At 43.9% G+C, this 62,745-nt stretch overlaps 3 protein-coding genes across 3 annotated transcripts in view; 2 read left to right on the forward strand and 1 right to left on the reverse strand.

Annotated features, from left to right (window-relative positions):
- The window catches only part of fxn (frataxin), an 8,777-nt gene extending 2,034 nt beyond the window's left edge, over positions 1-6,743 (reverse strand). The window contains exons 1-4 of the mRNA XM_083644876.1: positions 6,613-6,743; positions 6,367-6,438; positions 6,020-6,111; positions 1,730-1,850 (exon numbers count right to left, since the gene is read on the reverse strand). Of these exons, the coding sequence (XP_083501002.1) occupies positions 1,730-1,850; positions 6,020-6,111; positions 6,367-6,438; positions 6,613-6,723 (396 nt within the window). The 5' untranslated portion in view covers positions 6,724-6,743. The remainder of the gene's footprint in view (positions 1-1,729; positions 1,851-6,019; positions 6,112-6,366; positions 6,439-6,612) is intronic.
- A 13,248-nt stretch (positions 6,744-19,991) lies between these two features.
- LOC310784516 (uncharacterized protein) lies at positions 19,992-46,071 on the forward strand (the record flags this gene model as incomplete). The annotated part of the gene is made up of 20 exons (XM_083645498.1): positions 19,992-20,311; positions 21,076-21,095; positions 21,186-21,341; positions 21,506-21,751; positions 21,873-22,047; positions 23,868-24,441; positions 26,322-26,475; positions 26,816-26,940; positions 27,055-27,168; positions 27,314-27,486; positions 30,325-30,684; positions 32,601-32,711; positions 33,032-33,201; positions 35,845-36,000; positions 36,711-36,956; positions 37,488-37,659; positions 39,363-39,525; positions 40,099-40,518; positions 43,250-43,403; positions 45,926-46,071. The coding sequence occupies 20 exons, from the start codon at positions 19,992-19,994 to the stop codon at positions 46,069-46,071; spliced, it is 4,155 nt and encodes a 1,384-aa protein (XP_083501624.1).
- Positions 46,072-49,502: 3,431 nt separating this feature from the next.
- On the forward strand, positions 49,503-59,722 carry LOC310783537 (contactin-1-like). The gene is made up of 13 exons (XM_083644420.1): positions 49,503-49,570; positions 50,370-50,708; positions 51,956-52,084; positions 52,445-52,609; positions 52,727-52,797; positions 53,776-54,022; positions 54,652-54,750; positions 55,069-55,197; positions 56,311-56,475; positions 58,177-58,343; positions 58,444-58,546; positions 59,385-59,415; positions 59,504-59,722. Exons 1-13 carry the CDS (start codon positions 49,504-49,506, stop codon positions 59,562-59,564), a joined length of 1,773 nt encoding a protein of 590 aa, XP_083500546.1. The 5' UTR covers position 49,503; the 3' UTR covers positions 59,565-59,722.
- Positions 59,723-62,745: the final 3,023 nt, after the last annotated feature.

Here is a 62,745-nt window from a genome sequence, read left to right on the forward strand (position 1 = left end):
GAGACAAGAGAGAGAGACAGAGGTAGAGAGATAGAGAGACAGAGAGAGAGAGATAGAGAGACAGAGAGAGATAGAGACAGAGACAAGAGAGAGAGAGAGACAGACAGATAAGGGGATATGGTGAGATAGTTCCATAGGTCTTTGTGCAGTGTAGGTCCCACAGGAAATCACATGGTGCCAGCAAAGACAAACAGGCCAATGCAGGCGGTGTGATGATAATAGTGGGAAGCAGGAAAAACTACACACACACACACACACACACACACACACACACACACACACACACACACACACACACACACACACACACACACACACACACACACGTGTCACCAAAGTAGATTTGAAGGAGGCGTCACAGATATGATAAAGAGTGTAATATATAATCTGGTACAGCTGCAAAGTCAAACATCTCTGATTCCAGCAGTTCTTAAATGCAAGTATTTTCTGGTTTCTTTACTCTGACAGTAAACTGAATCTCTTTGGGTTGTGTGGACAAAACAAGACATTTGAGGACGTCATCTTGGACTTTGGGAAACACATTTTTCACCATTTCACCAACACTTCAGACATAGACCAAACAACTAATCGATTTAACGGTGAAAATAATAGAAAGATGAATCGACAATGAAAATAGCCGTTAGTATCTGCAGGACAGAGCATTAGATGACCTCAACTGTGTCTATGTGATTAGCCAATTAACTACAAGCCATTATATATATATATATATATATATATATATATATATATATATATATATATATATAGTACATGAAGGTAGGAACAGGTCCAACTGGACATCACATGAAGATGACATCATGACACTGTTACATTAGGCTTGGTTTGGGCCGATGTTACATCGAGCAATATTTCAGATATGTGGAAACAGCAGGGATGAGAGGTCAGAGGTCAGAGGTCAGAGGTCAGAGGTCAGGGATATTCCATATATCAGCCAAATGTCCAAAATGTAAATATTAAATTCAAATCCCTATGGCATCATCTGTCAGTGAGATATGATCTATCAGACTGGACAGAGGGGCAGCAGCTGTTCTCAGGCCTTGAGATGGAGTGTGACAGGATAGAGCCATCAATAAACACAAGGTGACAAGCAGCCACCCAGGCATCAGTCTCCCTGCCAGCGAGAACACCCAGTCCGTACGCACCAGGCATCAGTCTCTCTGCCAGCGAGAACACCCAGTCCGTACGCACCAGGCATCAGTCTCCCTGCCAGCAGGAACACCCAGTCCGTACGCACCAGGCATCAGTCTCCCTGCCCCCACCCAGTCCGTACGCACCAGGCATCAGTCTCCCTGCCAGCGAGAACACCCAGTCCGTACGCACCAGGCATCAGTCTCCCTGCCAGTGAGAACACCCAGTCCGTACGCTCCAGGCATCAGTCTCTCTGCCAGCGAGAACACCCAGTCCGTACGCACCAGGCATCAGTCTCCCTGCTGCTGATACCTCCATCTCAACAGCAGCTCAATATGACATCAAGTCATGATACGGTGTGTTCCATTTCTTTAAAGAGTTCATCAACCCAAACCCTAATCTGTGCTGAAGCCTGAAACCATTGTAGGAAACACAAATATATATATTTTGGGGGCAACTTTTGCCCCCACTGTCTAAAAGCTGGGGGTATTTACACAGGACTTAAAAAAGAAATGAGTGCATGACGTTGCTAAAGCCTAGTGGGAACAACAGTGAACAGGAAGTGGACTGACAGACTTACAGCGAAGAGGACATCAAAGTCCGCTCCGGTGATGGGCTGGTCCATCAGGTCTTCAAAGTAATCGGACAGGCCGTCCAGCGTCTCCTCAGCCAGCTTGTCATACTGCGACTCCAACAGTGAGCTGTTGATTAAAGGAACAGTTCACCACAAACATGAGCTCAGGATCTCCTGCTCTGCTGCCATCTCAGCTGCTCTCTCCTAAACAACTGGAGTGATGGTGATTGGCTCAGTGTTGCCAACTCTTTTCCAAGGACCGTAGCGATTGGCTGCTCAGAAAGTCGCTAATTTGCATATCAAATGATGCATGCCGTTGTGAGATATTAAGTGCTGACTCTGCCCGCCCGGGTCAGATTCGGCATACGCCGTTATAAATGACAAGCAGACCCTATGTGCTGTGTGTGTATCTGTGTGTATCTATCTGTGTGTGTATCTGTGTGTGTCTGTGTGTGTATGTATCTGTGTGTGTGTCTGTGTGTGTATCTGTGTCTGTGTGTGTCTGTGTGTATCTGTGTGTGTATCTGTGTGAAGCACTGACAGGGAGGGAGAGAGAGAGAGAAACCCCAGCATGAGCCACATGCACTGGATTCAACACATTAACGTTACTTCACATGGTCAGAAAAAGTGGCCAGATTTGTCGCTAGTGGCTTTTGAGAAATAAAGTCATCAGGGGGTCTGAAAAAGAGCTAAATGTAGCGACAAAGTTGCCAAGTTGGCAACACTGGGTGGGCTGGTTGTTTATCTAGAAACATGACAAAAATAGCATAGCTTAAAAAACCTAACCCTAATCCAATAATAATAATAATAGTAATTAAGTTCCTGCCTCCCTGAATTCTACAATAAAAGTCAAACAAGCAGCCAAACATTAAAGCCCCAATCAGTAACTTTTTCACCTTAATATAACAGCTTTTTAGTCATTGAAGATACTTGTAACAGGGAGAATGTCACCTCTATTGGTCACACACCGCCCTTCAAAAGGCCTCTGATGGGACTAAGCAGTTTGGTGCCTGCGTCCCGGTGGCAGCATGCGCTGTACAGCGGGAGCGTTGTGTTCATGAAAACAAGGAAGTAACTCGGTGTGGATTTGCTACGAAAATGACGTTTCACGTTTCTATGGATTATTATTTCATCACGTGGCGAGTACCCGATGTCACAACATGTACATAGAGCTTTCTGGTGCTGTGTTTTGTTGACTTTGAACGGTGATATCGATATCGATACTATTGCACCCAGAGGGCGCAGTTTCTCCAATAGCAAAACTTGGAAAAGTTGCTGAATGGTTTATCGGCCAATGACGCAAGGGTTGGCGGTTCGATCCCCGCTCCCTCCCAGCTGTTAATCGTTGTGTCCCTGGGCAAGACACTTAACCCTCCTTGCCTCGTATGATTGGTATGATTGGTATGAATGTAGACATGAATGGTATGATTGGTATGATTGGTATGAATGTAGACATGAATGATGGTGGTTCGGAGGGGCCGTTGAGCGCCAATGTGTGGCTGCCACGCTTCTGAACCACCGGTACGAATGGTGTGAACGAATAATCATCCTGTGTCAGCGCTTTGAGCCTTGGAAAGGCGCTATATAAATCCAATGATTATTATTATTATTATTATTATTAGTGATGCGCGGGCCGCAGTTATAACCGCGCTGACTGCGGATATCCCGCCCCGCGGGCGGGCCAGATCATGAAAATAAACATTCTGATTAATAGCAGATGGGTTGCGGGCGGTTGAAACGATGTATCATTAATGAGGAAAAATAATATGAATTACGTTCTCTAGTCTATGAACGTATTTTAAGCTACATTTTTCGTCAGGCACATTCTTAGTCGCCTATTGTAGATCCCCCAAAGGACCCATGGCCGTAAACACAACAATAGCCATGTGCTAGGTCGCAAGGCTACACTTTTCGTCCATATATGGTCAATGATGTCACCCTCAAAAAGGAGTCTCCGCTGAAGACGTGTTTGAAGAGAAGACGCGTTCGTGTTTTCCCATACAATGAGGCAATCAAGTAAACTAAACTTAAAGCTATAGCGTTAGCCGAGTAAGCTACATGAGGGCAAGTGGTGGACTGGACATAATACAGCATGGAAGTTTATTTGGAGTCTTGGACTGCAGCGATCGCACCAACGGCAGCAGAAACCGTAAGTTCGCTCCTTTTATAGCGTTTATAGCGTCGGGTGCATGGCGGGCACGGATCTATAAATAGTATGAAATTATTTGCGCGGATTTATGGCGGGCAGACGGTTCATGCATACGCGCGGATTAGGATGGCATAAAAGCTCATCCGCGCATCTCTAGTGTGTATCCCTTTAAGACCGCGAACCGCGTCTTAAAGGAGAATTTCGGTTTTTTACACCACGGTCCTCATTTCCAGCTTAAAATATTATGTTTTACTCACCGAAATAGTTTGGCTTCATTCGGATGCCCACGGAAGATTTTAGCTCCGAGTAGTCTCCTCAAACAGGCTATAACGAGAGCCTGCGGCAAGTGCGGGGCATGCTGCACACACTCTCTAAATGACACTTTTTCTGTCAGATCACGCTTCATTATGGTTGTAAATATAATTATTTAGCTAATAGCTAGAAGCTAAGCTAACATCAACACAACAGTCAACGTTGATCTGCCCCGGATGGGGTTACAGTGCCCATCTTCCCCCTGTGAAACCACACTTCTTCAGAGGAACCACAGAAGGGGGAAGATACGCACTGTAACCCCATCCGGGGCAGATCAACGCCGACTGCTGTGTTGATGTTACCTTAGCTTCTAGCTATTAGCTAAATAATTATATTTACAACCATAATGAACCGTGATCTGACAGAAAAAGTGTCATTTAGAGAGCGTGTGCAGCATGCCCCGCACTCGCCGCAGGCTCTCGTTATAGCCTGTTTGAGGAGACTACTCGAGCTAAAATCTTCCGTGGGCATCCGAATGAAGCCAAACTATTTCGGTGAGTAAAACATAATATTTTAAGCTGGAAATGAGGACCGTGGTGTAAAAAACCGAAATTCTCCTTTAAAGGGATACGCACACAAATGAGGGATATACACGCAAATGCTGCATCAGGTATCAATGGGTTAAAGTCCCCATCCAGTCAGTTTTCAGTTTCTATGTTGTGTAGAGTGTAGGTAGGGGATGTAGGCACCTTGTCTGTACAGGAGTCTGTTCTACAGTATGTTGTGTAGAGTGTAGGGGATGTAGGCACCTTGTCTGTACAGGAGTCTGTTCTACAGTATGTTTTGTAGAGTGTAGGGGATGTAGGCACCTTGTCTGTACATGAGTCAGTTCTATGTTGTGTAGAGTGTAGGTAGGGGATGTAGGCACCTTGTCTGTACATGAGTCTGTTCTACAGTATGTTGTGTAGAGTGTAGGGGATGTAGGCACCTTGTCTGTACATGAGTCAGTTCTATGTTGTGTAGAGTGTAGGTAGGGGATGTAGGCACCTTGTCTGTACATGAGTCTGTTCTACAGTATGTTGTGTAGAGTGTAGGGGATGTAGGCACCTTGTCTGTACAGGAGTCAGTTCTATGTTGTGTAGAGTGTAGGTAGGGGATGTAGGCACCTTGTCTGTACATGAGTCTGTTCTACAGTATGTTGTGTAGAGTGTAGGGGATGTAGGCACCTTGTCTGTACATGAGTCAGTTCTATGTTGTGTAGAGTGTAGGTAGGGGATGTAGGCACCTTGTCTGTACATGAGTCTGTTCTACAGTATGTTGTGTAGAGTGTAGGGGATGTAGGCACCTTGTCTGTACATGAGTCAGTTCTATGTTGTGTAGAGTGTAGGAGATGTAGGCACCTTGTCTGTACATGAGTCAGTTCTATGTTGTGTAGAGTGTAGGAGATGTAGGCACCTTGTCTGTACATGAGTCAGTTCTATGTTGTGTAGAGTGTAGGAGATGTAGGCACCTTGTCTGTACATGAGTCAGTTCTATGTTGTGTAGAGTGTAGGGGATGTAGGCACCTTGTCTGTACAGGAGTCAGTTCTATGTTGTGTAGAGTGTAGGAGATGTAGGCACCTTGTCTGTACATGAGTCAGTTCTATGTTGTGTAGAGTGTAGGAGATGTAGGCACCTTGTCTGTACATGAGTCAGTTCTATGTTGTGTAGAGTGTAGGAGATGTAGGCACCTTGTCTGTACAGGAGTCAGTTCTATGTTGTGTAGAGTGTAGGAGATGTAGGCACCTTGTCTGTACAGGAGTCAGTTCTATGTTGTGTAGAGTGTAGGAGATGTAGGCACCTTGTCTGTACATGAGTCAGTTCTATGTTGTGTAGAGTGTAGGAGATGTAGGCACCTTGTCTGTACATGAATCTGTTCTAGCAGTGTGGATGATGTCAGGTGGATCCTCCTCTTCCATCCATCAGCAGTAACTCTGCTCTCAAAGCCCTGACAGAGAGACACAAGATACGCATGTATATATACAATAGAGCTTATATGAATACTGATTTGATAAAACAGTGTAATCCATTTGACTTTTTGGGATAACGTTTTTTTCTGATATTTTCACCCATTTTCTCCCCAATTATACTTGGCAAATTCCCTGCTAGGGTGTCCCAGTCGTGGCTCCACCTCCTCTGCCGATCTGGGGGAAGTTATATATAGACATTAGCGCATGCTTCCTCTGATACATGTGCAACTTACTTGACACAGAGGTCGAGAGCTGGGATGCGCTGTGTGTGTAGCTGACAGAGGAACCCTCACACAGCGAGACAGCTGAAACCGATCAACGTGTACACAGGAGTTAATACAGTGTCACGTCACAGGTAGCCTAATATATTCAGTTATACATGTATACACTGACAGCAGCGACATACAGTTAGCTAGCGTTAGCTAGTTAGCTAACATTAGCCAGTGGGATAACTTCTGAGTCGTTGTGGATCGTGTTACCTGGTTACAGAGAGATCTGCTCCTCTGTGCGCTCATCCCGCTGGTGAGCTGTGTGTTTGTAACGTGACGGATCTGTAGACAGACGCATGTTTTACTGGACAGCCGCAGCATGGTCACCTCAGGAGGTTGTGTTGTTGTGATCCTTGTATAATAGCTTCGCCGTGTCAAGTTACGGGGAAAAAACAACAGTTCCGGTTACAAACTTGCGAAATAAAAGCCGTGTTGTCGAACCTGTGGCGGTGAAGAATGTGGAATCTGGAGTAGCCTAAATGATTATAAAACTGAGGGACCATCGTGTAGAAAGAAGTCATGTAATCTGATTTCTGTGTTCTTGAAGGGAATGCGTCATGCCCGATCGCGCCACTTGGGCTTCATAGGGTTCCATTGCCGTTGCCACCCAGTGACGAGGTTTGTTTACCAAAATGCTGCTCGGCTGATCCCTCGTATAGAAAAACTACGCTTTTATTTTGAAGAATGGCCTTGTATCCGGTTTGCTATTGGTTCTAGCGGAGATCTTTCTTGACGCAGCACTCAGATGGTCCGCCATCTGGTGGACCGGAGGGGAAAGAAAGAATGTCATGGTAATGCTGCCTTCCAGACACCTGGGACGTGGGTGTTTCCCAGTGGAAAAGTCCCACCCCCCACCTTCAAAGCATTCCAGAGCACAAAGGCAAAACGCAACCAAGAAACATGGCGGACCGCGACAAACTTTTTTTTGTTTAGCAAATAGCAAGACAGCTTAACAACGAGTAGAGCACCATCCTTACATATTTAAATGAAAATGAGGAGCAGCAATGACACATAATGTAACAGACTCTATTATACATTTTATTAAGGCACTTAATACTTTGGACTACATACTCCATGTTGCGGCCATTGTTGTGTGACGTCAGACAACTGGTTCCCAGCCTAGTGGGGGTAGATTTTTTTCTCCCAGTTTTCAAGTGGGAGCTCCCACTTTGAGTGCCGTTCCAGCGCACTTTTCCTAATAGGAGGCCAGAAAATCTGAAGGTCCCAGTTGTCTGGAAGGCAGCATTATAGAGCAGGGGTGGTCAACTATTTTTCATGGGGGGCCACATGAGAAACCCAGATTGTTGCCGGGGGCCGAACAAATATTGTTATGCCAACCCATGGATGCGCAACTTTGATGATAGAGAGGGCCACACAAAAAATGCCTCGTTACCAGATTTTGCTGAGGGCCGAACGGTGCCGGCGTAAAAAAATTGGGGCATTTGACGCCAGGTTTAGAGAAATAACTCATTTTAAATTAACAGTTGTGATGTCATTATTCAGTCTTAACCACCAATATTTGGTGCGCGGGCCGTATTTTGCCCATGTGTGGTTTAGACGTTGCTCTCTAGCAAGCATAGTCAATTAACCTCGTGTCACCAAGCTCTTGTGGCATATTGATGCAAATACGTCATGTGACTATGCATTGCATGATGGGACGTGAGCGAGAGTGCATGCGTCGGGAGTCAACATGGCTGGATCATCGGCTGGATATGCAGATGTAAACCGTTATTACAATACATCCATGATGTAAACAGCTGTTCATGAATAAAGTTATAGAGGCAAAGTGACCGCCTACTTCCTGCTTCAGCACTGTACCAGAGATTTTTATCCACCATTTATTTTCCCATAGACATTTCGTAAAATGCTTATAAAAATAATGTTACTTGTTCAAACCAAACAGTTGAGATATATTTAGAGACCACATAATATTTCACTCAGACCAAAACATTAAAAGATCGTGGATTTCAAGAAAATATTTTTTCTGTGTTTTTTTTTTTAAGTTTTGGTCGGAGTGAAATGTTCTATGGTCTCTCCCGATTCTAAATATAGCTGAACCGTTTGGTTTGACCAAGTAAAACTATTTTTTGTAGCCTAAGCATTTTACGAAATGTCTATGGGAAAATAAATGGCGGATGAAAATCTCCTGTACAGTGCTGAAGCAGGAAGTAGGCGGTCACTTTGCCTCTCTATATGTTGATTACAGTATGATTCAAGTCGTGTCTTGCTACAACAAGAACTAACACAATAGTCAACAGGTTGAGGCGATGTCTCGTCATAGACGAGCTACCCCAGCCTGCAGCAAAGTTAGAATTTAGCTGCTAGCCCAGCTCAGGAAGACACGATCAGGGATTTAAGTCTAGTTTTATAGTGTAAAACTAGACTTAACTAGACTTGTAAACTCAAAGGACTCACTGATCCTGCTTTACTTGAGTTGGGTTTGTTTATAATGAGGGGTTCACATCCTATTGCAATGGAATGGATTTTTGCCAGTTCCATATTAAAACCACTAGATGTCTCTAGTCACTCACATGTATGTATCATTCCAGTCTGGCTGCTTGCTGGTCAATGTAAAGACACACTGCAGCCTGGTGAACTGTGCAAAGGTCTGGGGGCTGGGGCACCTGCAATATTTTGGATATGTTTTATCTTAAATGTTTGTTTTCGGTATACGGAGTAGGCTATTTAGAAACTTTTCATTATTTTTGAAAGCATCTTCGCTTTATGCAATTTTTCCACACATGCATACGACTTTTGCAGAGTTCTCTATATTAAACGCATGACAAGATTTCAACACTCACTTTCTTTGGTGGAGTAGTATGTGACAACAAAACTAGTCCTGATAGCACTTCCAGGCTTTGTCCTACCACATGGTGCCCACCTCCTACAAACCTGAACTTGAACTCTTATCAAACTAGAAAAGTGTAGGGCAGATCTCCGCCAGAACCACGTTTTCCCCCAAGCTGACCCATAGACCATGTGTGTGACGAGACATCGCCTGAATGCAATGTGTTAGAGAGTGTTGTCATGCTGAGATGCCATTGTAAATCATATATTGTTATTGCTTTTATTTGAGTGTTTTCTTTATGTATTCATAATGTGTTTATTGTATGTGTTCGTGTTGTAACCCACGTATTTATGTGTTAAGTTTTTTATTGTGCGTTTGTGTTAGAATAATTGTTTAGTTTTTTTTATTAGGGGATGTTACACATAGAAGGGTAGGATTGGGGTTTCTCAAGGGCAGTCTGACTGAGTGTATGCCTGTGTATATGTTTCAACCAGTCTGTACGTATTATGCAGTGCCCGTTCCCCCCAAAGCACAACCCCGTGGGCACTCCACCCCCCACCCCCGCACACACACTGCACTCCGTTAGGTCCTAAGCACACTCCCCAAGTTTGAAGTCGATCCAACAAACGGTTCTCGAGATATGCGAAGGACTGGCCTACGCCCCCTACCGTCGAGAAGGACATCTTCTCCACCTCCCGTTGAGACGCAGCTACGGGGCAGCTTGCCCTTTTGCCCCGACGTGCAGCGGAAGGTTCAGCGATCCTGGACCAAGCCCTACTCCTCTAAGGCCCCCATCTGACGCTTTAAGTGCTGGTCTAGCATCGTGGAAGGGGCCTAATCGGGCTATGAACATCCTCCCCCACTGGAGAAGGCTGTGGCGGACCATCTGCTTCCAGGCCAGAAGAAGGAAGGGAAGCCCTTGCTCCCCTCCCCAGCCTGCAGGCAGACTGCTTCGCTCCTGGAGAAGTCCAGGAGGCCAGGCGGCCTCCATGGCCAACACCATGGCCATCCTGCTGAAGTATCAGGGCTTCCTGATTGACCAGGTCCAAGCAGCCCCCGAGCCTGAGATGTTCACCGAGCCACGCCGGGTCTCCGGCTACATCTTCAAGATGCTGGAGTGTGTGTCGGAGGACTCAGGGAGGGTCATGGGATCTTCGGTGGCCACCTTGCGTCACCTCTGGCTGCAGCTCACCAGCCTGGGCTGGCAGGGAGGTAGATCGTAACCCTGACAGGTCAGCCACCGTGACCTGGCCCGAGGCCCGGCGCGTACCTAGCGGGGATGAAGGGGAGAGAGGCGGACTCCACGCTGCCTGGACCCGGCAGACTTCCTGTTCCTATGTTACGGGAGCCACCGTTTCCGGTTCCCCGCGGACTTCCTGTTCCTGTGCTGCAGGGGCCACCGGTTCCGGCACCCCGCAAGCTTCCTGTTCCTGTGGTGCGGGAACTTCCTGTTCCTATGCTGTGTGAGCCACTGGTCCTGGTGACCCGCAGGTACTCCGGTCCTGGTCTTCGGTCCGGTCCTGGTCCTCCACCCTCTGGCTCCGGCCCTGGTCTTCCGCCTCCTGGCTCTGGCCCTGGTCCTGCATGTCTGTGTTTGTCTAGCTAACAGCTAACGTTCGCTAGCTAGCCAACCAACCAGCGGCTAACATTAGGCTAGCTAGCAACCGGAAGTGTAGGGGGCATTAGTGAGTAAACAGTGAGTCGTATTTCCGGGTTCCTTCAGATGAATGATTTCCGGTTTTTAAAAGACAGAAAAGTGGATTTTATGCAACAATTTGGAAGCGGCAACTATATGTATTTAAAAGAAGACGGTGTTGGCCATCGGTTAGCGTCTTCACTTCAAGTTTCTGGCTCAGGTAAGAGTTCATTTTTATATCTAGACGTGAGAGTGGCACAATTGTTTGATTGGAAATGCGTAGATGGTCGGCGGGCGCTAATGCTCAGTATGCGTGAGAAGCGCCCGGCTAGCGGGGTAAAATGAAACCAATAACGCTACTTATGTGATGTCACTAGCTAACGCTAATCTGATATAAAACTTGTCGGTCTGTAAATCTCTGATTAACGTTACTAAGTTGTAGCCTATGTTTGCTAACGTTATCTAGCTAATGCTATAACATTAAAGTATGAGACCTAATCCCATGCATCCCTCTAATGCAGAGCTTGCCCCTTTCGGAACTGCTAACCGCTAACGCGGTTAGCAGTTCCGAAAGGGGCAAATGCAGAGCTAACGTTAGCAAACATAGGCTACAAGTAACGTTCATCAGAAATTTGCAGAGTGACAAGTTGTCTATCAGATTAGTTTGGGTGCAGCTAGCTCAGTTTGTAAAATAACAGTGTCTGAAGGCAGTGTGCTGTGAATGTCTCAGTCTGGCATGGCTTCATCATCAACACTGTGCAGCAGATGGAAGATAAGAGCATCACAAGGTTGCCAGTAGGGAGATGGGCATCACTTTTATTGCATCAACATAAAACCAGGAAGACACTTTAGTTTAGTCTTATATTGAGTCACCTGAACTCTGCTGTTCAGCTGACTTTCCTTGCCTTGCTTACTACCTTTATTTTTCTGTAATTGTCTTGTTTACAATTGTTTTACATGACTCTAAAATTCAGCAGTTTTCCAGTGGGGCTTTTGGTACCACTGCAACCATGAATTAATAAAATAAAATAAAAATCTACATTCTAAATCTAAAATAGGTCTTCTAGTTTCATATGGTGAAAGTATCATCAAGCTATAGCTTTAAAAATGAGCCCACCACACTCTCTGCAAGTCAGTAATTAATATTGGCCATGTTTTTTTCCCCCTTTCAAAACCATGGAGGGACAAAACAAACTGAGCGTGGTCCAAGTTTCCCCCCCGGCCCCAAATTGGTCAGCCATGATCTAGAATGCTTTAAATAGAACTAATAACACCTCTGTCTGTTTGTCTGTCTGTCTGTCTGTCTGTCTGTCTGTCTGTCTGCCTGTCTGTCTGTCTGTCTGTCTGTCTGTCTGTCTGTCTGTCTGTCTGTCTGTCTGTCTGTCTGTCTGTCTGTCTCTCTGTCTGTCTGTCTGTCTGCCTGCATGTCTGTCTGTCTGTCTGTCTGTCTGTCTGCATGTCTGTCTGTCTGTCTGTCTGTCTGTCTGTTTGTCTGTCTGTCTGTCTGTCTGTCTGTCTGTCTGTCTGTCTGTTTTTCTGTCTGTCTGTCTGTCTGTCTGTCTGTCTGTCTGTCTGTCTGTTTGTTTTTCTGTCTGTCTGTCTGTCTGTCTGTCTGTCTGTCTGTCTGTTTTTCTGTCTGTCTGTCTGTCTGTCTGTCTGTCTGTCTGTCTGTCTGTTTTTCTGTCTGTCTGTCTGTCTGTCTGTCTGTCTGTCTGTCTGTCTGTCTGTCTGTCTGTCTGTTTTTCTGTCTGTCTGTCTGTCTGTCTGTCTGTCTGTCTGTTTTTCTGTCTGTCTGTCTGTCTGTCTGTCTGTCTGTCTGTCTGTCTGTCTGTCTGTCTGTCTGTGTTCCTTTTTCATAGGAGAGCTGCTTGGTGTTGACTACCTGCTGAGTCAGCCTGGAGCCCCTGAACATGAACCCTGACTCAGAGGGATGTGGATGACAGTGAGGAAGAAGACGACGAGGGCTTGGGGGAAGATACTGTGTCCAGCCGAGCTTCTCTGTCTCCTCCCAGGCTGGGCATGGGGAGGTTCAGGTAAAGAGAAAGGAGTTCACTCCAGGGGTGGAGAGTGTGAAGAGGCACTCACAACTACTGCCTCGCTTCCCCAGTGGCCAGGTTGCTGCTGTGTGATTGAGACCATCTTCATCCGGCTCTGTGACCTCCACCGCAATCCCAAGATGAGAGGGACAGGCAACTTGAAAGTTGTGTGTATGCGGCTTCCTCTCTCTCCTCTTCTGACTCCAGTGCAGCATTATATCAGTATCCATTTTAAATAGGGAAACATTTACTTCATATAGCACAAATTAAATGTAATTTGAATGAATGGTGTTCTCTCTCCTCTTCTCTCACTCCAGTGCCGTGTTATTGCTGCCGTCCTGTGTGCTAGCATACGTTGCCAGCACATGGTACAGTATATATGTATACATATAGTATGTGTAGGCACGCTATTGTTCTGTCTGTTCTGTCTGTTGTCTGTGATGGCCTGCCTGTTGTCTGTGCTGAATTGCTTCTTGTCCTAGCTTTGTGTCGCTTTTATGCTTTTGTTTTTCCCCAACCCCCTTCCCCTCAGGAGTTTTTTTTTGCCTCCCACCAGGCCGTTATTGAAAATAAGAATTTGTTCTTAATTAACTTGCCTGATTAAATAGAGGTTGATGTGTTCTACCTGGGAGTGATGGGTGAAGCCCCTGCTTCTTGGTCATCAGTGCTGGCCTCGCTCTTCCCTGCAGGCAGCAGTTCCCACCTGGACGGTATGAAATGCTGCCACTATTTTTTTGATTTGTTTTATTTAACCTTTATTTAACCAGATAAAACAGTTGAGATACAAAATCTCTTTTACAACTCAAGTCAAGTCAACTTTATTTATAGAGCACATTTACAACGACAAAAGCCGACCAAAGTGCTTCACAGATAAAACACTAAACTATAGAAGAAAACGACAAGTACAGAATACACTGCTACAGAGCAAGGTGCAATAATCTGGAACCCTGGTCCAGCTTTGATTTGCAAGATTTCTTCTATGTTAATCAATAATACTGTCAATACTTCATTAAACTAATCATTAATACTGTCAATGCTCTCAACATGTCTGTAAATCCAAATCTTGCTCATGCTGAAGTTTTTAAGTTGTGTCTGTCCGTCTGCCTGCCCTCCCCTGCTGTCTGTCTGTCTGCCCTCCCCTGCTGTATTGTCTGTCTTTCTGCAGCCTGTGTCTATATTTATAAAGTGATATCATCATTTAATCACCTCTCAGCGGCTGTGATTGACTCAAACATACAAACAGACGAGCTGCTCAGAGCCACAGGAGGCTGTCTGCACAGAACCTGTTTAAAGAGGATTGACATCACCGCTGGCTGCTGATTGGACCATTCCACAGGTAGGACCCGATCAGTGGGATCCGTGTGACCTTTCACCTGTTTGAAGTCATGTCTGTCACTAGTCAGGCAGGGAAGAGCGCTTCATGGTTAAAGACACAACGCACACTTCACCTTATCGGAAGTCTGCTTTATGTTCTGGGTTTTAGAATTCAACTCAAGGCAGAAATAGAACTTTTAAACGCATTAGAACAAAAACAAAACCTACTTATGTTTTTCTGTAATGTAAAGAAAAAAGCCTCCACATCCAAACGAGGAATGATGTTGGATCAAGATCTCCGATGCCTTTGACAGTTTCAACAGTGCCTTTAACAACACATGATGTCATAAGTGCCTTTAACAACGCATGATGTCATAACACCACGTGATGTCATATGAGTTGCACTTTTCCATAATGCACATAGTCTATTATTACATTTTGATCATAAAAAAGTGCAGCTCACATGTTGTAATAGCCAGCGCAAACTGTAATGCTAATGTAATCATTTCTTACAAAATGCAGGGGAAAGTTATTACATATTGCGTTCAAGCTGTGTTTTGCAAAATGCGGCAGATTGTTACAAGATGTGGGTGTTATAATGAAGTGAACATATTACATGTTGTCATGTTATTACATAATGCAGTGTGACAGGGCTTTATAATGAAGTGAACATATTACATGTTGTCATGTTATTACATAATGCAGTGTGACAGGGCTTTATAATGAAGTGAACATATTACATGTTGTCATGTTATTACATAATGCAGTGTGACAGGGCTTTATAATGAAGTGAACATATTACATGTTGTCATGTTATTACATAATGCAGTGTGACAGGGCTTTATAATGAAGTGAACATATTACATGTTGTCATGTTATTACATAATGCAGTGTGACAGGGCTTTATAATGAAGTGAACATATTACATGTTGTCATGTTATTACATAATGCAGTGTGACAGGGCTTTATAATGAAGTGAACATATTACATGTTGTCATGTTATTACATAATGCAGTGTGACAGGGCTTTACATGTTGTCATGTTATTACATAATGCAGTGTGACAGGGCTTTACATGTTGTCATGTTATTACATCATGCAGTGTGACAGGGCTTTACATGTTGTCATGTTATTACATAATGCAGTGTGACAGGGCTTTACATGTTGTCATGTTATTACATAATGCAGTGTGACAGGGCTTTACATGTTGTCATGTTATTACATAATGCAGTGTGACAGGGTACATGTTGTCATGTTATTACATAATGCAGTGTGACAGGGCTTTACATGTTGTCATGTTATTACATAATGCAGTGTGACAGGGTACATGTTGTCATGTTATTACATAATGCAGTGTGACAGGGCTTTACATGTTGTCATGTTATTACATAATGCAGTGTGACAGGGCTTTACATGTTGTCATGTTATTACATAATGCAGTGTGACAGGGCTTTACATGTTGTCATGTTATTACATAATGCAGTGTGACAGGGCTTTACATGTTGTCATGTTATTACATAATGCAGTGTGACAGGGCTTTACATGTTGTCATGTTATTACATAATGCAGTGTGACAGGGCTTTACATGTTGTCATGTTATTACATAATGCAGTGTGACAGGGCTTTACATGTTGTCATGTTATTACATAATGCAGTGTGACAGGGCTTTTGACCCTTTTATTTCAATGTTTCAGTTTGACAACACTGCAAAGTTTAGCTGCATCTAAGAAACAAAGACCACACAAGCTTCCACTACTTCTAGCGAGGAGACGAAAGAAAGAGTGGAAACAGAAAGCAACTTGTTTGCTACATTATGTTGTGTGATGAGACAGAAACTGTAGAAGCTGACCTACCATGACCTCCATCATGTGATTCAGCCAGATACCAGTGGAGTGTGTTCAGCCAAAACGTTCAGATGACTTGCCACAAATAGTGTTTGGCAGTTTTATTCTGGTAACTGATATTTTAATGGGAGATTCTGGTGTTTCTCTGCTCCCTCAGACCTGATCGGTCAGTTTGTCTGTCGCTCAGTTATCTACCCACAGAGAAATAACTCCACGTGCCTCGGGAGGTTAAGGTTAATAAACTGTTGAATTGTAGTTCAAGCCAGGTTTTCATTACTTTTCCTGGATACTTTGCTTTCAAGGTGTCTGAGATGTCAGTGGAAGTCTATCATCTATTTTTAACTTGTTTTTATTTTTGACCTTCTGTTGGAGATGGTATTTTCAGTTCATGTTTGTGAAGTTGGAACAAACTGATTTTCTGTCTTCAGTATTTACTTCATTATTACATTCTCAACACACTGCCGTTCCGGAAGATAAATCCCATCCATATTCTGAATCGAGGAATTAGATTATTAGTTTAATGTAGAAGCCACAAGTCTGTAGATATCAACCTTGTTTTAGAAAAACATGTTTTATTCACAATATCATTCAAGATTCAAGATTCAAGATTTTTATTGTCACTCCATGGTACAAGTATCACGTGTGAAATTCTTGTGCTGTAGACTCCGTTTACAACATAGTACAAATATAACAGGGCATATGAGTGCAAAAACAACAAGAGACACAACAAGCAATAAGGCAGTAGAGTGATAAGACAAGTCAGAGACAGTGGCATATTCACTGCACATAGGTGCACATGTCATGTGCATACTTTAGACGTGCTTAAACATTTTAAATTCGACGTATATGACGTACAGGTGCTAATAGCATATACCTAATTAAACATACAATTAAACATTAGACATACATAATGGTAGCAGCTACAGTGCGGTACAGTACAGCTACTACACTATTTGTGTATGTTAAGGAGTCTCATGGCCTGCGGGAGAAAACTGTTCCTCAAGCGATTTGTGCGTGCTTTTGGGACCCTGTATCTTCTCCCTGAGGGTAACAGGGAGAACAGGCTGTTGTGGGGATGGTTTGTGTCTTTGATGATCTTCAGGGACCTCCTGAGGCACCGCTGGTTATACAGTTCCTGCAGTTCTGGCAGCTCACATCCTGTTACGTGCTGGGCCGCGCCTCACCCTCCGTAGCGCCCTGCGGTCCATGGTGGTACAGTTCCCGTACCAGGTGGTGAAGCAGCCAGTCAGCAGGCTTTCAATGGTGCCTCTGTAGAAGTCCCTAAGGATTTCTGGCCTTAGCCCACATTTCTTCAGGCACCTGAGTCCGTGTAGTCGCTGTTGGGCCTTTTTGACAACATTCATGGACAACTTCATGGAGAAGTATACGCTACCCACAGTCCTGTGTAACAGCTACATCTCTTCTCTGATTGGTGGAGCTGGCTGTTATGTTAGAAGTGTTAGTTAGTTAGGGTTAGTTCAAACTGAACCCTACAATCGTTTACGTTACATTGACCACAGAGGAACATTGAACCCTACAATCGTTTACGTTACATTGACCACAGAGCAACATGGATTTCTGACATGCCGTGTATTAGAGATGAGACAATCCGTTTAGTCAAAGTGTCTCCTCCTCGGTCCGATCTCGCTAGCTAGCTGCTTGGTTATTCAATCAAATGCATGGGGCCTCTGTGTCGCGTGTCCAGGCCATTTTGACTGGGGTGGCCCAGGTGAGCATGTCCCAGGTGGGCGTGTCCAGGCCATTTTGACTGGTGTGGCCCAGGTGGGCGTGTCCAGGCCATTTTGACTGGCGTGGCCCAGGTGGGCATGTCCCAGGTGGGCGTGTCCAGGCCATTTTGACTGGCGTGGCCCAGGTGGGCATGTCCCAGGTGGGCGTGTCCAGGCCATTTTGACTGGCGTGGCCCAGGTGGGCGTGTCCAGGCCATTTTGACTGGCGTGGCCCAGGTGGGCGTGTCCAGGCCATTTTGACTGGCGTGGCCCAGGTGGGCATGTCCCAGGTGGGGGTGTCCAGGCCATTTTGACTGGGGTGGCCCAGGTGGGCGTGTCCAGGCCATTTTGACTGGGGTGGCCCAGGTGGGCGTGTCCAGGCCATCTTGACTGGCATGGCCCAGGTGGGCATGTCCACGCCATTTTGACTGGGGTGGCCCAGGTGGGCGTGTCCAGGCCATTTTGACTGGGGTGGCCCAGGTGGGCCAGCGCCACCCCTAGCCACTATCTAGAAACGCCCCTGCCAACAAAATCAAGCGTAGTTGACAGCATATCTAGAGCTGCAGGGAGTATGAGCTCCTCTGCTATCGTGTGTGTGTGGTTTCTTGCTTCTATACGACCTGATGCAAATTTTTGTTCCTGCTGATTAGAGATGTATGGAAATTTCACATCACGATAATCGTGACCAAAATTCTCACGTTATCGTATTATCACGGTATTCATAAGAAATTGCTGAAAATGTTCAAAAAGTGCTGAGAGACTCACTGAAATCATTTGACAACATTTTATATTGAAAACTCAGACCCAAAAAGGATTGATACACACTGAAATAATTTCTCCAAGGCTGCACTTTTGCATCTGGGAGACTGTTGCCAACTTTGGTTGATGATGGACAGTATTTACCATGTTTTTCAAAGCACTGTAATCATAGTAACACGGTTTTAATGATAATGAAAAATTGAAACGGTACGGTTATCGTAAGGAATTCTATCATGGTTATCATTAAAACCGGTCATCGTTACATTCCTACTGCTTTTTCTGAAATAACTCAACTGGCTTATTGACATGACCGGGCGACCGGGTGTCTTCAGACATAAAATGCCAACTGCTCTCTCCTCATCTCCTTCCACATTCGCTCTGAACCCAAGAGCAAGAGAGGCTTCGTCACATTTTCTTCACTTGGTTTTTGGTTGTTTACCGTGGCACTTTGTCTTGTTTGTCTCGGTAGCATCGCCTGCTTTTTCTTTTCATCCCTCTCAAATATCTCCATTCTGTAGTGTACACCATTGCTAACCTGACAGTACCAAGGTTTATTGCTCCGTGAATCCGCTGTGCAAAAGATTTCAACGTCAGAACATTAGTTCCACACTAACGCCCCCCCCCCCCCGCCCTGCCCCGCCGCCATCATGGAGCCCCCCCACTTTTAGAAACACTGGATTATGGGAAGCGTAGTTCCTTCACTCTAAAAACTCATTAGGTACACAATCTTGTACCTTTCCCTTCTTGCTGTTGTCATTTTTTGTTTATTGATTGATTGATTGATTTTGCTCAGAATAAATTGTTTTATATTCACGATTCATCTCGTAGCTGGTTGGCTTCATTGCAGCCTTAAGAGTCTTTATATAAGGATTTTCTGAAACATCAATGGATAAATGAATGGGAAATTAACTGGAACTGGAGCGGTTCAGAAACTGTTGTGCTCTATGAGGTCACTGTTGTGCTCTGTGAGGTCACTGTTGTGCTCTGTGAGGTCACTGTTGTGCTCTGTGAGGTCACTGTTGTGCTCTGTGAGGTCACTGTTGTGCTCTGAGAGGTCACTGTTGTGCTCTATGAGGTCACTGTTGTGCTCTGTGAGGTCACTGTTGTGCTCTGTGAGGTCACTGTTGTGCTCTGTGAGGTCACTGTTGTGCTCTGTGAGGTCACTGTTGTGCTCTGTGAGGTCACTGTTGTGCTCTATGAGGTCACTGTTGTGCTCTGTGAGGTCACTGGTGTGCTCTATGAGGTCACTGTTGTGCTCTATGAGGTCACTGTTGTGCTCTGTGAGGTCACTGTTGTGCTCTGTGAGGTCACTGTTGTGCTCTATGAGGTCACTGTTGTGCTCTGTGAGGTCACTGTTGTGCTCTGTGAGGTCACTGTTGTGCTCTATGAGGTCACTGTTGTGCTCTGTGAGGTCACTGTTGTGCTCTATGATGTCACTGTTGTGCTCTATGAGGTCACTTGTGTTCTCTGCTGTCTGTCATCCAGCATGGACCGGGAGGACTACAGTCTGTACAGCCACCTGAGTGATGAGGAGCTGCTGCAACTTGCCATCGAGCGAAGCCTCACCGACGAGGAGCCGCCTCCCACAGACAGCCCGCTGGCTCCGCCCCCACCTGCTGTGCAGACACAAGCAAACCCAAATCCCAGACCGAGGCAAAGGGCTCCATCCACACATGTGTATGACTTCCCTTCGGCCAATCCGCCGCCTCCAAACCCCGCCCCTAACCCCACAACTAACTCCGCCCCTGCACCCTACATTGCACATGGTTTCACCCAACCTCGACATGTATACAAATCCAAGAAAAAGTAAGTAAGTCCAAATCGGCTTTTCTTTTAAAGATGCTGCCCACCTGATCATGTTGTCTACCTCATATTGTACATTTTCCCTCGCAATATAAATCATACAATGGCCAAAACACACACACACACACACGCACGCACACACACACACACACACACACACACACACACACACACACACACACACGCATACCCCACGTCAACCATGATCCGTTACTATCCGACACTTCTCTGATGACATCATATGTGTGTGTGTGTTTGTGTGTGTGTGTGTGTGCGTTTGTGCGCGTGTGTGTGTGTGTGTGTGTGTGTGTGTGTGTGCGTGCGTGTGTGTGCGTGCTTGTCTCAGTGGTTCATACACTGTAGCCTGTGGTCCTTCTGTTAGCTTCAGTCCGCTGCAGACTCTGATCATGGACGGAGATGCAGAAGCTGTAATGGATTTAGTCAGAAGGAAGTGCAGCAGTCTGACTGACCCAAACGATGAAGGTTGGATCTCTCTTCATGAAGCTGCTCATTACGGCCAACTGCCGTGTCTTAGGATCCTGATCACAGGTGAGACTGATCTCTGAGGACCATCTTTATCACTTACAGGCTGTGTGTGTGTGTGTGTGTGTGTGTGTGTGTGTGTGTGTGTGTGTGTGTGTGTGTGTGTGTGTGTGTGTGTGTGTGTGTGTGTGTGTGTGTGTGTGTGGGAGGGGTTACCATCTATCTGAACCTGCACTCAAGTTGAAGTCGTGTTCAACCATGTTTGCTCTTTTCTTCACTGGCAGAAAGAATCTGGTGGAGGAAAGTGAGTTTTGATGGTGTGGAAAATAGCTGTGTGTGGTTCCTCCTCAGCTCTTCCTGACATGCTGAACAGATGTGTGTGGTTCCTCCTCAGCTCTTCCTGACATGCTGAACAGATGCACTGCGATCGGTCAGACTCCGGTTCTCTTGGCTGCATCCGGAGGACATCCGTCTTGTGTGGAGTGTCTTCTGGAGCAAGGAGCCAACCCCAACACCCCCAACAAGGACAGAGACACGCCTCTCTTCAAAGGTATAGCTAACACAGCTAGAGGGGTTTCTGAACACACACACATGTTTGTTTAAAACTAAAATGTCAGGAGGATCAGGTCAACAAGCTTCAGACTTATTAACCATCCTTGAGTAAGTCAACTATCCAGACATGAGAGTTGAAGTTGGACTGTTCCTGTGTTCCAGCATGTGAGAAGACCAATGAGCCGAGTGTGGAGCTACTGCTGAAGTTCAGAGCTTCAGTGAATCAGACCTGCAGCCAGGGGGCGACGGCGCTTCACGAAGCCGCCCGACACACACAGCTGAACATCTGCAAGATGCTAGTAGCTGCTGGAGCTCAAATCGGTGCCAAAACCATTCACGGGATTCAGCCTCTCTTCAGAGCAGCACAGAGTGGAAATGTTGACGTTATGACCTTCCTCATCAGCTTAGGTTAGTTCTGTTCATTCATTTGCCTTTTCCTCACAGGCAGATGAAATGAAGGATCACCTGTAAATAAATTAGGTGCTTTTCCAACGTTTTTCTTTGTTTCACTTTACATTTTGTTTCTCAGGTGCTGATATCAACGGTCCAGCAGCAGATGGAGCCACTCCGCTGTATGAAGCCTGTAAGAACGGTCATGTTTCCACTGTGGAGATTCTCTTGTCTCACAAAGCCGATGCAAACCGATCATCAACAAAGACGGGCCTGTTACCTCTTCATATTGCTGTCCAGAAGGATCGCCCATGGTGTGAATTTCAGGAATGTTTTTGATTGATTTTAACTGCATTGTCTGTGTCTGTATGTCAACACATTCTCACTCCCAACTCATCAAATACTGACGTTTGGTCAGGACACCATGCACCTCGTAGCCAAGACGTAGACAACAACTTGTGTTACGGTCAAGGTTAGGCAACTAAAACAACTTGGTTAACGTTAGAGAAATGGTTTGGGGTTAGGGTTAAATAAGAAAAATGTTAAATGTGGCTTAGGTTTGAGATGTACTTTGAAAACGCTGGGAATCGAACCCTGGTCTCCACTGTCAAAGACAAACGTATACGTCAACACCACCACCACCACAAGACCACAACACCCGTACTGGGTGGCCACCGGTTTGTTTCATTGTCACAGTCCCGTGGCATTGATTTCATATAGAGAGGTCCAGGGATGACGTATTTTTGTAGGCTGAATGCGGAAGTCCCGAACTTCCTGGTTCTTCACTGTTTCTGTCTATGGGATTTTTGAATGGGTTTTTGGCGTGATGCTTCAAATAATGTCTGTGGGCAACGCAAGTTTAATCAAACGCGAACCAAGGTTCAGCGGGATAATCTTCACACATGAGGACCACTTTCATGAGTTTTGTAGCGTAAATGCGAGCCCTAGAAGTAAAATGCTCGAGCTAAGCTAATCCAGAACTACACACTGTCGCATAGGCTTCACGTCACGTCAGCAGTCAACCTGGACTGTTGTTGATGTGTGCACTGATTACCTCGGGCTGAACAGGGCTGAACCAGGTGAGGGAAAGAGAATTTCCGTGTTCGTCGTTTGAAGTGGTGACGTTATTGACGTATATATCCCCATCGACTCAAAAGTGTAGTCTCATTTAGCCGTTTGCTAGCTAGCCGCCCGTTTAGCGGCATGTAAAAGCTTCAAAACTCATAAAAGTGGTATTCATGTGTGAAGATGATGTTACTAAACACTGGTTCGCGTTTGATTAAGCCAGCGTTGCCCAGAGAGATTATTAGAAGCATCGCGCCAAAAACCCTTTCAAAACTCCCATAGGCGAAAACTGTGAAGAACCAGGGCTGTTAGCATCGATGATTTCCGGACTCGTTACTGGACCTCTCTATTGGACGACCCTGCACATTGAAAAAGGAAGTTGGAGTTGGGAGTGTATTGGGTTGTATATGTAGACCAGAGGTGGCCAAACTGCGGCCCGCTGCCCGTTTTTAAGTGGCCCGCCATGAATTTAGCAAAAACAAAAACAAAATATATATATTTTTTTTTGCTAAAAACGTTTTTCCGTTTTTCTGTTTTAAAGTTTAAAACAGAAAACGAAAACGAAAACGGGAAAAAAACGGGAAAACAAAAAAAGAAAGAAAAAGAAACGGAAAAACAAAAAAACTGATTCCCCCCCCATTTTGTTTTTTCAATTTAAAACCATTGAAAATGGGTTATACTTGGGTACCCTGACCTGGTCTATTTACTTTGAAACATTTTTAATACTGAATGAATGTTTAATACTAATGTTATGTTAAATTATCTCTGTCTTAAAATAAAATAAAATTTGAAAACATACAGAAATACCCATTGTAACAGGTGAGCACATCAATAAACTATGTGTCATATATTTAATTAGGTAGAAATTAAATATTTGATGACACAAGGGTTTTCTGGTCAAATGTTTTTGCAGCGAAAACTGCCGTGATTAATATCGTTTGGCCCACGACTCCTTATATTTTTCTGTATGCGGCCCACAACCAAAAACGTTTGGCCACCCCTGATGTAGACCTTCCTCACTCGCCTTTCCATAGGAACCACTTCCTGACCGCTTGCTGTTGTTTTTCAGCATTGTGCCCATGCTGCTTCCTGTCACCAGTAAGTCCAGAGTGAGGCAGAGCGGCATCAGTCCGCTGCACGTCGCTGCCGAGAGGAACCGTGATGAGATGCTGGAGCTGCTGATCTCTGTGGGGTATGAAGTCAACGCCGAGCTGACAGAGGAACGCGCCATGCTGTATGAAGACCGCCGCAGCACGCCGCTCTACTCCTCCGTCTACAACACCAACCACGAGGCTGCTGAGATGCTGCTGGAGGCCGGAGCTAACCCCAACCTGGACTTCTTCAATGTCCTGCTCACCGCAGTGCGACTGGGCAGCATGGACATGGTGAAGTTAGTCCTGAGCTACGGAGCCAACGTCAACGCCCAGATCTCCACCCACCCCTCCTCGTTCCCCTCAGCTGTGCTCCTCTGCATGGAGAACCTGCCCATGCTCAAGCTGCTGCTGGATCACGGCTGTGACGCCCTCTCTTGTTTTTACTGTGTCTATGGTAACAAGCCACACCCACCCATCAGGCCGCCGCTCACCCGCAGAGACGAACTCCGTTACAACGTCACCGCAGCACCGCAGCAGCAGTGCCTTCAGGTACATTCACCACAGCAGCGGTGCCTTCAGGTACATTCACCACAGCAGCGGTGCCTTCAGGTGCATTCACCACAGCAGCAGTGCCTTCAGGTACATTCACCACAGTAGCAGTGCCTTCAGGTACATCACAAACATGAGAGCAGCACAGTGCCTTCAGGTACATTCACCACAGCAGCGGTGCCTTCAGGTACATTCACCACAGCAGCAGTGCCTTCAGGTACATTCACCACAGTAGCAGTGCCTTCAGGTACATTCACCACAGCAGCAGTGCCTTCAGGTACATTCACCACAGTAGCAGTGCCTTCAGGTACATTCACCACAGCAGCAGTGCCTTCAGGTACATTCACCACAGTAGCAGTGCCTTCAGGTACATTCACCACAGCAGCAGTGCCTTCAGGTACATTCACCACAGTAGCAGTGCCTTCAGGTACATTCACCACAGCAGCAGTGCCTTCAGGTACATTCACCACAGTAGCAGTGCCTTCAGGTACATTCACCACAGCAGCAGTGCCTTCAGGTACATTCACCACAGTAGCAGTGCCTTCAGGTACATTCACCACAGCAGCAGTGCCTTCAGGTACATTCACCACAGCAGCAGTGCCTTCAGGTACATTCACCGCAGCAGCAGTGCTTTCAGGTACATTCACCACAGTAGCAGTGCCTTCAGGTACATTCACCACAGTAGCAGTGCCTTCAGGTACATTCACCACAGCAGCAGTGCCTTCAGGTACATTCACCACAGTAGCAGTGCCTTCAGGTACATTCACCACAGCAGCAGTGCCTTCAGGTACATTCACCACAGCAGCAGTGCCTTCAGGTACATTCACCGCAGCAGCAGTGCTTTCAGGTACATTCACCACAGCAGCAGTGCCTTCAGGTACATTCACCACAGCAGCAGTGCTTTCAGGTACATTCACCACAGCAGCAGTGCTTTCAGGTACATTCACCACAGCAGCAGTGCTTTCAGGTACATTCACCACAGCAGCAGTGCTTTCAGGTACATTCACCACAGCAGCAGTGCTTTCAGGTACATTCACCACAGCAGCAGTGCTTTCAGGTACATTCACCACAGCAGCAGTGCTTTCAGGTACATTCACCACAGCAGCAGTGCTTTCAGGTACATTCATCACAGCAGCGGTGCTTTCAGGTACATCACAAACACAAGAGCAGCACAGTGCCTTCAGGTACATTCACCACAGCAGCGGTGCCTTCAGGTACATTCACCACAGCAGCAGCAGTGCCTTCAGGTACATTCACCACAGCAGCAGTGCCTTCAGGTACATTCACCACAGCAGCAGCAGTGCCTTCAGGTACATTCACCACAGCAGCAGTGCCTTCAGGTACATTCACCACAGCAGCAGTGCCTTCAGGTACATTCACCACAGCAGCAGCAGTGCCTTCAGGTACATTCACCACAGCAGCGGTGCCTTCAGTACATTCACCACAGCAGCGGTGCCTTCAGGTACATCACAAACACGAGAGCAGCACAGTGCCTTCGGGTACATTCACCACAGTAGCAGTGCCTTCAGGTACATTCACCACAGCAGCAGTGCCTTCAGGTACATTCACCACAGCAGCAGTGCCTTCAGGTACATCACAAACACGAGAGCAGCACAGTGTCACTGCATCGATCACATATCCAAGCAAGGGGATAGCTAGGCAATTCTCTGGTGGACCACCAGGCGGAGGACCACAGTTTGGGAACCAATGGGTTAGGTCTTACATCACATCGATTATCTGGTTAGGTCTAATATCACATCAAGGCAGTGAGTTGTGATATTGACAGTCAGAAAGTATTTTTTGAAATGCGCATGAATCCAGAACCACATCACACAGACAAAGCGCTCTTTGGACATCAGTGTCTTTTCTACCTGCTTTAGTTCTGTGAAGCTGCGTCCAGCCCGTACACCAGCCGGGGGGCGGGGCCCATCGTGTGCTTGCTGCTGGATTACGTGGGACATGTCCGTCTCTGCTCCCGCCTTCTGGAACATCTGGACAGGTCCAGCGACTGGGCTCTCATCAAACTCAAGGCCAGTAAGTCCTGATGCTCTTCCTGTTTTCTGCTCATGTCTTTGATGATTGAGCGTGCCTTGAGCGTGACACGCGCGCGGCTGGTGTGAATGGCCTCGCCTGTTAACAAGGATAAACTTGTGGGTTCAGCGTAGGTTGAGCTTAGGTTGAGCGTTGCTTCGGCGTACTGTATGGTGTGTGGCACTTAGCCTGATGTTCTTACTCTAACCTTAATCCAACCAACGAGTACTAGCCAATCAGAGGCAGAGTGGGGTGCGTCTTTCCAAGAAAACTGATGGGCTCCATAATGAGGCGTAGATGATCAGTAGATCATGGTGTCTCCTCCTCTTGTCTGCTCCTCCAGTTCCTCCTCATCCTCTCATGCAGCTGTGCAGGCTGCGGATCAGGCGGCTTGTCGGGACCCAGCGTCTCCGGCTCCTCGACTCCCTGCCACTGCCCAGGAGACTGATCCGCTTCCTCAGATACCAGGTTCAGGACTCAGACTGATCCTCTTCCTCAGACACCAGGTTCAGGACTCAGACTGATCCTCTTCCTCAGACACCAGGTTCAGGACTCAGACTGATCCTCTTCCTCAGACACCAGGTTCAGGACTCAGACTCATCCTCTTCCTCAGATACCAGGTTCAGGACTCAGACTGATCCTCTTCCTCAGACACCAGGTTCAGGACTCAGACTGACCCTCTTCCTCAGATACCAGGTTCAGGACTCAGACTGATCCTCTTCCTCAGATACCAGGTTCAGGACTCAGACTGATCCTCTTCCTCAGACACCAGGTTCAGGACTCAGACTGATCCTCTTCCTCAGACACCAGGTTCAGGACTCAGACTGATCCTCTCCCTCAGATACCAGGTTCAGGACTCAGACTGAGCCTCTTCCTCAGATACCAGGTTCAGGACTCAGACTCATCCTCTTCCTCAGATACCAGGTTCAGGACTCAGACTCATCCTCCTCCTCAGACACCAGGTTCAGGACTCAGACTCATCCTCTTCCTCAGATACCAGGTTCAGGACTCACGGTACATATCCACATTTGCTGAAAATCCCGCTAGGGTTGCCCTCGCTCTACAGAACTGCATGCTTGTAGGTGGGCTTCAATATTTGTTCTTTGCTGCACCTGATTGGACGAACAACAGCACTTGAACAATCAGGGCCGTCTGTGGCCCTGATTGGACGAACAGCGCCTTGAAGCGAGGAAAAACATGGCGGAAAATGTAACTTTCTCTTCCTATATGAAAACCAGCGTATAATAAACGTGCGTATAATAAACTTTTATCATTCGTTTGTGTGGACGTCACCCTTTTTTTTACCATTGTGCATGTATCTAATAAAGGCAATTCTGTCTGCATGTCAGGGAGAGAGTGAATACGGTAGGCTATGTGTTCAGGAGGTAGGCTATGTGTTCAGGAGGTAGGCTATGTGTTCAGGATACAACTGGCAGAGTAGGCTATATTTCACTACCTACACTGAAAGCATTGCAAATTAACCAACTGGTCTCTTATCTGCTCATTTGCACTATCACACTTTGACATAAAATTTGATTTGACTGATTCAGGAGTTACAGTTTAGATTTTCTTGTGTTTTATATGATCAAATATATAACATAATATTTTAAGTTTTGTTTTTCCGTATTCAGTTGACGAAAGACATGGCGAAATCGTGTCCATGTTGTACACAAATACAGATTAGATTTGCCTGACTGCTGTGAGATGTGTTGGAGAGACAGACTGTGGACCTGTGAGACCGTGTTGGAGAGACAGACTGTGGACCTGTGAGACCGTGTTGGAGAGACAGAATGTGGACCTGTGAGACCGTGTTGGAGAGACAAACTGTGGACCTGTGAGACCGTGTTGGAGAGACAGACTGTGGACCTGTGAGACCGTGTTGGAGAGACAAACTGTGGACCTGTGAGACCGTGTTGGAGAGACAGACTGTGGACCTGTGAGACATGATGGAGAGACAGACTGTGGACCTGTGAGACCGTGTTGGAGAGACAGACTGTGGACCTGTCAGACCGTGTTGGAGAGACAGACTGTGGACCTGTGAGACGTGTTGGAGAGACAGACTGTGGACCTGTGAGACCGTGTTGGAGAGACAGACTGTGGACCTGTGAGACCGTGTTGGAGAGACAGACTGTGGACCTGTGAGACCGTGTTGGAGAGACAGACTGGACCTGTGAGACCGTGTTGGAGAGACAGACTGTGGACCTGTCAGACCGTGTTGGAGAGACAGACTGTGGACCTGTCAGACCGTGTTGGAGAGACAGACTGTGGACCTGTCAGACCGTGTTGGAGAGACAGACTGTGGACCTGTCAGACCGTGTTGGAGAGACAGACTGTGGACCCTCCACGGCTCAGGTGTCCACTGCACTGCCTCAAGCAGACGGGGGGGGGGGGGGGGGGGGGGGGGGGGGCGCGGGAGGGGGGGGGGGGGGTGTCATGTGCTGCAGACTCCAGAAATACTTTATAAACAGAAGCACAGCCGGCAGACAGACAGACAGACAGACAGACAGACAGAAGTTACAGCAGCGTCTATTGAAGGAAACGTTGGATTTTGTTGGACAGGCTCTTAACAGGTGAGTAGACTCACATCAACAACCTGCTGCATCTGTTACATTGCTGTGTGTAGTTACTGTAGGTTATATGTAGTTACTGTAGTTACTGTAGGTTATATGTAGTTACTGTAGTTTATATGTAGTTACTGTAGTTTATATGTAGTTACTGTAGTTATTAGTTACTGTACTTTATATTTACTGTATTCCATGGAGCTACTATACGAGGGATCCGCCGAGAAGCATTTTGGTAAACAAACCAACTGCAATGGGACCCTATGGAGCCAGCTTTGAGTGCTCACTCTAGCCCCAGCTGTGCGGTGTACAATTTAAAAACTAGCGACAGTTCACACAACTTTTAACACGACACGCATATATTATACATCAAACTCTTGAGCTACTTCTGCTCTCACTCAGAATGTCAAAATATAAGCGATGTCATGTATAGTTTTTAAGACACCGCAGAGTCCCCCGGAAGTCGGGTTTGTTGTTGTCGTGACGTCACGCGGATTCCTCGTATGCTTTGTTGTGTAGTTCCTGTAGAGGTTGTTCTCAGGATATAGAGGCAAAGTAACTGCCTACTTCCTGCTTCAGCACTGTACCAGAGATTTTTTTTTAAGTGTTGGTCCGAGTGAAATGTTCTATGGTCTCTCCCGATTCTAAATATAGCTGAACCGTCTGGTTTGACGAAGTAAAACTATTTTTTATAAGCATTTTACGAAATGTCTATGGGAAAATAATGGCGGATAAAAATCTCTGGTACATTGCTGAAGCAGGAAGTCACTTTGCCTCTCTATTAACCTCACTGACTTCCTGGTAGTTGTGACAGTGTTGGCAGTTTCAGTCACATTTTGTAGCTTAGTAATATTTACAGAGACGATATATGGCTGCTTCATATCTGTCCTGTAATGTAATGTAATGTAATGTAATGTGTCCTTGTAGTTTCTGCCTTCAGCTTTGTTAGGGTTAACCCTTTGTAGGCCCAATCAGTTCGACCAATAAGAATTCAAGGCAAGTCTATTAATATCTGCATTGCATGCTGGGAGGTGTGAGTGAGTGCCAGGATTCTGTCACTGTCAAAGACCGGCTGCTGTTCATAAGACACCATAACTTACTGTACTTTGAAACTATTGTGTCATCTGTATGTACATAATGTTTATCATTCTTCTTCATAAACTGAATGAATGATGCTGAAGCTGCCCTGCAGTAAAGACCACAGTGGTGTAGTTTATTATTGTAGCACGTTTACTTTAATATTCAACATCAGCTTAGAGTGAGATCTGTTCCCTCTTTCTTTCTCTCTCAGCTCCATCATGGCAGCAGCCAGCATCCCACTCTCTGCTTCTCCTGGATCTCCTGGTTCTGCTGGATCTCCTGGTTCTGGTCTGGACTTAGAGGACTACTCCCTGTACAGTAACCTGTCTGATGACCAGCTGCTTCAGCTCGCCATCGAGCGCAGTCTGACCGACCACCAGGGCTCGCCTCCTGCCAGCAGCAGCCTGAGTCCACCAGCTACAAACTACACTTCCCATAATCCACCTCCAAACCCTTCTGCTCCACGTCGCAGCTCCCACAATCCACCTCCTCCAAACTACACTTCCCATAATCCACCTCCAAGCACACGGCCCAGCTCCCACAATCCACCGAGTGAAGAGCCACCTGACCTGTAAGACAGATAAGTTTGTTTGTTTGTTCGTTCTTTCTACTTCAGAGACAGAAAGCTTGTAGAGTCTAAAGATCTTTGCACTCAGTGCGTTATTTCTTTTCTTTTCCGTGTGCCTTTTATTTATTTTTTCCATCATCCAAAAACACAGATGACAGCTCACAAAAGGCTATTGACTGATGTGAAAAACACAGATGACAGCTCACAAAAGGCTATTGACTGATGTGAAAAACACAGATGACAGCTCACAAAAGGCTATTGACTGATGTGAAAAACACAGATGACAGCTCACAAAAGGCTATTGACTGATGTGAAAAATGCAGAATTTGAACCTGCTCCGAAAACTTTAAATACCGACGACAAACATGAATGACACAACACACTACGGCTACAGACTAGAGACGAGGTGTAGGCAGATCTGTTCTATGGAGCCCGGAGTGTCGTAATTACGATTTGCTGTAATGTGTGTACCGTAACGGAGTCCACCCTCTATGCCGACCACCCGCAATGCCGACCTTAGGTTTAGGCGTGGGGGGTGGGAGAGGTTAGGTTTTGGGTTAGGGTCTGGGGGAGGTTAGGTTTAGGCATGGGGGGAGGTTAGGTTTGGCGTGGGGGCTGGGAGAGGTTAGCTCCACCGACACGCTGCACGCCGCCTCGCTCAGCTGCTTCTGCTTGTGGGCTATCGGCATTGCGACCTGTCGGCACTGCGGCCTGTCGGCACATAGACGCGGCACCACTGTAACGTGGTCATGATTAAATGTGGCTGTGCTGTTCCAGGTTTGTTGCAGACAACTGATACATGGAAGGTTAGGTGAATAAATATGTAGCTATATTTGGGCAATATGGCTAACTAGGCCTATCTGCAATACCTAAAACGTACCTTTTAACTTGCATCCCCCCCTCCCCTAAACTGCTCCAGTTCAATAACATTGAGGGAACAAACTGTATCTCGTGCAGAGAAGTTACAGCAAATCATGAACTCGTTTAAAAAAAAAAATCTCTCCTGAGCTCCTCCATACTTCTCTTTAGATCCTGCAGGGCTGAAGTGTGTGATGAGATTTGTGTCAATGTTTTTTCATTCTTCGCTGGTTCCATCATGTCGAACACACACACACACACACACACACACACACACACACACACACACACACACACACACACACACATTATGTATATATATATATATCTCAGTGATCGTACAGTGCCAGGCCTTGGGTTTGACACATGGCCTACATTGTAGCACAGTGACATTGTAAGACAACTCCACCTATCTTTGTTTACCGGTTCAGAGCAGGTCAGAAGATCTGACTTCAGATCAGTTTCTGTCACCTAACACCCACACACACCTGTCCCAACTGGCCCTTAGCCAACAGATCGTGGTCCTTGCTGACAGACAGACAGTGGCTGTTAGCCAACACAAGTGTGAAGTGAGACAGAAGTAGACAGATGTTGATCAGTCGTCATCAAAGCCTTCCCACAAGCTTTTACAATATCCAACCTGCTGCCACCTGCTGCCCTACAAACATTACTGCAGGAGCAGTAACAGCTGTTGGGGATTAGTTAGGACATTTTGGAAAATGTTCTAACCATCTGTGGAAAAATTGCTTACGAATAGCTTTCTTCACCAATGTGTTCACATAGGTGTCTACTAACACCTCTCAATTTATTCCAACCCAAATCCACTAGGAAAATTATGGGGAGCCAATCAAAGTTGCAGTTGGGGTCTGGAGGGCCTGAGCGAAAGAAATTAAAAGTCAAAATTTGCCAATATGAGCTTGTGGGATGTCTAACTAGGAGTTTTTTCGGGTACTGAATCGATTCCAACCATTAGTTTGGAGTCAAAACGACTCCAAAGCACCCGAGAACGTGTGTGTTCTGTTCACTGTGAGCGACTGACACTTTCCCTGGTCATGTGACAGGAAGAACTTCGATGGAACAGTCAGTCACTTCATGACTGGCTATGGGAAACGCATGGTGGTGTATCGCGGCGCCGACGGCCATCTGGTCCACCTCGCTCCGGAGACTGAAGAGTATGTTTCAGCTGTTTAGATGATTTAAACATGAAACCAGAGTCTGCTGCCAGTCAAAGAGCTTTATAACAGCAGTGTGACGCATGTGGGCAAATGGCTGATAAGTTAAGTCAAGTGAAGTTAAGTTGAGTTAAGTTAACCCATTGATACCTGATGCAGCATTTGCGTGTATATCCCTCATTTGTGTGCGTATCCCTTTGAGACCGCGAACCGCGTTAACGCGGTTCGCGGTCTTAAAGGGATACACACACAAATGCTGCATCAGGTATCAATGGGTTAAGTGTGACACCTGGGCAGATAACTGATGTATTTTCCCTCAGGGAGGACGAGCCTCTCTTCAAAGCCGTACGGATGGGAGATGTCCGCAGCGTGCGAGCTCTGGCCGCGGCGCCCGGCACCAACCTGATGCTGCCCAGCAAACCGGGCTGGCTGGCACTGCACCAGGCGGCGTGGTACGGCCAGGAGGCCTGCCTCCGCCTGTTGCTCGCAGGTAGCTGTAGTTTGGGTCACCTTGTTCTGTTCCCATTGTTTAGTTTGGGTCACCTTAAAGTCGAGCTGCTGAACCCAAAAATGACTTTTCTTTTCTTTTAGTTCAAATACCTGGGTATGCAGTGCACCTATTTAATAATGTATGCAAAAAAAAAAAATCACAAAAATCTAATTTATTTTGTTTTTCACACTTTTTCACATCAAAAGTTCATTTTTCAAGATTTCATTGATAACAGTAATCTACAGTTTGCTGACGTCACCTAGTACTATCAAATTTCTAGCCCATTTCAACCAATCATATCACGACATGGCAGCTGTCAATCAAATCTTCATTTCAGGATAATTTTCTCTTCCAAAAGAAAGAGAAAATGGCGCCTAGTGCCTGTCATCTGGCAGAATTCCTATCCCATAAACTAACTACCGGTACTAACTTGGCCAATTGTATGAAACATGAACAAAACAAAAAACAAAAACGGTAATGTCTAAGAATGCAAAGAAATGTAACTGGCTCGTTAAAATGCGCATTCCAGGAATATCGTATTTACAGCAGCGATAAAGGCGCGCGCGCTTGAGAGCCTGGTTGTCAGGGGTCGCCCCTCGGAGATTCCAGGCCGACGGGCTGCACTCTCCGCTCGGCAACACGAAGGCAGCTGGCTGCCTGCGGCTCGCTGAGCTCCACTCAGCCACTAACCTCGCGTCAGCAGGCTCTTCCCGAGGGGAGCGCCACAACACACTGAATCCCACTCGATTTGGAGGCGGAACACGACAGGATTGGCCAAAGCCCAATCCAGTCCCCAGAATTGTCAAATAAAATCATCGACATACTACTATGACCCGCCTCTCAACCTGTCATCTCAGACAAGTTATGTTTTCAGTCTGAAACGGACTGTGACGAACGGGTTCAGTTCGACTTTAAGCCCAATTTATGCTTGGTCTGGTGACACTTTTGAAACCGTCACGCCGTCACTGATGTCACGCTGATTCATTGTGATGTCACGCTGATTCATTGTGATGTCACGCTGATTCATCCTATATACTTTATAAAATGTAGTCATGAAATAAATAAACAAGCCAAGTATTTCTCTGATTTCACCTTGAAAACCTCCCGGTTTGAATCATATATCAATTCACATTGGTGAATTGATATATTGGAAAAGCTACACCTCAGATTTCTCAAGTACATTTTGAAAGTTAAAATGACAACGTGTAACAATATGGTCTATGGGGAGCTGGGGAGATACCCACTCTGTGTCACTGTCAAGAAAAGAATGATCAGTTACTGGGCAAGGTTGATAGATGGCAAGGAGAACAAACTTAGCCGTATCATGTACAACTGCCTGCTTGACTTGCACAACTCTGGCGTCTATGCCTCGCCGTGGGTCGTGCGGGTCAAACAGATTTTGGATGACTGTGGCTTGTCTTACCTCTGGCTTACACAGCAGTGCAATAACATTGACTGGTTGAAGTTAACTGTTGAGCAAAGTCTTAAGGACCAGTTTATGCAGAAATGGCAAAGTGAGCTCAAAAGCATGACATCATGTGACTTGTACATAGAATTCAAAAAAGAACTTAAACTGGAAAATTATCTGCTGTATGTAAACCAGAGGCATAGACATGCAATCTGTAACTTCAGGGTTAATAACACCAGAATCCCCAAGGTTGTTGGCAGATATAAAGGACTGCATAGAAGTATGAGGATCTGTAACCTCTGTAGTGACAACTGTGTGGGAGACGAGTATCCTATTTTGTTTGAATGCAAGAATGTAATTATTTTGAATTTCAGACAGTTATATTTACCCAGATATTATTTAACTCGTCCATCTATGTTTAAACTGATTTTGCTACTACAATCAGACAGACAAAAAGTCATGTGTAAATTAGGTGCTTTTTTGAAGAATGTCCTGCCTTTGTTCAAATGACATATGCACTAGCCATGCCGTGTGCCATTGTATATTGTTTTTGTATGTTTTGTTTGTGCTCCATACCATGTGATCATGGTCAATGAGTCACATTAAATAAATAAATGAAATGAAAATGAAACATGTGATCTAAGCCATGTGAACAAGCTTAACCAATAGGAAAGATACAGCAAATAAATTCAGAAATTCATGCAATGCAATATTATGAAACATCCACTAGGCGTCGCCAAACAAGGTATACCATGGCACCTGCTGCTTTAGAGGATTCTCGAGCAAAAGTGGAACGTCACTTCCTGCTTCAGCACTGTACCAGAGATTTTCATCCGCCATTTATTTTCCCATAGACATTTTGTAAAATGCTTATAAAAATAGTTGTACTTGCTTGTTCAAACCAAACGGTACAGATATATTTAGAAACAGGAGAGATCGCATAACATTTCACTCAGACCAAAACGTAAAAAAATGCGCGTTTAAATGGGTGTTTTTTGGTCCAAGTGGAATGTTCTACGGTCGCTCCCGATTCTAAATGTAGCTGAACCGTTTGGTTTGACCAAGTAAAACTATATTTTTTATAAGCATTTAACGAAATGTCTATGGGAAAATAAATTGCGGGAAAAAAAATCTGTGGTACAGTGCTGAAGCAGGAAGTCACGTTCACTTTGCCTCTCTATGGAACATGAGCTCATTTAGACGACTGATAGAAGTGTGTGTGTTTGATGTTCCAGCCCAGCCGGGGATGATCAACAAGCGCACAGGGAAGGACCAGACGGCTCTGCTGATAGCCGTGAACAGGGAGCACGCGGGCTGCGTGGCCGAGCTGCTGGCGGCCGGAGCCGACCCCGACGTCCTCAGCCAAGGCAGAGAGACCGCGCTCTACAAAGGTCACGCGTCACTGTGTCACACATCTCTGAACCCATCGTCTGTCTGTCTTTTTATATATTTTATTTTAAATTTACAACTACAAATAACATACGAACAAGACAAACAGGCTCAGACACAGGAAAAGAAAGAAAAGAAATACATACATCATCATTCATCATTACAACGTGGTGCTACCAGCCGCACAAGGTGCTTATGTGCTTCAAGAGACAATGCTCATGAGATCCCATGCAAGGAGTCCAGGAGACACAAACACGAGACACCTCAGTCACTTATCGTTCTTAACCTCGTTAAAGTAGGAGAAAAGCAGCTCCCAGATAGTTGAGAACCTTTTGAGTGAGTTGGTTCTCTGGGAGCTGAGTCTCTCCATCTGATCATGTCAATCAGCCACACCTGAAAAGAAGGCGAAGAGGAGGACTTCCATTCCTTCAGAATGAGTCTTTTGGCGACAGTTGTCCCCAGTGTCAGAGACTGTTGCACAGCTGTAGGGAAGTTCAGAGAGGACTCCGAGCATATTATATATATATATATATATATATATATATATATATATATATATATATATATATATAATTGTGATATTATGATAAATTGTGAACATAGCCTACATAGTACAGAGTCACCTTTACATATTGTAGCTTTGAATGCACAGAAGACACTGTGACTTAACTAGTGTGAATAAAAGTGTGGTTCTCCTGGTTCTCCTGCACAGCTTGTGAAAGGAACAATGCGGAGATAGTGGCCATGCTGCTGAACCACGGAGTGGCCTTGGACACGCACTGTATCCAAGGCTGGACCGCTCTGCAGGAAGCCGTGTGTCGCAACAACGTGGAGATCTGTGAGATGCTGGTGAAAGCTGGAGCCAAGCTCAATCCAGCTAACATGTACGGCATCACCCCGCTGTTCACCGCCGCTCAGAGTGGACAGGTGGAGACCATGAGGTTCCTTCTCAAACACGGTACATTCATTTTGTCTGAAGATAGAAAGAAGAAGTAGAATAAATAATCAACTTGAACTGAATAGTACCTTTCAAAACCATTCACAATAATTCATAAGAATTCAAACAATATCCGCAACATTTGCAGGGGCATGCCATTTTTCGAAATTTCCACAATTTCTCCACAAAAAAGGGAAAACAGGTTCCTCAACTTGCAATTTTTGCTAGTTACCACAATTTTACTGCAAAAATCACATACAAGTTTTATGTGATTTTTGCAGTAAAACAGAAAACCATTTTATGATAAAATTGCATAGTATTTTTTGAGAAAAGCCGCTACAAAATCAAACAATTTTTTATTGCAACAATCACACACAAAAACTCTGCTAAATCCTGAGCTTTTCAAAGTAAATGTTTCTTAACTAGGTGGTCCACCCCACCCCCTGGTTAAACCCCCCTAGTATGCTGATCTGACCCAATATCTTCAGAAAGTCACAGTCGCTCCAAAGCTTCAGGCTCAACAGATCTCCCATGTCTCCCATGTGGCTGCAGGTGCAGATATTAACAGCCAGGCAGCAGATGGCGCCAGCGCTCTGTATGAAGCCACTAAGAATGGACACGAGGACGTTGTCAAGCTCCTCCTCTCCCAAAACGCCGACGCCAACAAAGCTGGAAGGACGGGTTTACTGCCCATCCACGTGGCAGCCGAGAGAGCGACTGAAACGTAGGCACAATGCAACACAACTAAACTAACCTTATCTAACCATAGCCCTAACAAAGACAACTAAACTAACCTTAACTAACCATAGCCCTAACCAAGACAACTTAACTAACCTTAACTAACCATGGCCCTAAACAAGACAACTAAACTTAACCTTAACTAACCATAGCCCTAACCAAGACAACTAAACTAACCTTAACTAACCATAGCCCTAACCAAGACAACTGAACTAACCTTAACTAACCATAGCCCTAACCAAGACAACTAAACTAACCTTATCTAACCATAGCCCTAACCAAGACAACTGAACTAACCTTAACTAACCATAGCCCTAACCAAGACAACTGAACTAACCATAGCCCTAACCAAGACAACTAAACTAACCTTAACTAACCATAGCCCTAACCAAGACAACTAAACTAACCTTAACTAACCATAGCCCTAACCAAGACAACTAAACTAACCTTAAGTTAACTAACCATAGCCCTAACCAAGACAAGTAAACTAACCTTAAACCTAACCAAGACAACTAAACTAACCTTAACTAACCATAGCCCTAACCAAGACAACTAAACTAACCTTAACTAACCATAGCCCTACCCAAGACAACTAAACTAACCTTAGCCCTAACCAAGACAACTAAACTAACCTTAACTAACCTTAGCCCTAACCAAGACAACTAAACTAACCTTAACTAACCTTAGCCCTAACCAAGACAACTAAACTAACCTTAACTAACCATAGCCCTAACCAAGACAACTAAACTAACCTTAACTAACCATAGCCCTAACCAAGACAACTAAAATAACCTTAACTAACCATAGCCCTAACCAAGACAACTAAAATAACCTTAACTAACCATAGCCCTAACCAACACGACTAAACTAACCTTAACTAACATAGCCCTAACCAACACAACTAAACTAACCTTAACTAACCATAGCCCTAACCAAGACAACTAAACTAACCTTAACTAACCATAGCCCTAACCAAGACAACTAAACTAACCTTAACTAACCATAGCCCTAACCAAGACAACTAAACTAACCTTAACTAACCATAGCCCTAACCAAGACAACTAAACTAACCTTAACTAACCATAGCCCTAACCAAGACAACTAAACTAACCTTAACTAACCATAGCCCTAACCAAGACAACTAAACTAACCTTAACTAACCATAGCCCTAACCAAGACAACTAAACTAACCTTAACTAACCATAGCATGTTCTCTCTGTGCTCCCCTGGAGTTTCCTCCAGATAGGAACCCCCTGCTAAAAAAAGAGAAGTAAAAATAAAAACACTTAGTAGGCTGCTGTTGATTCTGCTTTATTTACGAGCACAAGAGAAGACATTTGCCGTGGCAACGAAACACATCTCTCTCAGTGAACACTCGATACACTACCACTCTGTATTTATATTTGCTTGAGGGGCAGAGCTTATGGAGGAAGTAGAGTCTAACTTAACCAGCCTGCAGTGACACCTACAGGTCTGGTGCGACACTACATACATTTCCACAGTGTGATGGCTTTTTTGTGAGTTTGTGGTGGTCGTTTGTTAGGTGTAATGGTAGTTTGGTTAATAAAGGGTTAATGCTAAATAAATGTGTTTAAAGTGTTGACGGATTCCCTCACTGGGCAGGAATATGAAGCAACTTCCTGTTTACATGTCCATGCTGGTAGTATTTCCTGTCTGTTTCCATGGCAGCATGGTGTCCTTGCTGATCCCCGTGACGACCAAGGCCAGAGTGCGGCGGACGGGCATCAGCCCGCTGCACGTGGCAGCTGAACACGACAGAGACGATGTGCTGGAGCTCCTGATCCACGCAGGCTACGATGTCAACGCCCAGCTGAGCGAGGAGCGCTCCAAGGTACTTTAAGGGTTAAGGTACTTTAAGGGTTAAGATACTTTAAGGGTTAAGAGACTTTAAAGCAGCTACGAGGAAGATTTTCGATTGTTATTAAACAGTCTAAATTTAATATGGATGCCTCACATCTTACCTCTAATAGTAGACGAGACCAACGCCGAGTAGTCTCGCTTGAACGCCGAGTGAATCGGCCAGAGTTGTCTTGATGATTAGTCTGTCTGCGCCGGGGGCAGATCAGGAAGTGAAATAAAACGGTTTGCGGCAGCAGCCACTTCGGCCATAACCACAAAATAACAAAATGACTTTGAAACAAACTGTTACAATATAACGAGAGATGTTCGCGAGAGTAGTAAGGCATAGGTCGTTCTAGTTGTTGTTCTGCGCTCTCTTTCCCTCTTTTCCCCCTCCTCTCTTCTCTCTCTCTTCTCTCACTCTCCTCACCCTGCGCTAGTTGTTTAATTTGGTTTAATGGTAGTTGTTAGCTAGACCTAGCTTGACACATTCTCTGTAAAATCCTCTGAGAGGTGCTTGTGAATTATGGCTATACAAATAAACTTGACGTGACTTTGTCCCAAGATGTATGAGGACCGCAGGAGCACGGCACTCTACTTCGCTGTCATCAACAACAACCTGGACGCGGTCGAGATGCTTCTGGACGCCGGAGCCGACCCCAACCTGGACATCTTCAACCCGCTGCTGGTGGCCCTGCGGCAGGGCTGCATCCAGACCGTCACGCTGCTGGTGGAGCATGGTGCCAACGTCAACGCCAACATCCCCACCCACCCCACTGCCTTCCCCGCCACAGCCATGTTCTGCATGAAATACCTCTCCATGTTCAAGTACCTTCTGGACCACGGCTGTGATGCCCTGTCCTGCTTCAGCTGCGTGTACGGCAGCGCTCCACACCCGCCAATCAAAACCACCCGCTCAGCGAGGGAGGAGCTTCAACTCCCAGAGAGAATCCTGTCAGAAACGAGCCCGAGGAGTGCCGTCCAGGTACCGTGTGTGTGTGTGTGTGTGTGTGTGTGTGTGTGTGATGCGTGTTTGTGTGTGTGTGTGGTGTGTGTGTGTGTGTGTGTGTGTGTGTGTGATGCGTGTGTGTGTGTGTGTGTGTGTGTGTGTGTGTGTGTGTGTGTGTGATGTGTGTGTGTGTGTGTGTGATGCGTGTGTGTGTGTGTGTGTGTGTGTGTGTGATGCGTGTGTGTGTGTGTGTGATGCGTGGGTGTGTGTGTGTGTGTGTGTGTGATGCGTGGGTGTGTGTGTGTGTGTGTGTGTGTGTGTGTGTGTGTGATGCGTGGGTGTATCCCAACACCTGTCCTACTGAATGAAGTGAAACCGTCGCACACTTCTGTTTATTGTTGTTTATTAAAACCCTTGTACCCTCCTGGTCCGGCTGGCCGGATCTAAGCAGTAATGTGTATCGGAAATTTGGAAAATCTTGGAACGAAACGTCTGAAATTCAGCCCAGGTTTTCTTTTTGGTTTATTATGGTAATTCACCTTGCCAGGACTAGAAAAAAATCATCCTGGCACCCAGAAACTCAAATTAACCTCAACTTCCTCCTAAGGTCCGGCTGCACGGTCATTGATTTTCATTATAACCACCTTTTTGAGACCTCCAGGAAATTATTACAAAATTAATTTATTTCATTTTTTGCAGCGGGCATCCTGGACCAAATACCTTTAAATTTGACCTTAATATCTAACCTTGGAGTTGATTGGAGTTACAAGGCTTCAAAATCCATTGCATAGTTTTCCCATTGATTTCAATGTTAATTTTGCAAAAAAACGTTTTTTTTTCGACTCCCAGGTACTTTCCCCAAAAATAATAATTTTTCTGATCTTACACCTCTCAGCTCGAGTCAAGACATCAAATTTGTAGTTTCTATTGTGTTTGCTCCCCCCCCCCTATTTGATCAGTGTTGGCACAGCAACCAATTGCATGTAGTTTGACATGAAATATACAGTACAGTGATCGTCATGGCAACATGTCACATGACCTGGGAACCCGGATTTTCCGGTGCAAACTACTCATTTGAAGCCTTTAGACCGAGATTCATGGAGGAATGAAGCTATTTTGTGTTTTTTTGTGAAAAATAGCTGGCAGTCGAAAATGGGCAGTTTCATGTTTTTCTTTTTTTATTTACCTTATTTGAAAGTACATCGTATCTCCGCGACCGTTCATTGTAGAGAGTCGTGGCTGGCATTTCTGGAATCAGCATCGAAAACTGAGTCTGGATCTCTAAGATCGTCGTGATCTGGCGTTCTAAGGGCTTTCCATGGCTTCCGGTTTGACGTATGCGAGGTACAGTAAATCCGATGCCCACAAAGGAGCCTCTCGGGCGGGGAGGCGGTCAGAGCGTCATAGGTGGAGCCCAGCGTCTGTGCTCTCTCGCTCATGGCCTTCACGGCATCGTTCAAGCGTGTGTCTTCACCCGGATGTCAAACCACGGATATGAGGTATGAGGAATGAAGTTACCAATGGATAAGAATCAATAAAAAATAAGAAAATAATTAATTATGAATATCAAAAATAAGTACTAATATCAAGATCCATGACCATGGACCAGGAGGCGCTTAGTAGGTAAAAAATGCAAAATAATTCCTCCGCGAAAAATGTGACAAATCCAAAGCTATGATAATCCCACCACGGAAGATCCAGGTGGCATTCCTGGGAAGGGAAAAAAATCATATTTCATGTTTTCTACTGTAAATTGTATTGTACAGTAAGTACAGTAAACTGGCATTTGAGGGGTTAAAATTCAGAGTAAGCATGACATTGATATGATATGAGGTATGAGGGATGAAGTTACCAATGGATAAGAATCAATAAAAAATAAAAAATAATTATTAAAATAATCAAAAATAAGTTTAATATCAAGATCCATGACCATGGACCAGTGTGTGCTTAGTGCTAACAAAGTTAGCAGGGTACAATGATCCCCGTTAGCCGCCACCAAGACGACCGCTAGTCTTCCTGGGGTTCAAACACATTACACGTTACATGACAAACGATAGTAAAATAACAATAGTAAAATGATAAGCAATACTAAAATACAATACTGTAAGCACAAAAGAAAACCACAAAAGCCTGAATAAAAAGCAATACAAATGAAGACAGACAATAGCAGGGTCTGCTAGTCCTCTAGGTCAGGGGTTCCCAACCTTTTTTGTGCCAAGGACCGGTAGATACATGGAAAAAAAAGTTGCGGACCTTTTGTCAATTTTAATGGTTTTAGTTACATATATATTTACTCACCAGGTGGCGACAAAGGGTAAATAACAGCCTTTTGTGTTGTACTGTATGTAGCCTATACAGTATTTATGTTTTTGTTTTAACTACAAACATAAATAAATGTCAACTTGAAACTATGTTTTAACTACCACACACAGCCTATAATATTATAGCCTATTTTATAAAAAAATAATAATAATTGACCGGCTCGCGGCCCGGTACCAAATGCGTTGCGGCCCGGTACCGGTACCGGTCCGCGGCCCGGTGGTTGGGGACCCCTGCTCTAGGTGATCTATAGCCCAAATGTTATACGATCAGTACAACTATCTGTTCTTTAGAAAAACACACATTGAGAGCAAATTCAAGGTGATGTGACCAAGATCAATGTGTGTGAGATAGCGTGTATGGCTTCTGAGCTTCCTTTTAAAGCAAGCCCTCCCTTCGATGGAACAAACACCGCTTGGTAAACTATCCTGTGCTTGTTGATTGACAGTTCTGTGAGATGATCTCCACCCCCAGTATAAGTCGGTGGGCGGGGCCAATCATTGATGTTGTGCTGGACTATGTTGGTCATGTGACACTCTGCTCCAGGCTGCAGGAGCATCTGGACGGCTACCAAGACTGGCACAGCATCAAGGACAAAGCAGGTGATGGAGCTGAGACACAATGTTCATCTAAAACTATCAAATACATATCAGTACCTGGGTTTTTATTATACATATCAGTACCTGGGTTTTTATTATACCTATTAGTACCTGGGTTTTTATTATACATATCAGTACCTGGGTTTTTATTATACATATTAGTACCTGGGCTTTTATTATACATATCAGTACATGGGTTTTTATTATACATATCAGTACCTGGGTTTTTATTATACATATTAGTACCTGGGTTTTTATTATACATATCAGTACCTGGGTTTTTATTATACATATTAGTACCTGGGTTTTTATTATACATATTAGTACCTGGGTTTTTATTATACATATCAGTACCTGGGTTTTTATTATACATATCAGTACCTGGGTTTTTATTATACATATCAGTACCTGGGCTTTTATTATACATATTAGTACCTGGGTTTTTATTATACATATCAGTACCTGGGTTTTTATTATACATATCAGTACCTGGGTTTTTATTATACATATCAGTACCTGGGTTTTTATTATACATATCAGTACATGGGTTTTTATTATACATATCAGTACCTGGATTTTTATTATACATATCAGTACCTGGGTTTTTATTATACATATCAGTACCTGGGCTTTTATTATACATATCAGTACCTGGGTTTTTATTATACATATCAGTACCTGGGTTTTTATTATACATATCAGTACATGGGTTTTTATTATACATATCAGTACATGGGTTTTTATTATACATATCAGTACCTGGGTTTTTATTATACATATCAGTACCTGGGTTTTTATTATACATATTAGTACCTGGGTTTTTATTATACATATCAGTACCTGGGTTTTTATTATACATATCAGTACCTGGGTTTTTATTATACATATTAGTACCTGGGTTTTTATTATACATATTAGTACCTGGGTTTTTATTATACATATTAGTACCTGGGTTTTTATTATACATATCAGTACCTGGGTTTTTATTATACATATCAGTACCTGGGTTTTTATTATACATATTAGTACCTGGGTTTTTATTATACATATTAGTACCTGGGTTTTTATTATACATATCAGTACCTGGGTTTTTATTATACATATTAGTACCTGGGTTTTTATTATACATATTAGTACCTGGGTTTTTATTATACATATCAGTACCTGGGTTTTTATTATACATATTAGTACCTGGGTTTTTATTATACATATCAGTACCTGGGTTTTTATTATACATATCAGTACCTGGGTTTTTATTATACATATTAGTACCTGGGTTTTTATTATACATATTAGTACCTGGGTTTTTATTATACATATTAGTACCTGGGTTTTTATTATACATATCAGTACCTGGGTTTTTATTATACATATCAGTACCTGGGTTTTTATTATACATATTAGTACCTGGGTTTTTATTATACATATCAGTACCTGGGTTTTTATTATACATATTAGTACCTGGGTTTTTATTATACATATTAGTACCTGGGTTTTTATTATACATATTAGTACCTGGGTTTTTATTATACATATCAGTACCTGGGTTTTTATTATACATATTAGTACCTGGGTTTTTATTATACATATCAGTACCTGGGCTTTTATTATACATATTAGTACCTGGGTTTTTATTATACATATCAGTACCTGGGCTTTTATTATACATATTAGTACCTGGGTTTTTATTATACATATCAGTACCTGGGTTTTTATTATACATATTAGTACCTGGGTTTTTATTATACATATCAGTACCTGGGTTTTTATTATACATATTAGTACCTGGGTTTTTATTATACATATCAGTACCTGGGTTTTTATTATACATATTAGTACCTGGGTTTTTATTATACATATCAGTACCTGGGTTTTTATTATACATATTAGTAGGGGTGTCACGATACACTCAGTTCACGATACGATACGATACACGATATTGGGTTCACTATAACAATACGATACGATATTTTAACAATATTTTTTTGCGATCGATTTGTAAGTTGAGGGGGCATCCTCCACGCTAATTTGAGTAATTTCACCATTTTCATCCTCCGTGTCTGTAACGTCCCTCGTCTGTTCAAACAAAGCAATGAAAAGGAGAGCGAGCATGCAATCAGATGCAGATCACTGCCACCATGTTCAGCTTCTTTTTCTACGTGACGATACATATCGTCATGTTTTGATATCGCGATATATCGTGGGACGATATATTGTGACATCCCTACATATCAGTACATGGGCGCCCCAGTGTTTTTTTTTCTTTCTTTTTGCTCACCATTGTATGTCACTGTCTGTCTGAATATGATCATAATTTATATCCACTTTGACAAGCATCACAGGGATCTCTTTGCTAAAGCTGACAGGGGCTGGCCTCTAACAGGGCCTTGCTGCATGCGCCCCCTCCCCCCCCCCCAGTCAGTTAATACCAGGTCTGGACAGGGCCATGGCTCATGTTAATACAGGGTCTTTGAAAATGTATGTTTTTGAAATGTTTCATATTTAGAGTTTTGTGATTGTTGCAGCCCCGCCCCGTCCGCTGATGCACCTCTGCAGGCTGAGGATTCGCCACCTGTTGGGACTGAAGCGACTCGGGCGTCTGCAGACGTTACCGCTGCCTGGAACCCTCATCCGGTTCCTGCAGTACGAGGAGGGAACTGTCGACATCTGAGCCAAACAGTCCACAGGAGGCGGGCCTCTCTCAGGGGATGTAGATCTTAATGATCTTTTTCTCAAATTGACCAGAAAAGGTTATTTCGCTTATTTTGACCAGTAGGAGTTACAGTAATTAGCAGATTATTTAGACTACCAGATGAGAGGCGGATTGAAAAGATTTGACTTGTTGGACTTTCATTTGTTTAAAGCAGTTCAAAACAAAACAAGCAGATAGTAAACGTGTTGTCCCTCACCAGTGATGTAGTTCCATCCTTAGGTCAGTCCCATTCATTGTCCATGCCCCGCCCCCTAGATTACAGCCCCGCCCCCTAGTTTACAGCGTGACTAACAAACTACCGGACAGAGAGCGACCCATATTAGTCCCCCCTTTGTGATGGATCCTAATGGTCCTAATTTGAAGGAAGTTACTTATTACTTGTTACTAATGTTTAGTGTAGCATGTATATAGCTTGACTTCTTGTAAATATTTGCTTTTATATATTGTCTATCAGATATATTTTTAAATGTCAGTAGTAGAGTTTGTAAAGCAGGGGTACCCAAACTTTTTTTTAGGATCGGAGCTACTTACAAAAAATGAAACTAGTCATGAGTGAGCTACTTCCTTCCCCCCCAGTACATATTTAGCACATTTTAACAGTTTTATATTATTTATTTAACATTATTTATACTATTATGTTAAATACTTAAGATACTGAGTTTTATGTATGTATATATATATATATATATACAGTATTATATATATATATGTATATGTATATATATATATATACCGTATATATATATCTATATATATATATATACAGTACATACTTACTTATTGATGGCCCAAGATCTACTGGTAGCTCACAATCTAATTGGGCAGCCCTGCTGTAGAGTCTGTCTGTGTTTCTACTTCACTGTGGACGATTAAATAAAGACAAAGTCAATGTTCAGAACATAATGTGGTACTTGATTCTAGCAGAGGGAGATGTTTCTGAGTGTCCTGCTGAAGATGATTCATCTGAGCCAGGGAAGGACTCTATTCATTCAAGTGCTAAATGGAACAAGAAGATAAGGTCCATTTACTATGAGGTCTTTAACATCCTTAGTTTTTCAATTTTAACAAAGTTAAAAGGGTGGAGGGTGGAGATGGAGATGGATATAGGGTGGAGATGACATCACTGATGACATCATAATTGAAAGACATGACATCATCAGTGATGACGCCTACACCGCCGTCACAGACACCACTTAGCCAATTTTATAAGATGATCTTATCATCATCATCATCGTTAAAATTGGCTAAGTGGTGTCTGACGGCGGTGTGGGCGGCGGTGTGTGTCACGATTCTGATGTCATCTCCACCCTAGGAATCGAGTGCTGATGTCACTTGAGCAATTGTGATGTCATCAGTGATGGCACTTGAGCAACTGTGATTTAGTATGAGCCGTTGGTGCACAGTTGCACAATGGCGCCTAGGTGGATGGGCGGTGTCTGTCAGTCACGATTTTGTGAGCCCGCAGCCATGGCGCATCATCTCCAGAGTCTCTCCACCCTATAGGAACCGAGCATGTGACCTTGTTCTTGTTTGGGGAGTGGTGGTGGTGATAAGATGATTTGTGTAGCAGTCGGAACAAAATTCAGAAATGAAATCACTCCTGAATCGATGGTGAATCGTTATGAGCAGGATCACATGACATGTTTCTCATCCACATCTGTTGGGGGGGGGGGGGGCTTCACTGAAATGTGACAAGTCAGCAAGAACAGTCAAGAATAGAGTGTCCTCTGGGTGTGTGTGTGTGTGTGTGTGTGTGTGTGTGCAACAAAATGGTATCTAACTAAATTAATTTAGTTACTACGGTATAAATATTAAAGTTAATAAAGATTACCGTAAATAAAAGAATCAGTTTGCCAGTTTTCAGTGTGATTAATGCTTATAATCCTCTGAATGACAATTTTGTAGAATGAAATAATGTAGATTTCCTCAGCTTATTTTTGGTTTGAGGGAACAAAGAGGAAGTAGGCCACCATGCAGGGTTACTACACATCCAGGTCAGCAGATCAGATGTTTACTCAGCAGACAAACATACAAGAGGCCATGAAAGTTCAATAAACCACAGTAACTAGCTGCACATGAGTAGAGAGGCCATTTAGGAGACAAAGTCATTTGGGACAAATATGAAACTACATTTGTGGATAATAAAGTCTTCTTTTTGGGGGTATTTTGAATATTTGCTACCTGAACAAATTATTATAAGCATCTTTTTACTGCAGAATTTGTGTTCAACTGTTCTGCCAGGTCACCACACTGCTCCACCAGTGTTCTGCCAGGTCACCACACTGCTCCACCAGTGGGAAATATTCAGAATCCAAATGCATAAAAATGAAACAAACTAAATCTCTGCCAATGCAGCTAAAAACTGACATCAAAACACTGATGTGGTAGAGAATGTAACTCTAGGACATGTAGCCTACAACAGTCGCACTCTGGTCCAGTCTAACAATGTGCTGTTTCTAATGAATGCTCAGAATGTTCATCACATCTAATCTCTGTTCCATAACTTACTGTACCACGTCTCTGTATGATCTGTTCTGATGCCAGCACCTCTCTGTATACCTCTGTATACCATCTCTGTATCAGTGCTGACCTATCTGTTCTGATGCAGCACATCTCTGCGTCTCTGTATCAGCGCTGACTCATCTCTGTGCCTCACTGGGAAACACACAGAAGACTGGTACCATTTTTGAGGTGTACCAGCCCATGTGCATCTTGTCCTCTCATCAGATTTGCATTTTAATATTCAGACAAACCTCTGAATACAAAACATTTCTACATCAGTTCATGATTAAATACAGATAGAATATAATGAATACATTGATTGGTCAAAAAGTACAAGGTCATATGAACAAGAGTGAACAACAACCAACGAAAATGATGGTCCCGGCGCTTTAAGGCAGTGGTTCTCAAACTCATGACCAAAACAGTCATACATTCTGTCATTGTGTGACTTATGGATGGTTTTAGTGAATGTAAATGATCCCCCCTTTTGCTCAGGACCCCCCCCCCCCCCCCCCCCCCGGACCCCCATTTCGAGAACCACTGCTTTAAGGAGATACAGAGGAGAGCACCTTCTTCTGCTGCACAACAAGTGATTTTGTCAATGCCATTAGTTTGTTATCTATGAGATTTGACAATTTGTTATCTGTGAGATGTGTTATTTTGCACATTCCAAGCTCACATACAGTATGTGAGAAACACAGGATGTGACTCTTCTTCTTTCTAATCACTAAATGCAGACACTTTTAGCAGCCTACAAGGAACCAAAAGCACAGAAAGGGAAACAGCCCTGTTCTGCATCTTCCTCTTCAGACAGCAGAAGTCAAACCAGACACAGACTCATGTGAGAAACCTTCCACTGATTCTTCCACAAGAGGTGAAATCTGGAAAATGACTTGTTTGGGTGAAGAGAGACACCTGCCTGTTCTCTGCATGCTGCTCCTTTACCTTCTCCTAGGTAAGACATTTACAATTTACATTTACATGTAGATGATGATTAAATGATGATAATAATTCTAAAATATTTTGATTACTACCTCCTTTTGATTTTCATATTCCTCTTTAGTGAGGCAGCTTTAGTGAGGCAGCTTTAGTGAGGCAGCTTTAGTGAGGCAGCTTTAGTGAGGCAGCTTAGCTTAAAAAATCCATAACAATTGTGCATTTTGTCATAAAAACACAATTTCTAGCCAAAGGCAAAAGAAGTGGATATCGGGACATCAGGTTGTGTCTAGTCCAGAGATGGAGTCTGGTGAGACTAGTCTGATATGGATTATGTAGGTGTCAAATAATATGTTTTTTTTTTATCATGAGCAGAGATGTAAAGTAACTAAGTATTTCGGGTACTGTATTTCGCCTATCTGTACTTATTTATTTAGTATTTATTTTTCTGAGAACTTTTTACTTTTACTCCCTATATTTTAACACAAATATTTGTACTTTCTACTCCTTATATTTTCAAAACAGGCTGGTTACTTTAGTTTTAATGCACGACAGACAAGAATAATGTACGAATGTAAGAATAATGTCTTTATATGAGCACCTTTTTTGTGGAAAAATATCACACAAACGGTGTTGGGAGCCTGGGAGGGTTACTTTTAAAATGTATTCCGCTACAGAATACTGAATACATGCCCTAAAATGTCATTCGTATTCCATTCGAATACTCAAGTTGAGTAACCTATTCTGAATACTTGAGAATACTTTTGGAGTAGTGTATTTCAAAATCAAACTCCTGCCAAACCTTTCTGTCTCTTTAGGTGTCCGGCCTGCACAAAGCATGGAGGCCACAGTGGGAGTGGACGTGACCCTAAGGTGCACGTATGACGCGCGCTACTACGGCCGGCTGCCTGTGTGCTGGGGCCGCGGCTCCATCCCCAACAGTGGCTGTGCCAACGAGGTGATCAAGTCTGACGGGACGTCGGTGAGCAGCAGGCTGTCGGAGCGCTACCTGCTCTTAGGTGACCAGGGCCAGGGAGACGTGTCCCTGACCATCAGGCAGGTCCAGGAGAGCGACTCTGGGATGTACGGCTGCCGGGTGGACATTCCAGGCTGGTTCAATGACCACAAACACCAGCTCACCCTCACCGTAGTGCCAGGTGAGAGGCGCAGGGGGGGAAACTGGTTCTCAAAGTGGGGTCCCCAGAGGTTCTTGAAGGGATTCCAGGTTCCATTACTGTATCAATAATCACAAGAAAAATTAAGATATTAAAAAAACGACTCCAAATCAAAGGTGCAGTCCATTTCTGTATGAATTAGAACAGTGATACTCAACTTGCGGTCCGGGGGCCAGATGTGGCCCGCGGTAGGGTGCCGAGTGGCTCCCAAGACAATTTTTTAATTCACAATGAAAACTAACATTAAATAAGGTTTGACTGAGCTCCAGCTAAATTGTCAAATATCGCTGCCTGCTCGCCGCTCAGGCACTTATGTATGTACTTAACCTAACTAACTTAATCTAACTAATACAGTAACTATCCTGTGTGCACAAAGTTGTTGTCAGACTAAACTCCAAATGACACCCCCAAAAAACTACAATCTGCTACAGAAAAAAATATATTATTATTGTTTGTTTATTAACTGGCCTCCTGTCATTTTGCAGAAGTGGCCCCCGAGCAAAGCATGTTGAGTATCCCTGAATTAGAAGGTCCTGAGTGATAAATAGGATTTTACAATACAGAAGCTGCACGATGTCAGTTAAAGAGAATAATATAAAGTAAGAAGATCAGAATAAAAAATATTGTGGTGAGAGAGGGGGTCAGGACCTGACCCCCTCTCTCACCACAATAGGTTCACCACATCAGGTTCATGTCGGTGTGCTGTTTCTGACCTGTTGATGAGGCTGTGGTCAGGGGAGAGGGATGGAGGGGGGGTTTGGTACAGTCCATGGAGGGGGGGTTTGGTACAGTCCTCAGGAGGGGGGGTTTGGTACAGTCCTCAGCAGTCTGTGGTCAGGGGATGAGAGATGGAGGGGGGGTTTGGTACAGTCCTCAGGAGGGGGGGTTTGGTACAGTCCTCAGCAGTCTGTGGTCAGGGGATGAGAGATGGAGGGGGGGTTTGGTACAGTCCTCAGGAGGGGGGGTTTGGTACAGTCCTCAGCAGTCTGTGGTCAGGGGATGGGGGATGGAGGGGGGGTTTGGTACAGTCCTCAGCAGGCTGTGGTCAGGGGATGGGGGATGGAGGGGGGGTTTGTTACAGTCCTCCTCAGCAGTCTGTGGTCAGGGGATGGGGGATGGAGGGGGTTTGGTACAGTCCTCAGCAGGCTGTGGTCAGGGGATGGGGGATGGAGGGGGGGTTTGGTACAGTCCTCAGGAGTCTTCCAAGCAACATTTCTCTTTCTCCTCAGGACCTCCTAAACCCTTCAAGGTGGAGACGAGAGAGGTGAAGGAACGGACCATCACTGTTCGCTGGACTCCCACGTTCGATGGCGGCAGCCCCATCACATCCTATAGGATTGATTTCAAGAACAAACTGGGTAAGCAAGCAGTAACCCTGACATCTTAATGACCTGCAGTAACCCTGACATCTTAATGACCTGCAGTAACCCTGACATCTTAAGTCACTTTTGGGGGGGGGGGGAGACTTGGTTTGTGCTATATATGTACAGGCCATGTACATAGGCTATATAGCACAAACACCAAGTATAAATAAATAAATAAATAAATAAATAAATAAATAAATAAATAAATAAATAAATAAATAAAGTAAATGAATAAATAAATGCATTTGATGAAAAGTCGATGGAAAAATGAATGTCGGAAAGTCCCTTGGTTCATATGCCTAACCCGGAAGACTTTGGCATTCTATCATGACCTCTTGACCTCTGGTTGCACAGCACCCTGGGATACGGCAGTAACAACAGACCTGAACCCTGCTCTGACTCAGGTCACTCTGCTTGACATGCGACCGGCCAAGGCTTACAACATCCGCATGTTTGCCATCAACACTGTGGGCACCAGCGAGGCCAGCAATGTTCTGACCATCACCACGAAAGAAGCAGGTAGAACCTCATCTTCTGATGCCCCGCCCCCTTCATGACATCACTACGATGAGTTCAAAACTCCTTTGAGGTCTTTATGAATTGACGTTTAATAAATAACATGTACTCTCCCTCCAGCACCAGAGGGCGCTCCTGTGGACGTGCAGCTGGAGCCCCTCACTTCTCACAGTATCAGAGTCACTTGGAAGGTAAAGTCATATCATTTTGTGCTCGTTTGAAATGTGTGGAATATGAGCTCATTCAGCTTGTCTAATCTATCTGTTATTTCAAGAGAGCTTTTGTGATACGGTAAAAAAGCAATAAATGCCAGATGATGTCACAAGAGAAAACGATAGATGAAATCTTCCTCGTTAGAGCTGGCTTCATAGGAGGTTTATATTGGTAAACACTTAGGCCTACGAAATGAGCAGTGTTTGGCAGTAAAGTAAAGTAACACATTACTGTAATTTTTGCACTTTCCTCATTAACTAGCAGTGTTGGGGGTAACTCATTACAAAAGTAACATATTACATGTAATATATTACTTTTAGCAGTAACTTAGTAATATAAATTATTACTTATAGGACTTATAGGACTATTTCAGTAATATTATACCAGTTACTTATAACTCAATTTGTAACTCAAGTTACAAATTGAGTTACATTTTATTAAATCAAAGTATATATTTAAAAAAGATACAATAATTTCCTAATCAAACGGTGTTTATGCAAATAACCACTATAGACGACAATAACAAAGGAAAATAATAACATTTCGAATTTTGGACGGTTTATACTGACTTCAAGGCAGTTGACATTATTTTTCGGGATGGTTCCGGGGCAGCGATGTCATTCTGCTGCTGCTGTTGTTTTGGTCAAAGTAATGCAAAAGTAGTGTAATAAGTAATGAGTTACTCTACACAGAAAGTAATATTGTAAAGTAACGTATTACTTTCAAATGAAAGTAACTAGTAATATGTAGTATATTACATTTTGAAAGTAACTTGCCCAACACTGTTAACTAGTAATGTAAGGGATTACAATTTACATTACAGTTACTAATCCAAGTAATTTGTGGGTTGCGTTCGTAAATCCACTCTGACAGGTCATATATATATATACACATACACATATATATATATATGCTTTACTGCAGCAAAGAGTGTGTTTGTTTTCTCCTCCTGCTAGCCCCCGAAGCCTGAGCAGCGTAACGGGGTTGTGCGGATCTACCACGTGAGCTACAGGGAGTACGACGCTGCAGGCAGGCACTTCAAGAAGTGGCAGTCCAAGACTTTGAGCGCCACCAGGGAGTCCGAGAGTCTCACCCTGACCTCCCTGAGGCCGTCCACCCAGTACGCTGTCCTCGTACAGGCCCTGACACAGGCAGGGATAGGGCCCGCCTCTGCCTCGCCTCTCTGCACCACTCTGGACGAAGGTGGGTGAAGCGCAGAGAAGTAACTACGTAGCCTACAAATACTTTGTTACTGTGGCCTACCTAAGTAGGGTTGTCAGGTATCTGTACTTTTTTCTTTTTTCGGGTTTTTCTCACATTTTCTTTTGGCCCCTCCCCCTGCTGTCCCGGTCGTTGCTCCACCCACTCTGCCGATCTGGGGAGAGCTGTAGACTAGCACATGCTTCCTCCGACACATGCATTGGGCAGCTTCTTTGCACCTGATGCGAGGAGTTTCATTAGCAGGACGCAGCACGTGGGAGGATCATCCCCCAGTTCCCCATGTTACATGATCGGCCCAGTCATATGCTCGATATCCAAATCTGGCTGGTATATTATCGTGTCTAGGGTTGACTGGCATGATCAGATAAAAGACTTTAGATCCACCAAATAATACCTAAACTATCATAAGCTATGTTATCGTCTCGGCGTGTGTCCGTTTCCCATCTCTGGTTGCAACTTGAAAGGCGACACTGTGACAGAAAAAGACTGCTTGTCTTGACACACGTTGTATCATCAAATCTACCTAAGAATTCTGGAGGAATTTCGTTCTCTTTGTGATGTCAGCTGATTTACCCAGATGGCAAAATGTCTCTTCTTCTGTCTCTCCCAAGTTCACACAACTTCAACAGCGAAGACGACTGAGACGACTGAGACGATTTCAGCTACTGCTGCCACAACCTGGGGACAGAGCACTACAAGTTTCACTCCAGGTATGTATTTCAGAGGACGTGTTTTTTTCTTTCTTCCCTTTTTACATTATTTTATTTTATTTTATTTATGTATTTATTTCCCGATATCATCATCATCATTATTATTATTATTATTATTATTATTATTATTATTATTATTATTATTATTATTATTATTATTATTATTATTATTATTAATTCATGATTATCCTCATTATCATCTTTTTTATCATCATTATTATTATGATGAACTCTTTCTTGATTTTGGTCCATATCTTTGACTTACTGAATGTGTCACACATTCCTTTAACACCTGTCCCTCCTCTCTGTGTGTCCCAGTGCCCCCCGACCCCCTGCTACTGGAGTTGATGGAAGTGAAGGAGAAGACGCTTTCCCTTCACTGGACTTCTGGCTTTGATGGAGGAAGCCCCATCAGCGCTTATGAACTGGAGTACAAAGCAGTGGATGGTGAGAGAGAACCTCTAAACTAAACCAGGGGTTAGAATGCCAGGGCCCACTTTGAAATGTGAAAATCTTCCGGGGCCGAACCCAACCCTTTAATCACAACTCTGATCAGCACACATGACTAAGATGATGTATTAAAAATAACAAAAATCATTAACAGAGCATGTGAACTTGGTTATACGGCAAATTAATAATCCATCCACATACAAAATATTTTGGCAAAATACCTAAAAGCCTTTGGTTAGCTCAAATGCTAACCAGTTCATGTATGTGGATGGAGTATGCTAAAGCCATTAGGGCCAAGTTCCAGGATGTATAATAAAATAAAACACAGATTTTGGTGGTCTAACCTAGTTTGTTAGTGTATTATTCAAGCTTTCTAGTCAAGTATTGTATGGTAGTTTGTATTCATCCAAAAACGTTGATTTTTGTTTTTGTTTTTGTTTTTTATTGTTCCTCGTGGCCCACCTGCAGTACCTCCACGGGGCACCAGTGGGCCGCGGCCCACACTTTGAGAATCACTGCTCTAACATTCAAATGAATATGTTCTATCCAGGCTCCTGTGGTGACGCGCACGTTACATCAGTGGTTCTCAAATGGGGGTCCATGGCATTTTGCAATAAGGGGGTCCGTGAAAAGTTTTCAGGAAAATAAAAATAAAAACTTTTGTTTTGTTTTGAAAAGCTTCATAGTTCAATGAAAATATTGTATGCTTTAAATATAAAATGGTTCATGGATTACATTCTAATCTAACAAACTTATCAATTTAAAAGTGAAGCACGTTACCGTGGAAACAATTAAGCTTAGCCCAAAATCACAAATCAGAATGAGGGGGTCCCCGGCCTGGTATATTTTCTATCTTGTCAGGGGTCCTTGGCTGAAACTGCGTTACATGGTTGCAACCTTTTGGCATTTGACACGTATCCATGTTCAACCTACACAAGAAGATGCTGCTTTCTTCTCTTTTAATCCCTTTTTCTCATCCCTTTCTTTCCTGGTATGTGTATGTATATATATATATATATATATATATATATATATATATATATATATATATATATATATATATTACATACTGTATTATGTAAATGTGTAATTTGATCTCTTTCTCCGCAGCCTCGTGGGATTCCACACAGCGAGTTGTAGCCTTCAGCGCCGAGCAGACAGAGACGACGCTGATCGAGATGCAGCCTTCTACCTACAACATCCGTGTGTTTGCCAGGAACAGTCTGGGCCTGAGTGAAGCCAGCAACGTCCTCACCGTCACCATTAGAGAAGCAGGTGTTGTTTTTCATCCCCATTACAGCGACCAACAACAACCAACAACAACAACCAACAACAACCTGTGCAGCCGCTTCTATAGACGCTTTAGTTGACAGTGATTTTACAACAGCTTAAAGGTCTATGCTGTCTAAAGTCACTGTAAACCCTGTACTGGCCTCTTGGGACATATTGTTTCATTTGAAAGCTAGCTTATTGTATTTCCTGTCAGCTGTTGTATTAGCAAACACTGCAACAGGAAGTGAGCTCTGGGTCAATTTAGAATGTTTATGTTGTCAAGTTAAAAGCCGTCTAAGTGACTTTGTGTGTCTGTCCGTCCGTCCGTCCGTCCGTCCGTCCGTCCGTCCGTCTGTCCGTTATGGTCGAGTACGCCGAGATGTGTGCGCGAGATGTAGGATAGGCCCCTCCCCCCAGCTTGACAAGGAAGTGAGTGTGGAGACAGAAAGCCTGTGGCTCAAAGTCGGTAGAACATGCACGCACACACACATGCACGCACACACACATGCACGCACACACACATGCACGCACACACACACATACATACATGTGTGCACGGCACGCAGGCTTCCCACCCACAGACACGGCCAATTGTGTCTGTAGGAACGTCTGACCAAGCAGGAAGTACTGCTGCTGTCTGAAGTTGGGTCTGCGGCTGGTAGGAGAGTGCTTTTACCTCGACACAACCCAGACGCCCGAAACGTTTCCATTTCTGTACTATTTATCTTGGTGCGTTAACTGTGTTCAGATTGGAGAGATAAGTATTGAATATGCCATAGATTTCATAGCGTGATGCTACCTTCTCATTTCTACAAAAGCACAAGCTGTAGCCCTAATTCACAAGCTGTAGCTCTAATTCACAAGCTGTAGCCCTAATTCACAAGCTGTAGCCCTAATTCACACTCAAAACCAAAACAAGCTCTGAGGCTCTTGCCATAACGTGATGGCAGTTCCTCAGAAAAGCACATGCAGAAACTAGGTTATTAGCCTAGCCTGGCTAAACCCAGCCTCAACTTACTCAAGTAAGAGTCAAATGAAATTACTCAAGTAAGAGTCAAATGAAATGACTCAAGTAAGAGTAGCCTAAACGAAAGTACCCTATTTAAAAGTACTCAAGTAAAAGGACCTTTTCGACTTTCAACAAAAAACTTTCGACAGTTTGGGCGCCGCCCTCAGTGATGCTGGATGTGTGAGCAGTCCCAAATCGACCATGTTGTTTTCATAGTGCCGTGTGCAAAACAAAAATCTTAATTCAGTAAGTAAAGTAGGCATAGTTAAGTAGAATATATATTATTTAAATGACTAGAGATAAGGTCCTTACACACCGAGCACATTTTTTTCGTGCGATTAATTCGCACGTCAATAATATTTTCCGAACCTATATCAGTCAATGCAACCGTGCATACCGACGGCGAAGTTTCGCGGAGCGTTATTGCGGTGTTTATTTTTTCGAACCACGTTCGATTTTTCAGAAATTCGCTTCCAACGTGTACACATCTGTGGCTGTGATTGACAGGTGGGTCAAAACTCGCATCGCAATTTCGTGCCGTATATTCGCATCGCTCTTGATGTGTAAGGACCTTAAGAGTAAAGTTATAAAGACTTTAAAAAGTACAAATCCTAAAAAAAAAAACTACTCAAGTACTTGTACAGTAGGCTACTTGAGTAATCATACTTTGTTACTTTATACCTCTGCCCACCCAGTGCCCACAGCTCATCGGTGGGACAACCTCTCCACTACCATATCTACTCAGGAGGACAACCTCTCCACTACCATATCTACTCAGGAGGACAGCCAGCCAACTATCGAGTCTACACAGAGGGACCCCTTCTCAACTACGAGTGGTATAGCTTCTGACAGTCAGGCTGCTGTGAGTATGACATCAAGGACTCTCAATGTATCCACAAGATGACTACGCATCCTTGGTCATAAAGTTGCATGATCTTGACCTTTGACCCTCTGTGTGTTAGGTGAGCACTGAGGAGAGTCAGGGTGGCCACCTTGCTGCCATCATACTGCCATTGGTGGGGGTGGTGTTGATTGTTGCCATAGTTACCGCATGGCAGGTTCGACGTGAGTAGGCGTCACAGTGTGCTTTGTCTTATGCTGCATTCCATTTCTATTGGGAACCAGGAATTTACCAGGTCAAAGGTAAAGACCTTTACCTGCATTATCAACTCTTATTGCTAACAATGGCTAGCCTGGTAAACCAGCCCGTCAGGTGAACTCACATTTCATTTGGTTCTGCGTGACGGTCTGGCCCCAACTCTTCACCCAGTCCTTAGCAGGGGCGGGAGCATGGGCGGGCGTAGTTGCCTTGACAGACAACTCCTTCAGCCAATCAGCATCGGATCCAGTCAAACCCAAATCCACTCGGGAGAATGGCAAAAACATATTTTCCGCCGAGAAACTCTACGGTTGCGGCGATACTCCTGTACTTGTTTAATTGTTGTTATTGAGTCTATTTCTGCAATAACTGCACTTTATGGCTGTTTAAACTAGACAAACGCTGACATGACTCCTCGAGACGATCAGGCCATTATTGTTTTGTTAGTGCAGTGCTAGTGGCGTTTCTGATTGGCCAACTTGCGCTGTCAATCACAGCGCAGTCGCTGATTGGCTCTTCCGCTCTTCCACTTCTGCTAAACCCCCCCACTGGCTTTGGGGCCAGACCGTCACGCAGAACCAAATGAAATGTGAATTCACGTGACGGGCTGGTTTACCAGGCTAAACAATGGATAGCCTGGCTAGAGATAACCCCGGCTGGTTTCCTGACTGTTTAAATGGAACGCGGTCAACTCGGCTGTGACGTCACTCAACTGGGATATTTCCGGTTCCCAATACAAAAGGAACGTGGAATTTGTCCATCAACATGTCCCTCCTTCATTATCACCACCTTCTCTGTCCACAGGGATCAAGCAGAATAAAGGCATCGTGGACATGTGAGTAGTTGTAAGTCACAAGTCACTGACCTCACGTCCTTCACTGCCTTCACAGGAACTCAACCATTATTGTCTCTCTTGTCTCCAGATCGTGGCTGACCAATGGCGGCATCCGTTACAGAGACACTGAGCCAGTCTCTGAGCTGTAAGCTGCTGAGTTACTCTCCACTTCTTCTTTTGGAGAGATTATAACCAACAGAGAAGCAGCACTTGTGAATTTCATGAAAATTGCAAAATGAGTAACAGTAAGCTAAGCACAGCACAGCACAGCACAGCACAGCACAGCACAGCACAGCACAGGCCCCAAGTTCACTTTTCCCCCTGTTTCACTTCATGTACATGAGGAAGGAAACAGAATGTGCTGCGAGTTCATGCACTGTTCACTGATCACTGTTTCACTGTTTCACTGATCACTCTTTCACTGTTTACTGTTCACTGATCACTGTTTACTGTTCACTGTTTTACTGATCACTGTTTCACTGTTTCACTGTTTACTGTTTACTGTTTACTGTTTCACTGTTTACTGATCACTGTTTCACTGTTTCACTGTTCACTGATCACTGTTTCACTGTTTACTGTTCACTGTTCACCCAGTTTGAGAAGGTGACTCAAAACAAAAATATCAAAATGAAAAAAATAATAACAATAATAATCAACTATGACTGGTAAACAAATAGAAAAGAAACTTTAATCACAAAACCAGCATGAAATGTGTTTCAAATGCTGTTTGCTTTAACTTTCTAAGATGATGCTGTGTATATATATTATATAGGGGGTCGACCGATATGGGTATTTTAATGGCCGATGCTGATATTGAGAGAGCAGGGTGGGCGAGAGCCGATATAAATAATGCAGATATCCTTTTTGCATCTGATAAAATACAACAATTTAATAACAACAAATGAGACCAAATTGCTGAACTCAAATTCAAATGTATTTTGTGTTTTGTGTTTACGTGACTACTTGTACTTGTGTAATGCAATAGCACATCTTTCTCCATTTCCTTTAATAAACATTATTCCACTGTGTTTGTGTAGCTAGGCTACAGTTATTATGAATTTTTATTGTTGTTGTTGTTGTGCAGCAAAGGCACCACAACTGAACTTGACCGGTTGGCTTCCCTCACTAAGCAAAATCCTTCCAATCAGGCAAGTTCAGGTTTAGCACATTTTATTTAGGGGAGCTGAAAAATAGGGTCAAGTGATATTGACTGTTAAGTGATAAGTGTTAAGTGACTACCGTATGTAAGTGATATTGACTGTTCTGCCAGTGAGGACTTTGATACACTTTCAAACTACAAACAATACAAACATTCTCATTTTTCTGAGCCATAGTATATTTCTAAACAAAATCATGAAAACGGAATAATTTGGGACTTTTCTTTTCACAGCCATGGCCACCATTACCTGACAATATCTGGTAACAGCCACAGGAGGGCGCCAGAGTCCCACCAGTAAGTTGATGAAATGCAAAGTGGGAAGGGGGGGGGGGTTGGGTATATAAAAAGTCTGAATAACTTTAATGGTGTTTTGAAGGCGCAATCATGTCATGTTCATATCTGTTATTGGAGAAAATACAGTATAGGCAGGATCACACATCAGGAAAACAATTTAGTGAAATTCTGTTTAATGCACAAAGTGTTTATGAACACGTTTAATGCAGGTTCTTGATCTAAATCACTTTTATTTTTTTGATATACTACTTGCAGGGGCACAAATAGAAATGTTTATTTATTTTAAAGATACACATCTGTCGAAAATTATCTCATTCCAGCTTCTTACATGTGAATATTTTCTGCTTTCTTTAGTCTTCTATGAGCCTAAACTGATTTTCTTTGGCTTGTGGACTGTTGCTCACCTTAAGCTTTGGGGCGGTAAATGATCGACCTTTATCACCATTTTGTGGCGTTTTCAGAATTCAGAATCAGAATTATTTTATTTGGCCGGTTTGCACATACAAGGAAATTGACTTTATGATGTTAATATGAAAGTCATTGTGATGCTTTAGAATTCCCCTAAACAAACAATGATTGGTAGCCCTGTTGCTTCTTGTCCCTCCTCCCCCTCCTTTTATTGGCCAAGTATATTTGCACATACAAGTAATTTATCCTAGTAGTTATTTGTGTACAAAGAATAAAACACAATATAAACCACCAATAACGAGACATATAAATATATATATACTTTATATGTTGCAAAATGCTAGCTATATCCATTTTGGAAAAGAAAATGCTTCCTAAATTTCAGACAAAATTTCAAAATCATTTACAATTCTATCCTCAAAACTTTTTTTATTAAGTTAACATCTTAAGATGACTCCCAACTTAATTATTATAATTAATTATTGATTGTGGACATACTGTAACTTTGGGGCCAAACATCATTTTGTATGATGTTTTCAAATGGTGGATATTTATATCTCCTTTTGAAGTGTATAAAGAAAACCAAACCCCATCAGAACAGCCTGTGGCTCCCCTCAGACAAAGCTTGAAAACAGCCCTCCCACCCATACCCTCTTAGTTTACCATACCTTCGCTCAATTCCTGGATGCCTATGGGATCATGCTATGCTATTTGATCCGATAGACACCCAACAATTGAGCCAAGATTCCGGTTTGACTTCAGACACTAAATACATAAAAAAGGTCCATCTGAAGGCATTTATTTGTTTCTGACTCTGATAAAGTCGGGGGAAATAGTAAAATTCCCCAAAACAACTGTATCTCTGAGCTATCTCTTAACCAAATCACACAAATTTAGGCTTTTCTATCTGATCTCCTTTTGATAACTATTGTCATAATATTCTTTCACTTCCATTCACTGAAACTGCTTGGAGCCCGCTGGAAACCTCTGGTGTAGAAGAAAAGCTGGTGAGATAATAGTGAGTGTGATCTGGACTGTGCGGTAACAGACAGTGAATAGGGCTGTCAGTGCTAAACCCTGGTTGATCTGTTCCTTAGTGCCAGACGTCAGAACAGCTAACCACTCACATTATTCATGAGCCCGCCCTAAACCGTCCTACTCTGGGATTAACCAATCCATGGCCTCTGTGCTGGTGAGATGTGCCGAGCCCGTGTCTGATTGGCCGGAAGCTCCTCTGGTGAGGCCGATGCTGTCAGATCAGTAGAGGATTTCCTACAGGTCCCTCTCCTGTGGAAATCTGTTGGCCCCAATACAGGACTTAGGGTCAAGGGTCAATACAGGATTTAGGGTCAAGGGGAGAAAGTAAAGGCTCTGTAATCCGATTTGAAGTGAAACTTGCACTAATCCACAACTGTCATTCATTGATGAGAGTCAGCTACACTAAACCAACTGCAGATCCTATAGCAGGT

This window comes from Poromitra crassiceps (genome assembly GCF_964638095.1).
Source record: "Poromitra crassiceps genome assembly, chromosome: 10".
In the NCBI taxonomy this organism is placed as follows: domain Eukaryota; kingdom Metazoa; phylum Chordata; class Actinopteri; order Beryciformes; family Melamphaidae; genus Poromitra; species Poromitra crassiceps.

Excerpts from the sequence above, each read along its gene's own strand:
- LOC310783537 (XM_083644420.1), top strand. The coding sequence starts at position 49,504 with ATGACTTGTTTGGGTGAAGAGAGACACCTGCCTGTTCTCTGCATGCTG. Across the intron at positions 52,798-53,775 it reads GTATCAGAGTCACTTGGAAG|CCCCCGAAGCCTGAGCAGCG; the intron begins GTAAAGTCATAT and ends TCCTCCTGCTAG. Across the intron at positions 54,023-54,651 it reads CTGCACCACTCTGGACGAAG|TTCACACAACTTCAACAGCG; the intron begins GTGGGTGAAGCG and ends GTCTCTCCCAAG.